Raw genomic sequence first — 72089 nt, 5'->3', positions numbered from 1 at the left:
CCCGGTGGAATCCTAGTAGCTACTTCAAACCATCGTCAGTTTCGAAGACCCGGTCAAAGGACCTGTATTCAGATCTGTGAACAAGTCACGAAAAATTCAAGATTCGGCGACACGCCACATCAGGCCTATTCTTCAGCGCCTATGATATGATATCATATCACTATGATATGATATTATAATATTAAAGATCAGAGTCACGAAAATACTTCAGCAGAATGTCAAGTTAGCGCCAGGGACCAGAGCTCTCCATCACTAATTAAGCGACGTTTCACATTGAAATAACAAAATTCAACGAGACACCAATTTTCATCAGCGATATTGCGTCTTCTGTGAAGCCAAACACTACTAATTTGAAAACGTTTGGCTGTGTTCCATTTTTAGAAAACATTTTTGTCAAAACTTAATAAAAGAGTATGGAATTAATTACATATGATCACATTTCGGTGGAGCAAGACGTGAAATCAGACGGAATGCTTTGTGCAAAATAATTTTAGAAAAGCTCACTACAGAAACGTCCTTGTTCAGTAACATGAAGGAAGCGATCAACAGATGGCACAGTGAGGTGCCAGCTGTTTGGGTTAAGAAGATAAAATTAGTTTAAATCTCCCGCGTTCAAGACCGCAAACCACACACATAAATATATAACAAAAAATGAGCACACCAAATCATAAAATTATGAAATGTCAGTTCTGAAGCAGCATTTCATGGGAGTGCAATGTCACATTGGATCGATCATGGCTACCAAGTGCGACGAGAAGCTGCGACATCGTTGTGAAATGCAAGACCCTGCGTGGAACTGTGAGGTGCCTTGTCGAATCGAGTACTTCCTTCCGGGCAGCCGTCTTCGAATGGCCTTGCACACCACTACCACCTGGGCCCTATTATCAAAACACGCTCAAGTACACTTAGCGGCCAATTTTCTCGTCTATGATTGGTGGGTTTATCTTGAAAAGGCGGATTGATTGGCCGACGGAGTTCTTTCCCTTATCAGTATATGAGCAAATTAACGTAATACATAAATGAATCGAACGCTTTTGTAATAAGTAGAATAAGAATAAGAGAAACCTAACCTAACCCTCGTAGAATAAGAGAAACCTAATAATAAAACATGCACTGCACGATTGATAATATCTTGTAGTTATATATCACTCTCATTGACGTATTAGGTAGGCGTTGTTTTGTACTGACATTTTCGAAGTATAAACATACATAAAAGTACCATATAAAATCATTGCTGCACAATGGCACAAGTCTACATTCTTGCTTGTATTCTATATAAGGACAACAAAGAGCCCATTTTTGTACGGGGTATGAGAGACATTATATATGTACGACAATCTTATAGGGTAGGAATGCTGACTGAGCCAATAAGTGGGCACATGCTAGCCATGAACTTTAAATCCCTAGTGACAATTCTAAACATATCATGAATAGCCGCTGAATCACATTATCACATAGCAATCTAAAGACACTTATTCGATTCAATATAATAAGCAATAAACCTTTAAAATGCCTGAAAAAAGGCACTCGTAACGTACCGCACGTATATTCTCCCATCATGAGGTATTGCATGCAGCCCAAACAGTTATCGTTTTCTCATTAGACCAATCAATGCCATACAGTTGAATTGCCTCTAAATTTGCTTATAACAAGATATCCGGCCCAATTTTGCGAAGAAAGAAGCATTAAGCTGCTGCAGAGTAAATACATTGAGCATATAAAAATGATACCCTCAGCCATCTGAACTAATAAGCAGTTGGGAATTTGATCAATGTCCATTAATTATAATTTAATTTCAAGTCCAATCGAGGAGAAGTTTAGAACGAAACTGTATTTGGATGGCTAGCTTCAGTCGAAGGTAGCAATAAAAAATGCTAGGGCGATAGAACAGATAGTTTATTAGTTTAGTTTAGTGGCCAAATGTTTACTAGCGCTTCAGCTATTTAGCTATCTCGCACCGAAAGTCAAGATGAACATCACCATAGAGGTGGAAGGTCTCAATTATTCATCACCCACAAGGGGCGGAAGGTCTCGTATGTCCAGCCCGCTGAAGCTGGCTCGAAGGAAGCAGCGTTAGCATCTCAAAAGAGACGAAGTGACAAGGAGGGACAGGTGAAAAGCAACAGAAACGAAGACACTCGAACAAGAGGTCGCTTACACGGGACGTCGGCCGCCCGCACGAGAGAGACAGAGAAGGGAAATACCCCACAACTGAGACCTGCAGTCAGACACCGCGAGCTCAGCGGTGGGGCGCTCAGGAACAATCCCCCTAGGAGCGCGAAATCCCATAGGACTTCTGACGGGTACAGACAGCCGTCAGAAGTCCCCCCTGAGGGGAGATAGTTTATAGACAAATGAGCAGTAATAAAATTCAAAGGCAAGTCATTAGTTAAAGAAATCTCAACAAGACAGAAATTTAGGTTCATGGCGAAAACATAGATAGCGGAGAGACACAGTGTGACACACAACGAAAATGTGGATGCTACGTAACGCAAAAACGCAGCTTAATAAATTGAAATGTTTATTCCAGTAGAAACGAGGGTATCAAAATACGGCGCAAAATAAGAATTTTTAATAATTTACCCTACTACATGCAAGTAATGAACAAACGAAATGACAGAGTCGATTTAGTGCACATGCAGCCGCAGAAGAAAAGATAACTTTCATAAGAAAGAAATGTCGCGGCATATACCAATTTAAGCTCCTCGGTTATAATTTGGCAGTTCAGCCATATCTCATGCTCATGACATGAATAATATTTTTAAAAACATATAGTAGATAATTTTTTATTGAGAGACATACAAAGTCCTATAATGATAACAAAAATGTTTCAAAACGTGCTGAAAACATGACATTCGCATCAATGAAACGTTCATTCAGTAATCGAACGATTAAATGAACGTTTAAGCCAACCACACCGACCACAACGGTGGTATCAAAGGGACACCATTCGCACCAATGATGTTGACAACAGCGGTGGTATTAAAGAGACACCATTCGCACCAATGATGTTGACAACAGCGGTGGTATTAAAGAGACACCATTCGCACCAATGAAGACGACAACAACGGCGGTATTAAAGAGACACCATTCGCACCAATGAAGACGACAACAACGGCGGTATTAAAGAGACACCATTCACACCAATGAAGCCGACAACAACGGTGGCATTGAAGGAACACCATTCACACCAATAAAGCCTCAACAGAATTACGGGTCACATTCACCCCCCGACATTCAGGCGAGAGAAAAATTTCTTTGAATGCAGAGCAAGAGAATTAAGCGGCCCCTGGCAATACTTGGGCTTAGTGCACACTGCACAATCAACCTTGAGGGCAGCTGCGCCAGCAAGGAAATTCTACATTCAAAGCATGCACTTTCACTGCCAGTTTATCTCAATCATCCAACACCTATTGCTCTTAATCAATGCAGATAATAAAATCGAATAATAGAGCGTGATGTAAATTCATTCTATATATTTTGTATCGCTGGAAATATTTAAGTTGACAACAGACAATGAGTCATGATGTGCCTCCTAAGATAATATTATTAGGGAAATGTTCAACATTAAATACGCTTTATGCGGGCATCAATTGACACCTAATTTTTTTATTAATGAAGCTGCTTAATCCATAAAAACACTATAAATACACGTGTGACGGGAGATATTGGTGCTTTAATAGATTTCTAAAGCGATGCAAGAGCAACCACGGATAAAAAAATGTAATTTAAACGCAGAAAAAGATGACGGGGTCATCACTGTCGGCGCATGCCATGATGATGATGGCGTGCGCCTTAATGCCATGATAATGACTGTGAATGCTTAATTTGACGCCTTGCGGTATTAAGTGTCATCGTATAATATCAGAGACTGCCAGCATCGTACACTAGAGCATCTTCTTGCTATTTATGCCCGTATTGTTAGTGACATGCAAACTGCGACGACCAGAAGCCTTATATGTGTTTGTTACATCATCGTTTAAAATTATTTACATGCTGCAGATGCAGGATTGGAAGCGTAATGACTGAGTCTTCATTCTTCCGAAAATGCATATATATGAGATGAAGTTAGATCTATGTGATAGTGTATCCACCAACGGAAGAATAAATAAAATTCTGAATGGGAAGCCAATAATGGCGAATTAATGAAGTTTCAAATTAATATCGAAATCAATCTAAATGAGATCAGTTAATTCATCAGTCAACTATGATATGAAATTTGAGGTGGATAAAATTCGATCCAAGTAGTCTCAGCAATAATTATACACGCAAGACTAACTAACACATCGCCATAATCCAGTGGACTATGCACATTTCCAAATTCAAGTAGACTATACACACCACCATATTTAAGTAGACTATACACATTTCCAAATGTAAGTAGACTATACAAACCACCATATTTACGTAGACGATACAGATTTCCAAATGTAAGTATACTATACACACCACCACATTTAAGTAGACTATATCCATTTCCTAATGTAAGTATACTATACACACCACCATATTTACGTAGACTATACACATCACAACATCTAAGTGTACTATACTATACTATATACTATAAGTGTACTATACTACAAGCAAAGTTCTCTCTCACGTGAGGTTTGTATGTGAGGTAGGAACCTGGGCCCATACTTTCAATAAAGTTAGGAGATCGTAAGTTCATCAGCCAATCATTGGCGGCATTTCAAGCAAAATCCACCAATCATAGACAAGAAAATAGAGCGTAAGTACTTACGTTCAGTTAGCGAGTTTGGAAAGTATGGCCCCTGAGGAGGAATGCATGGTTTGCAAGTGCTCTCAAGGCAGGATTTTAGCGATCGTTTGCCTCTTATTTTTTCCGAATTTAGTGATTAATGGCAGTATAATCATAATGCCACTAATGCCATGAAATAAAATTGTAAGATAATGTCATAATGTGAAATAGAGTCAGCTTTTAATTTTGCTTTCAATTGATTAATTATTGCCAAAGATGTGTTCTGTAATACTGTATTAGACTTTGAATACACGGATGAATCATGCAAGTTAATTTTATGCAATACGACGGGGGTTTATTTAAAAGCTGTTGCTGTTACCTGCAAACGCCCCAAATTAATTTCATCTTTCTTCATTTCATCTTCATTTCTTTTCAATTTCATTTATTGCTAAGTAATGGTTTCACTAGCAACACAAGCACAATTTTCTGAAACTGTGCATACCATAAGTCCTATCCTATTAATCCCTAAGCTTCCACAGGGGGAAATAATGTTGAATGTATGTTGTTTTAGTGTCATTTATTTGCACGAAAGAAGCTATCCAAAAGTTGGTCTTATTTCATAGCAAAGCTACACAAGAGACTGGTGTTAGAGAGTGCAATAAACCCTGTGGTGGTGGAGTAGCAGTGTAGCTGATCAGGCGGGGTCACGGACATACGGCATTTAAAAGTGATGCATCAGCGATAGATGCAGGCGCACGAGCATTCTACCAGGCCACATGTCGCTGGTATCAATGCATCATCAGCTACCATCGTCAATCATTCTGCATCATCCGCAACCATCGTCAATCATTACTTATGCATTTTAGTTGTACGTCGTTACCATCCATGCACCCATGTCGCTAGCATCAATGCATCATCAGCTACCATCGTCAATCATTCTGCATCATCCGCTACCATCGTCAATCATTGCTTATATATGAATTTCAGTTGTACGTAGTTGAGCGCGCATTAATCACTTAATTTTAATACGAAATTTTCTTAGTGCAATCGGAGGCCCGTATTGTGTGACCAAGAATAAATGATGCATACGATAATGAACGTATTATGACCACGAATAGTTTCGTCAAAATGTTCCATTTAATAGACTGTCAGTAGATACATGAGTGATGTGCATAAAGATTAATGACACTTCAACGATAGTTGATAAGGAATTAATTTAGATTTGATGAGCGGCCAATCGAGATTTGATGTAAGGCCAATCTAGATTTGAAATAGACCACCGAGCTCTAATTTGCGATCGATCGAAATTTAATGTTACAGAATCGGTAGCAGGCATACGGGCATAAACGGCTCTTTGAGAAAGTCAAGTACTTTTCTCGAGCAAGAGCATGAGGCGGCACCGCCGGCATCAAATGAGCGAGAAAGAAAGCTAATTATTAAAATTTCACATTTTTGCAGCAATAGAAATTACCTAAACGTTGTCAGTAACTCAAACATCAGATTTTGCCCTTCAAGGCCCAATCATGAGCCTTGCATCGAGAGATTGCAGGGCACCGATATGAAAAGTGCATGGTCATCTTTCGTGAGTAAACCGTTATTTTCAATACCCAGCACAGCTTAATGAATAAAATGTAATGAATAAATAAATAAATAAAATATGAAACAATTCTCATTGCCCAATATTCTACAATTTAATATTTCCAGTGCATTTCTCATACACTCTGATTTGTTTCACAGCACGACTAAGTAACGAAGATTGACAGTCGAATGATGACGTTCACTTTTAAATTTAATCTGGCTTGCCGCCAGATTAAATTTGTCGTTTTAATCGCATATTGATAAATTGTTTTGAACCTATATCTAAATAAATTCGTATTAGCGTGTAATAATTTACTCGTCGCTTGCATCGACACAATTTGTAAACATGCTGAATAGGGTGAAAGGTGCGATAGGCGCCTGTTGATCATCACGTACGACATGCATGCTACAGCAGGCAGCAAAAAGTTCTTAGCATCCGGATTCAATTTAAATTATTGTTGCCATTCGAAGATATTTACTTCATGTTGAATCAATCACAATTTAAGGCACTGAGAAATAGTTGAGGGTATGATTGGATTACATTAAAAATTACCAGCCAAAAATACAACATGTTAATTTATCCTAAAAGTGTCTATAGCTTATTTAGGCGCGGATCACCGCCGTGAAGGACCAACTTATAGTAACTAATAAGCGAATTGATTTATTGGGACCATGGTGTTAACTATCCAATAATTAAATTTCAGTGTACAATAAAAATCACTCACCTCGTTAGAAGAAAAAAATTCAGGCGGCGGAGACATGCTCTTACTGAAGCGTCTATAGAACAGGTTGTCCAGAGGACCAGGTGCCTCGCTGGAACTCTTCCGGGAGATGATCGAAGTAGAATTTCTTTTGGCTAAAGGCGGACGCTCCGAGCGCGGAGGAGAAGCGCGAGACACAGAAGAAAACTCACGAGATGGCGAGGTCCTTTTGTCGCGACCTGGCGCCAGGAAGGACGAAGTGAGTTGGTCATTGTACTTGACCACATTGAAGTTGGACGGGCATCCGCGGGATGGAGAAGGTCGAGGAGGGATTGTTCTGGGAGGCGTAGTGCGCGTAACATTCGAGCGAACTGGAGATTTGGAAGTACGAGGTAGAGTAGAACTGCCTTCCATTGAGCCTCTACGCACCGGGGACCTACGATCGTCTTGAGCAGAATCCCGTCGCACAGGAGACGAGCTTGCTGACTTTCCTGGAGAACTCGACAGCTCATCTTCTTCCAAGATGCTCGAGTCGTACAGCGAGAGGCGATTAACTCCTGGCAGACAGTCGACATCTAACGAGTCTCTCTGGAATCCTATAGAATTACGATTCCTTGGGGTATCAGAATCGGTCGAAGCCCTCCGAAGAACCACGCCATTGCTAGAATCCGCCGAAAGTTTAGGCGGTGACAAGAAATCCCGGCGAGGTGAAATACGAGAAGTTCCATTTTGTGTACGACTGGACCCAAGAGCGGATGATCCATTGGTGCTGTTCCTGCGGTCAAGAGACCCATACAATCCTGAAGTGCTTCCTTTTCGGTCGTTTACAGCGCTGTTGCGACGTGACGACGACGGTGATTGAGAAGGAGACTGGCTGAACCGTCGTTCTGAGTTCAAGATGTTGTTGAGGCTCGCGCGACGGAGATCAGCAGTAGCCGAGCTCGATTTTCGATTTCCTGTTACATCCGTGACACTGAACGGAACACCGGGAGTCGGTGAAACAGATGACCGTATTTTGGGGTTCAAATCTGAAAGCTGAGTGACAGACGTAGATCGTCGTTCAGAGGCCAGTCCTCCGTCGATGGAACTGCTATTTGAGAACTTGCGATCACTAAAGTAACTACCAGAACTCGCTCTTCGCTCATCGAAAGCTGCTCTCCCGTTATTGCTGAGCACGCTGCTTCGACGCCTTTCAACCCCACCTCCGTTGAGGATAAACCGTTTTTCCCCGACCAGGAACCTCTCACCCATGCTCCCCCGACGGTCACTGCTACCTCCATTGCTGGGCTTGCGCGAGGGGTAGCCAGGACTGCTACCTCGACGATCATCGAATAGGCTTCCCTTGCGTCGTGTATACCCGTGCTCCTTGCAGGTGGACGAATCGATGTACGAGTCTCGTCTTTCATTTTCAGAAGCTCCCTCTCGACACCTTCTGATGTCATCAAATAGTCGGTTTAGTTGCTCAGCAGCTGCAGGGCTCGACATGTTGGATTTGCCTAGTTCGACACTCGGAGATCGTCTTTTAATCTCAGAAGAATTTGCCTTTGTAATTAGCGTGCGATTTACGGTGTTATCACTAGTTGAGTCAGCACATGGTTTAAATCGAGTTTTATCACCTGTATTCAAAGAGTCGCTGGAGTTCAACTGATTCACGTCAAGGTCTACTGTTATTGTAGAAACTTCTGGGAGATTGCAAGTTGCAGTATCAGATATTTTGTAACGCAAATGACGGACAAGTTCAAACTTAGGTTCGGGATCTTTAGCAACAGAATGCATCAGACTGTAAAAACACTATTATTATTATCTGAAAATGTAAAACAATTAAAAAACAACATAAATAAGTTTTCTCATTAACAAGTACCGTATCCGATTTTTTAATGAAAAGACGTTAAATCGAATCAAGACATAGAGAATTAGACCTATTTAAGCCACATATGCAGAATAAATTCATCAGTCAGCCTTACTGCGGAGACGCGCGTTCTACCAGCAACGTATCCAAGCTAAAGACGACAAAAGATAGCATTTCTAGCTTATCTTTTGATGCTATCTTGGGAGCAATTTGACAGGACTATGAGCATGCAAAGGCCCCAAATAGAATGGAAGCCCTCAGCAGCAATCAGTAACTGCCTTGTCAACTTGAAGAAACACTGTGAAAATAAAAAAAATCTTGCGATAATTGCAAACAACACTTGAAAAAAAGCAGATTTCAGACGCCGGAACGCGATAGCCGTGATAAAAAAGCGGTTGTTACACTTATGTGGATGCCTCAAGTTGGAATCTTTGTTTGTCTATATAGGGTGAAGATCTGGAGAAAGTAACCCCGTTACCCGTAAGCAGAAGTTCAGAGGGCAGATTGAGTATAATTTGAGACCAGCGAATTCCAAGAAAAGTGAAAACTAGGCATAAAATTAATGTCAATCCTTCATTTGCAAACGGTAATTGATTAGATGATCTTCAAATACAAATAGCATGAAGACCAATCAGGTATAAGCAGACTTAAGGTCAATTCTTTCGCGGCGCAGTGTACGTCAAAAGCTTGTGTGGAATCTCGGCCGGATTATTTGCAGCAGCCACAATTAAGGCCAAATACCGAGCATCGATATAATCAAAAGATCTCTTATTGGGACGATACATAGAGAGCAGGCAGCCAAAAGCTCCAAACCAATCACCTATAATAAATTTAACGAGAAAGCGAACAAGTTTAGCGGCGATAGGGAGACAGTATTTACTTACAAACAATATCTCGTCGTAAAGTGATAAGAATACAGTCCACGATCAAAGAAAAAGTGCCCGACTAGAACAGGTTAAGATCATTCGAGCGAAAATAAAATGCTTTTCTAGTTGAACTAAGAGAGACCAGATTGTACAGGCAATCATCTTTAAAATCAAGCAAACAGATCTAGGCAGGATGGTAGTCATGACACACCTGTTGGAAAGATAAAAAAAACGCAGGCGCCTTATAGTGCGATTGCGTGTGCGGCTGAACCTGTCGGGCAGCGTTCCACGCGCTCACACGTTACCATTAGAGTGCTAATACATCCAAGCTCTCCTCAAGCCCGACTAAGATATGCGTTTCGAATTTCAAATTTGAACCTATAATAAATTCGCTTAAGGAGCATACTTTAAGTGAGTGGAGTTCACAACACAAGTGGATTCTGAATATAAAACGCCGATAATATTCTGACGATGAAACAATGTACCGCCTCAGTAACAGATCGAAAGAGAGTCAGTGCAGAGGAATTCAAAGCAGTAGAAACAGTGCAGTGAACTTCAGGAAAGAAGACAACGCAGCAAAAGTCAGTGCAGAACGAATAGTATTAGTAGAATTCAGCATCGCAGAAGTTAGTGCAGCAGAATTAGTGCAGCAGTCAGAGCAGCAGAAGTAGTGCAGCAGTCAGAGCAGCAGAAGTAGAGCAGCAGTCAGAGCAGCAGAAGTAGAGCAGCAGTCAGAGCAGCAGAAGTAGTGCAGCAGTCAAAACCTTGTTAAGCTTTAGCTACGACAAGAGTGGCGCCAGACTTGGTCTGAGCCCTGCACTCGAGTCCTGCCTTATTCGGTCTCGAGCGACACGGCACAAAACCTTTACACATACGCGACCGCGCCGTGTCCAGTAAACATACTCAACAATATGATAACCTTTGATAACCAAAACGACATCAATGTTATTTCGGTCGAGTTTAACCATCTATGGTGCAGCTAATTATTTACGAATTATATCAATAAGATGGCAGAGCTAAAAGTTGAGATATGAGAGAGAAGACAATGACAAACACATAATATAAGAGTAGATTGATTAATTATAATTATTTGTCGCACAAATGTCGTTTGATTCAATTACAAATGCAGATTCTTTCTATCCACATATGCATCATGAATAAACTTGAAACTGGAACATTATATTATATCCTAATAATTTAGGACTCCCAATAAGTATATTGTTCAATAGTCAATACCAAACACGCAATTGGCTCGTGCAAAGGCCGTACTCGAGGGCTCATTCAAGTCAGGTTAATAGGTTTAGTGAGGAGAAAACCGCTCACTCAATAATACCGAACATTAAATGATACCGAACAATATTACAAAGAAATTAGGCTCAAGCTACTAGAAATGTACGTGCAGTATTTTTTAAACCTAATAAAGCCTCGACCTGGGGAACATACGCGTTCACAATAATCATGCATTGAAGAAAGCTTTAGATAAGCTATTCCATACAAGGCATAACGCCAGACAATGAGGCTATTACTGTAACTAAATTAAATTGGCCAACCATATTAAATTATCAACAATTATCCATGTGTAAATTTTTGCTAACAAAGATGAATCAGAAAATCTAAAATCACCAACACCTTCGCGGAAATTGCAATGAAGATAAAAAATCTAAATTCCCCAGTCATAATGAACAAGTAGGCGACCTCATCAACAACTGTTTAAAAAAAGCATCTCAGCAAGGTTCAGATCAAAATTGTTCTATTAAATGTCAACAGTTCATCCAATCAGCCATATTTTACTCGTTTTTGTAATGCTCACATTCTTGCACTAATTTACTTGTGAAAACGCTCGAGTCAATTGCCAACGTTCAGGCCATCAGTCAATACAATAAAAAAAGAGGAATAAACAATGTTGCACAAAAAAGCCAGAAAATTCCAAACAAACAAAATCTATTTTCCGGCCACTTATAAGTGAAAACAATGAAGGCCCATGAGCGACACAACATTTATACTTCGAAGAACTTGTATGTCTACCTGTAAGATGTCATTTGTCTGATGTTATCACCTGATCAAAATAATATGTGCCTTTGCAAATACGATGCAAACTGACGACGTAGTATACTAATGAAACTAGTAACAGTTCTCAATGCTAGAAACGATCTCGCAGCACCAAGCTTAATGAAAGCCGATAAGTCTCGTAAGAAACCGAACAAGCTGACTATTTGCAAAGAGAAAGGTTAAATACAGGGAAATTTTTCAAACCGAATCAATTACTGCATATAAAGTGATAAAAACTTTCAAAGGAGATGAAATTTAAGACCAAGACGATCAGGCATCTCGTATTCGATTCTATAACTACCATGGAAAGGAAGAAGAATCTATACCCAAGACACACTTCAAGTGAAGTAAACATCCGTCGAGACATACCTTAGGACAAATTCTTATACATACTAATAACAGAATCAAGAAGAATGCACGGAATACCGAAATCAACTGAAAAGTATGAAACCAATAAGAAGGTACAGGTAACTACCAGCCATAAAAAAATTGTCAATACCTCATGACAGCAATGTAGTGTGATTGATGACAGCCATCATGTTAGAAAATAGTAAGGCAAAAAACCCTAGTGCGAATAATATTAAGAGAATGGTAATGCATTAGAGCTGGGCAGCGAATATCTAACCAAGAGTGCCACACAACACGAAATAGGACGCAGGCGCACACAACTCCCGCTCCTTCAAGCGCCAAGCGCAGACTGACTACGCAGGCGACGCGGCAGCAGGCAACACGCAACGCAACACGTGTGATGTGTTGCCTTGGTTACTAGAGACAAGAGTGCACCGTAGTCAAAAACTACCCTTCAATCGCATATGCGATGTAGATATCAACAAAATTCATATGAAAATTTATATTTTCTTAAATCAAATAAAACCTCACGGGCCTTGTAATAAGTTCAGCAGCTATCTCAAACAATTAATCGTCAGTTATGGAAAGATCTGGTTCCAAAGGCAAGATCCCTTGTGAATCAAGTCACGAAAAGTACAAGAATCGGCAATAGACTATGGGCCTATTTCTTCAGTGCCAACACTTTTATTCTATTCTAAAACAACTAGGACATTGCACGCACCTTTTATCAATTAGTAAAAAAATCAAAGCGATTAAGTGACTTAATTATTGCGTATAAATCACAATACAGGGACCGAAACTTGCAACCACGCACATGGTATCGGTAAGATAAGGACCGACACCGCAGCGCTTATGCAGGGCGTCGCCTCATAAGACGGCAAATTGGGCAGCTCGGAGCTCGATAGCTGAAGACAACAGCGTATCAACTTCACTTGCGTGACCATTAACTAAATAGAGTATCAATTATTTACACCATCTGGATTTAGTAATAAATCCTAAATGGTGTAATATGCATTATTTTGATGATTCGAAGACATCTTTCCAATATTGATGAAACTACGGGTAAAAAGTTGGTGCAGAAAATAGTTGGACATAAGAATACGTAGCAAAATTATGCAGTCGAATTATCGGTCAGCTTTCTTACAATTACTGTCAGCTTGCTTACAATTACTGTCAGCTTTCTTACAATCATAAATTCTAGTAGAGACTAGGCATCAATTAAAGCAAGCCTACACAGCGCTGGACTCCGTACGTCCGCAGCAGAGGTTCGGTGCAGCGCGCGCATGAGTCACAAGAGCTGCTGCGCATGCGCCGTGTGTGGGAGTTGCGTACCCACTGCCTCTGATGTCGCTACATAACACGAGTCAAAAACAATCGTAACAATCAAATAATGTATCCAAATAATAAGTTTACATGGAATACGTTGGTGCCAGAATAAATAATAATAAACGCTTGACAACCACGAGAGAGAGAGAGAGAAGAAAAACAATCGTAACAATCAAATACTGCTTTCAAATAATAAGTTCATATGTAATAGGTAGGTGCAAGAATAAATAATAATAAAAGCTTGACAACCACGAGAGAGAGAGAGAAGAAAAACAATGGAAACAATGTAATACGTTGGTGACGAATAAATAATAATAAAAGCTTATCAACCACGAGAGAGAGAGAGAGAGAGAGAGAAAAAACAATCGTAACAATCTAATACTGCATCCAAATAATAAGTTCACGTGGAATTGGTTGGTGCTAGAATAAATAATAATAAATGCTTGACATCACGAGTGCAAGAAAGAAATGCTGTAAACCATGTTCAAGATGAGGAAACTACAATCAAGTTTTAAGAGCAAAGCAGTAGTAAGTGGGGACCGATCATTATGCAAAATTCCCTAATTAAAAGTTAAATATTTAAATAAACATCGATAAATCCCAAGTAGATTCGTTTAGGCATGGAAAATCTCGATAAGAAACTATCAATGATCAAAATTTCTTGAAAATAAAAATAAATCAAAACTCCGAGAAAACATGCTACAAATCGGACACGCGGCAAGAAATAAATATTGACTACAAAATACTCTATGAGAAACTTTAAACTAAATATCGTTGATATTGTCCAATTTAACCTACCGTGCCATAAATAATTACCCTTAAATTGCATTATTTAGTTGATCAGTTCTCGTAAAGTGATCAAGATTTACGAGCGTCCATGAGAATAACGAACAAGATCCATGCAGTAAGTGCATCCTTAATAAGGATAGACACAGCCCGCCTGCGCTCAGCATGAGTCATGTTTAATGCTCCTTTTGGGGGAAACAACCGCGTGACGTTTCAGGAAGACTGCTACAAACTTATTAGCGCATTTGCTTATTTATGGAAAAAAATGCACTATTGTGCTCGCCATGTCCGTCTGTCCGTCCATCTGTCTGTCTCTATCCGACCGTGACTTCACGTTTTCGTCGACGAGAAAATGCGCTCTCTAGCTGTCACTCACTGCAGTGAGTACTGAGTTACATTTTTCTTTATTAATAATAGCAAGAACACACATGTGAACAAAACAATCTGCATTTGTAACGATCAGCCTTGTGGGACGGCATTGAGTCAGGTTTATTTGAAACCTTGAATAGATGACAAAAAGATAGCAATCTGGGATTAATTCTCGTTCGTTTGAGAAACTCGAACCCTTCAAGGAAAAATATAAACGTTTTCGAGACGTCGAAAGAAGCCAGAAATTTTGGGCACCATAAGCATTAGATTTAGCATTGTTTAACTGTACTCAGCCATACAATTAAAAAAATATTTCCCTCTAACAAGATTTACAGTTTTACAAGCTAAATATGAAATGCTGAACGGATAACGAAAAATATTAGATTGAGATATACGAGTCTATGAGCCACTCCTCGACTGTCCGCATCACGTGACACACCTTTGATTCAAGAGCGGCTCTCACAATGTGATGAGGCTGTGGAGCATCAATAGTGATCGCATGATGAACAGCTCTCACAATGTGATGAGGCTGTGGAGCATCAATAGTGAATGCATGATGAACGGCTCTCACAATGTGGTGAGGCTGTGGAGCATCAATAGTGAATGCATGATGAACGGCTCTCACAATGTGATGAGGCTGTGGAGCATCAATAGTTATCGCATGATGAACAATTTATTCCCATTCGATAAATGCATCATGGCGATAAACCGTGAGATGCAACCATCAGGGCGCAGAGAATGACCAACAGGTAAGGCTGTGTCACTAAAATTAACCTTAGCTTGATTTCATAGTTCAGTGAATTAAAATGAACTAAGAACACCAAATTCAATTTTACATTTAGAACAACTAGATGCAGAAGAAACTAAGACACAACATGATGAAAATTTCATCACAGGAATAATTCAGCAATTCCAGATGCATGCACAAGCAGCACACGTCAAGGCAACGAGAGTTTATTCAGAACCAGGTTAAGCTTTGATAGTATAAAATACTGAACGATGACTACAAACAACATAACCATTTAAAGCTAGCCACGCTTTTGCAAATATGTCCAGGAAGATGTTCACCGAACAGACTGAGCTGTCAATTAGCGAAATACAGAATAAATGGAAGTGACTCATGCCTACAGTGTAGACTGCGAGTGCGTGCATGCAGGGTGGATGCCTAATACATTTGACGTCCGAGATAAGAAATCCTGTTCAGTCGCGTTAAACAAGTTGAAGAAGGTGAGAGTTGCACCCATGCAGTGGAATTGCCTGCAAGAATTGTTATGGGGAAATCTTCAACTATCTTGCCTCGTAATTTACAGAATTATCGTGCGTTGAGTTTAGCTCGTATTCTATATAATGAAGCGAAAAGACTTGCTATTCATTATCCTACAATACTTTTTAAATGTTTTTAAGGTCGTTAAAATACCGCCTAGGCTGATTAGAATTAAATTATTGATATAAATATATTATTGGTGGTACATAATAATGACCCAACCAGCAATAATTTATTTATACTCTCAAGTCCAGGAGCGTCACCTCATCGGATTTTCCTAAACCTAAACAAGATAGATTTGCACAGACCAGATACAAGGTGTGAGCAGACAACGCTTGACCAATACTCCAATAGCCGACACAGACTTAGAGCTGAGCAAATATGTCCCTTGCTGGTCCAGCCATACACACTAACTGAATTCAATACGTAAATAACCGATATCCGGATGGTCAGAATATTGCGACAGCACAAACCTATGAACCAATCACAAATCAGGGTCCAAGGTAAAACTCCAAATCGTCAACGCAGAACATGGTTTCCGACCACATTATTACTTATTCTAGATCAAACAGTTGTCAGAGTCAACTCGGCTACAGTCACGTCAATGTTTATGTTAGCTAGCACGCCCTTGAAGCAAAAAGAATGCAAACACAAGCAGAACCCACGCCAAAAGAAGGCAGCCAAGTGAAAGAGTTACAGCACTCGAGCTATGCCGATGCACTAGTTGAGTGTGCCCTGATATGGACACGCGACTGAATACCTGCACTACGTCACCTCTCTATTAGAGCATAGGTTAGGTTAGCTGGAGACTTGGATCGCTTTGGTATACCATCAACAAGCACGGTTCTCAGAAACTTGAAGAAGCCTGAATTTCGATGATCATAAATAATTACGATATATTACGATATAGATAAAATTCTATATCGTATATAGATAAAATTCTATAGATAGCTTAGATAAAATTCATTTGGATCAGCCATTTTTCACATTGGAACTAGTGGAAGCGTGCATTTCGATGGTCATAAATAATAATGATATATTAGATAAGACTCGTTACATAATTCTGGATTGACATTTAGTGAGCACCATGTGTCACATTAGTTATGTTTGTGATGGTAAGTACGTCAATTTGTTATATTTTGTAACGTACAGCTTGAATGCTATCAAGAAAATATCATTGAAGACAATTGCTCTAGGCACCAAAAGACGCTTATCAGTTACAAATGAGAGTGCAGGCATTTGTATCAATTTTCTAGGAACTCTAGGAACAATTTTCAACAGCCCATGCATAATTTTATAACTAATCGCACCGAATTCGTGTCTGAACTTACCAACGCGTGAACAACAATCATTATTCAATGAATATATCGTTCAATTTCGTAAGAATTAGCCTCTTTCCAGCGAAACCCCGACACCTCGATCAGAGCCTACAACGATACGTCGTTATTATACAATTTACTTCAACAATACAATTCAATTAAGCACCAGTTGCATTTATTTAAGCACGCGAACCCATTAGGTCACTGCAGGAAACAAGCGCAGCAAGGGCGGCTGAAGATCCATGCAATGAATCCCCATGTGCGACCACACCCACGGGGACGGGGGCGAGGGGGATGATCACAATGGGGAGAGGAGGGGGAATCAGGGCCAGGGAAAAAACAATGGAAGCCTTTTACGGTCACAACATGGAATCCTGGATTGTAGCATTAAACGTAGATCACAAATTAGCACAATATTTTCTGGTCAGTGCCTTGATGATACCATTATAGTATACGAGTATGAATAAGCTGGAGTAATGCTATTTTACGTTCAAAGACAAAGCATTTCTGAAATATGAATTACACTGAAAAATCATTATCGCGACATAGAAACTAAGTTCAAAGCGAAAAGGGAAAAAGCAAAAAAAAAAAAAAAAAAAAATCGATAAGAAGGTGAACTCACAGTCGTAAATGCACTCCAAATTTGTTACGATTGTAGAGACGAATCGCACACTCAAATGGACCACTTCTCTTGTTCCAAATTACTAAAGTCACAAAAGAATATTTTCAACAATTACTGTCAATATTTCGCTTCGCGAGCTTCGGTTTCCTTTACCTTTATGTTTACTTAAACACGCGTCAACATCAGAGGCTTGACCACTATGCGCTCCAGCAACGGGCATATATTCCTGCAGCTGCACCAATTAACGACCATTCAAGTCCCGCAGTTCCATCACTCATCCTCGACAAAAACTATGATCACCGCGCTCTACAACTATCCTATCGTGGTATCGCTGTGGTACCCGATCCTCAGTAAATTACTCGCATCCAGGAACGATATTACAGAAAAACACTTAAAACATAAAAAAGTATCTGCAGTTTAAAAGCCATGAGCAAGACAAGCTACACATTGAATAGCAGTCGAGGGAGGGTTACCATATTAGGGTGAACAGCTGAGGGCGGTGCCGCTACATCGCCTACCACAATAAACACTGCAAATAAAACAACTGAATGTCATGCGCTGTGTTTCGATAGTAAACGTTCCGCCATGCCGATTTTGTAGCACTTTTAAAGTTGCCAGCAAGCACATTACAAATAAACACATTACAGCAATTAATTCATTATCAAGCCAAATACGAAATCTAATCCAAAACAATTTCCAGAAGAGTAAATTTCCACTGCAAAATCGCTCGAGATTTCCAGTTCCTAGGCTGCGATAATTCGGTGACCTAAATAAGGTATGAAAATACCAAATGAGTCGTAAATTTTAGGAAATTGGACGCATGGTCCGGTTATCTAGCAAGGCCCAGGTGCGTACGTAAGCCTGTACGAAACCCATGATGAGTAAGCGCTTGATTACACGTTGCGGCCTACACACATCGGTATCGTGCTCAACGTATATGAACAGGTACTGATATGCACGTTTCGAAGTCATTGTACATAATAAAAGAAACCTGTATACAATATATGAGTACAACACTCTTCAAGTCATTCGTAAACCCGCGAGATTTTTCCAACGTTATACGGATCAGTGCACGAGTTATTTTTCATATGCAATCTCCATCTGCATTTTGTGTTGTAGTGAATTATCGCGCACGTATTCACAATATGAATACGAAAAATATTCATATTGTGTCCTGTCATAAACATTCACATCGTGTCGGGATATTGACAAGATTATCGAGAGATCAGCAATATCTGCAAGTTTAGAATAAGAATTGGAACCTAATGGTACTGGAAATGGAGTGTTTAAAACTCGAATTTCAAAACGAGGGCTGATAAGGTTATTATTTCTGCCAGGGGTTTGAACGGGTCGTTCTTTATCGTCGACGACAGTTTGAAAATCATTGTCATATCAGGATAAACGGATTTTTCTTGCTATGCGAGATTACATCAGCCATTAAGCGATAAAGGAGCTAACTATCCCAAACAGCGCCATGCAGGTTATCACGCTAGTTATGTAGAACAAAAAATGAAACATATAGACTTTATATGTTACTGCGTTGCATGCAATTCAAGGCGCATAATATCCTATACCAGCAGCAAGTAAACATAACAAGGCAGTGAATATAAAAAGATTGAGATATGTAGCTTGGTAGTTCCATAAACCCAGCGGGGGCGGTGATTTACTGAGGTAGTGCGTCATAAGATAGATCACTTAGATTATAGCTGCGCAGAGACTGCATGTGCTTTGCTGCCGCCTCGACTGATGTTGGGCATACGGAATTTTGCGCGTCTGCCATTCAGAATCATTAGAGTTGTGCGTATTTAATTAAGCGAGTCACGCATACAGAATCATGCGTGTCGCACACATACAGAATCATGCGAGTCGTACATACAGAATCATGCGAGTCGCACATACAGAATCATGCGAGTCGCACATACAGAATCATGCGAATCGCACATACAGAATCATGCGAGTCACACATACAGAATCATGCGACTAGCGCATACAGAATCATGCGAGTCACACATACAGAATCATGCGACTAGCGCATACAGAATCATGCGAGTCACGCATACAGACCAGGCGATGAACCATCATGTGTTGTTAATTTCAACTCACGCAAGATTTTCAACTCTTCAAATTCCAACAGTTGGAACTGATGAAAAACATTAAGTAGTAAAAAAATAATCTTTTCTGCCCATTTCATGTCATAAAAAATACTTGCACACAATACAATTCACTGTATTGCGAATGGAAATATAGCCTAATATCCTCTCATAAACAACTAACGGAATATAGGAATACTCTAACACAAACTTGCATGTCGATAGAAGCAAACAAATATCACTGCAGAAGAATTTCACTCTATAGCATATAATTTCATGACAGTTGGCGAGAATTTAATCGTCAATAGCGAGAATTTAATCGTCAATAGCGAGAATTTAATCGTCAATAGCGAGAATTTAATCGTCAATAGCGAGAATTTGATAATTTAATCGTCAACAGCGAGAATTTAATCGTCAATAGCGAGAATTTAATGGTCAATGGCGAGAATTTAAGCGTCAATAGCGAGAATTTAATCGTCAAGAGCGAGAATTTAAGCGTCAATAGCGAGAATTTAATCGTCAAGAGCGAGAATTTAATCGTCAATAGCGAGAATTTCATGGTCTGAGGGAAGAGAATTGGTCGTGGTCTGAGGGAAGAGGGACTAAGACTGGTCAGGGCATGGTTATTGTGATGGTTGTCAAATACATGCATAATCTGCAGACTTCATTGATCGCAGAGATGGCATATGCCTAATACGTTTGGTCGATACAATAGAAAATTAGCAACGTACTCTGCATTCACAATCGTAACTCCCCATTCGAAAATGTACGGGGTAGCGGCTAACAAAAGTTTTTTATTAATTAGCTAATCTAATATGCGAAGCCAGCGTTTTTAGCCGTGGGTTTCGTCCAACAGAAAATCGCGAATTTCTCATGAAAACTACGACACTAAATTTCATATCCTGTGCATAAAAACGAAAACTTAACCCTTTACGGCCCAGGTGTACCGTACAGTCGCCTTTCAAACATGCTCTGCAGTATTAACGGATTGTCATCAGTTATAGAATAAGCTTTATTTCAAAAGTTAGTTGCTGGGCTGCTCGAAGTGTTGGTTTGAAGGTAATTAAATTATTGCTTAGTAAGTAGCAATAACTTTTAATGGCTTAACAGTTATTGCGACAAATTAGTGGCTATGGCAACTAGTTTGCTTGCGATGAAACTTAAAAGTTGTTAATATCCGTGAGTGAAAAAAAAAACGCGTAATATTTAGCACAAAGCATTTACTTACCGTCTTTCTAATCGCAATTCGCACGGCGCATAAACTGTTGTCTTAATAGATTTTCGCATATTTATACTAAATTTCGAATGAAGAATGAATATTTATTCTAATGCCAGCAGCGTAGGCTGCGCCAATAAAATTAAATGTAGGTGTATTCATAGTCTATTCTGATATTCATATTCTAATTCTATAGAATTAGAATTAGATGTAGTAGCATAAATACAAAATTCATATTCTATTCTTCGATGAATTGCTTATGCAGCTTCTCACCAAGAGGTGGTTAGTAGTTAGTACTATTTCAGATGCAGTGGGGTTATCAGCAAACATCAACCCATATAATAGTAATATTGAGAAACCATGTTTCTTAAAAGTTCCAACATCAGTTCGATCTCTCGAGCCAAAACTGATTTTATTTTATTTTAAGTATTTCAACAGGTATTGGGTTGACCTAGTCGTTACTGCTGTCATTGGCAGACATGTTCCGTAACCGTTTGAAAAACGTTTATGCTGAAAACGTTAAAATATTATTAAGTATTACTTCGTGTACGAAAGTTGCATTTTTTATACAAATTTTATTGATAATTGTAAGTTATACCCACATTTACAAATTTTATTCATAATTATACGTGATAATGAAAACGTATTTTCAGTAAAATTTATATGAATGAAATTCGTATTCAACAACAAACTTAACTCGATATATTGACATCTCATTTACGGAGCTAGCAACTCATTAGCACACGTGACTGCTACACGCCGCACCCCTAATGCGTTCAGCTCTGCTCAGCATTCAGCTCTGCTCAGCATTCATCCTCCGCCGCCACACTCAGCCCTCCACTCATCAGCGGTCTGTGGTGCAACAAATACAATACCGCTTAAAATTTACGTTCAACTTTATTATTACCTTTCAATCTGATTACAACTTTTAATTTTATTATTAGCGAATAATTTTATAATATTAACGCTTAACTCTATTATTAACGTTTACATTTGCGGATGAAATTACCAAAAGCCCAATTAATCATGAAACTTTCCCACTAGTCATCGTGACAAAAAATTACAGGTCTTCTCTGTTTAGGATCTTTAATAAATCGATTGGCTTGAGCTCACATTTGAAACAAAAGCGGTAAACGATTTTAAAAAATATTTTCAGAGCAGGGGATGTATTCATTTACATTAAAATATATTCATTCACATTGAAAGTGAGGTAAAGGCAGAGAGGTTAGAGTTAGACTAGACCGTTAGAGTTAGACTAGACCGTTAGAGTTAGACTAGACCTGTTAGCGTTGACAGGCGCGTTGTTAGCGTTGCCGTAGACCTCGGGTCTGTTCTGCAGCTGGCGACGCTGATAAATGCTGTATAATTCAGTCTTCTCTCGCGCCACGTCACTGTTTATATTGTTATTGTATTGTTGTGGTGAATTGTAACGCTGGAACTGTTGTGCTGGTGCGTGGTATGGTTGGTAAGATTGTTGTGGTTGATATGGTTGTGGTGAGTGTGGGATTTGTGCAGGTAGAGGTGGTAGAGGAACGTTTTGTTTAGGGTGCATCTGTTGCTGCACTGTAGATGGTGACAGATTTGTTTGACTAGCTGACACGTTGTGATGAAGTTGATGGTGAGCAAGAGAATGGTGATTAACACCACCACCTGTAGCACCACCTGCACCACTGTTGTGCATTGCAGGGGAATGTGCCCTGGGTGAAGTCCGATCTTCTTTTGTTGATTCAGAAAAATCTGAATTTTTTTCACTGACTGGAGGTTTATTAAGAGAATCAGTAGAGTGTCTTTTAGTTGTGTCTTTTAAGTTATTCATATCCTTTGACAGGTTGAGAGATGATAAATCTTTTTCAATTATAGTGGGGAGATCACCGTATGCGCTGCCGGTGAAGACATGGTCTGAGTCGAAGAGTCGGTCTACTGACGTGTTGATGGTCTTTTTACCTGTCAAGTGGAAGCTTGCGATGCTTTTAGACATAATGTTCATGTCGCCAGATGATGCGATCATAGACGACCTGAAGCCTGCCAAGCCTTCCATGCCGGGGTTCAGAGACCTGACACAAATGAAAATTTTTTATACATTACGTTTCAATCAATGAATGTAATAAATCACACGTTAAGCTTTACAATAATATCCTCTGAATTAACTGGATTATGAGGAACTACCTGAGGATTGAGGACATCTGAATTATTTAATATAATTATTATTATATTATTTATTATAATAATCTACTCAAATCACCCGAGGATTAAGGAAATTCGAATTTTTTACTATAATCACTATGATAATATTTTTACTATAATAATTTATTATAGTAAATATAGGTAGAATTATTATATAATTTATTATTGATAGAATTATTTCCTACCCAACCTAAGGACAACAATAATGTTGTTCTCACCGCGACATGAGGTCAGTGGCTTTAGGGCGACTATAAGGCATAGCAGAGTGCGGGAAGATCCTGGGTTTGATTGGCGTAACTAGAAGCTGTTCCGTCCAGCTGGCCTCAAGACTGGGTTTATCCAGTCTCTCCACGTCCACATTGAGACTGCGCTGCTCGAAGGGACAAGCAAAAGTCTCTGGTGGGATGGACTGCAGCCAGGACAGAAGACTGAGGTCAGAGTCGCTGAAAGTTGTGAGGGAAAGCAGAGGAGGGAACTCGAGGTGAGGAGAGGCTGAGGGACTAGCGGTGCCTGTAGCCTGGCCCTGCGGTGGTGAGAGGCGGATTATTAGATGGTTCATTAATTAATTAATTAACTTCATAATTCTGTTCTAAAATGCAGTCATAAGATTGTTCATTAATTAATTAATTAACTTCAAAATTGTGTCTGTAGCCTGGCCCTGCAGTGAATCATAAAATTGTTCATTAATTAATTAACTTCAAAATTCTGTCATAAGATTGTTCCTTGTAGTTTATGTTAAAATTTTGAAAATGCAGATGCAAAATAGCGATGTTACAAGCATGCAAAGTATATATTTTCCATATGTTTTGCTATTTATAGAAAAATATATTTTTGATGCCTTTTGCTAGCTATATATAGAAAAAACATTGAATAATTCTCTAATAATAAAGTGATCACTCGGAAATGGCGTTGAAAAGAAGTTAATCAATAATTCAGAAATTTGGGTTCAACTGCTTGTGGGAAACAAGCAAAGATTGTCAATCATGAAATAAGCTAAACATATGCCAATGCTTTGCAGGTGATACTCAACTATGGACAAAATCAAACCCTTTGTGTCCAGGAAATGCTCAGTTAATTAGTCATTACAACACAAAAAAATATAACTCAGTACTCACTGCTGTGAGTGACAGAGAGCGCATTTTCTCGTCGACGAAAACGTAACGTCACGGACAGACAGACGGACGGACATGACGAGCACAACAGTGCATTTATTCCATAAATGGAAAAATGGGCTAAAAACGTGAATATACCAAATTAATTACAGTACAATTTTTCTATCTCAAGTCAAGACAAATCAGACAAGAAAACTACTAACTAAGAACAATCACCTGCGCGAAAAACGCGAATACCTATACGCGAAAAACGCGAATATACCAAATTAATTACGGTACAATTTTTCTATCTCAAGTCAAGGCAAATCTGACAAGATAACTACTAACTATTTAAGAACAATCACCTGACAATACTCGACACAGCTCTCATAGAGCAGCCCTTTGATCATGAGCTGGACGAGCCTGTCGTTCTTGGCAGTAGTTTTGTTCTTGTCTCCAGCACTCGAGCCTGGCGTGCCTATGTTGTCACTACCACGCTCTCCTGACAGGTACTTCTCTACCAGCGGCAACACCTGCCATGGGGGAAAATATTGTTAATGATATTATTAATAACATTATTAGTACACAAACTTATTATTAAAAAGTTTGTGTACTAATAATTAGTGTACTTATAATTGTGTACATTATTAGTAGGTACATACGATAATTAGTATTAGTAATAATCACTTTATAATAATGATTATTATTAATTATGATTATTAATAATAATTATTATTATTACAGAAAAACAGAGCCCAATACATAATAGGAAGGCCGCATCTTCATAGCTTGTTTGTTATCTATAGCTATTTTTCAATTAGCAGTTTATACTTGGAGTACGTCATTCGTTTTCAAAGGAAACATGTTTTATCCATGGATTAAAATTACAGCATGTGAGGGTTTTAAACTCTTCATCAAGTCATACATCACGAATAGCACATTATACCTTATCAGTGTTGCTGAAATTATTTTCTGAACGCTTCAGGTTTAGAACTATTTCATACACTTGCTCAATTTTACACTACCGGAGTATATTGGAGACAGACAGTATTGTTAATTGTCATCTCAATGTACCAAGTTCTCCAACAAGGGCAATATCACAAGAGTGCTTTGGCTTCTTTGTAGCAAGCTTTACTTGTGTACCCACTTGTTCTATTATTTTACCATTTGATCAGATGTTCCTGAAATGCATAGTTTGCGGGTATATACATTTCAATTTCTATCTTCAATTTGATTCTTTAATGTAATTAATTTTGCTTAATTCATGTATACATGCACTGATACAGAAAAAAAACCTATGCTGTTAGAACAATAGTGCCATATAATCTAGTTTGTCTTTTTATCTTGGCAATCATTTTTTTTTTATTATAGTACCGTACTGTCACTCTTGCTTGCATTCTTCTAGGTGTACCATTTAGTTTGCATCTACACGACACTTTTGTACCCAAGTTCTATTTAGTGTGTTTTTTACTGATCAGTTTCTTGGAATTTATTATCAGCATTGCTTGAAAGGCTGTTTTCAGTCAATTCAGTCTCTCTTCCACGTTTAATGTAATTTTTATTCAGTTCGCTCTTTTTTATTAAACTCCCACCCGCCCCAACAGGGCAGGCAGATCCATGCTCTTATTTCTGTCAGTTCTGCTGGTGAGAAACATAAATGTTCATAGCATTCAACGTCTGCTGAGCTTTTATGGTAAACATGAGTCCATCCTGAGGACCACAATTTACAAATAATGCCTGGCTGGCTTAAGCGGGCCTTACAATGATTGCAAATAAATTTTAAGTCTAAAAAAAGAAAGAAAATTTTAATATATTTTATTTTTGTTTACATCATTGTAGTTAGTTGAGAATAGATTGCAAATTTCTCCAACCTGCACTGCTCAAAAGCAATAAACATAGAAACAAATATTCTAATTAATTTAGCTCAGAACCCTATAATTAACAGCTCATCTTGCCAAAAGTTTACCTGGTTCCAGCACTCGACTCTGGCACTAGAAGGGTTCCAGTCTTTGAAGAGCTTGTGCTGGTGCAGCTGCGTGGTGGTGAGCAGCAGGCACAGCTGTGAGTGCGCCTCCTTATTAGGAGCATAAAGTGCTACTTCCTCCAACACCTGAAATGATGAGTTATTATTATCATTTGATAGCTATGTTATAAATATGAAGTGCTACCTCCTCCAACACCTGAAATGATGAGTTATTATTATCATTTGATAGCTATGTTATAAATAAGAAGTGCTACCTCCTCCAACACCTGAAATGATGAGTTATTATTATCATATGATTATTTGGCATCTCAAAGTCCGGAGTTCTGCTTAAATAAATAAACCAACAACCCTTTAAGGCAGTATTCTAAATAAGAAGTGCTATTTTCTCCAACACCTGAAATGATGAGTTATTATTATATGATAGCTGTATACCAGGCTCAAGCACCTGGTAGCTCTAAATCCCAACAAGTCATGTGGACCAGACGGTTTCCATCCCAGATTGCTCAAAGAATTAGCAACCGTTCTGGCCGGCTTGGCGAAACAAAGTGCTATCCAGTGTGAAGTTGATGCTATGCCTGCTCCTGGTCGTAGTTCTGTCGCGTGTAGTTCTAGTAGTTCAACAGAGGGTGATGAGTCAGTGAGTGACGATCCAGTGGGTGATGAGTCTGTCAGCAATGAGTCGTTGAGTGATGAGTCTGTCAGCGGTGAGTCGTTAAGTGAAGTTCGTCATGAAGTCTCTATTGCAAGTCATGCCTCTCATTCTGGTAATTTTAGTATTTCGTCTGGTAGTAAGTCTGAGTCATTCCATGGGTTTCATGATGCACCTGCTGAGGGGGTGGTGGAGTTGCCATTGACGAGTACATCGTTGAGTGGTTCTAGACTGAGTTCGCCTAGTCGTTCAAGTTCGTCCAAACATTCCCTTGTTGGCTTATGCAAAGGTTGTCATTTCGAAACTCGTATTGACAGTGAATGTAGTAGCAGTACAAATTTTTATGTAACTAGCGAAATGGAGTCTGATGTACCTGTAATATGTGATGTTGCGACTCAATCAATACTAGATTCATTAATGGACAAAACATTGTCATCTCCAATTTCTGATGGTTTTCTCGAAGAATTTAATGTGCCTGCTGCTGATTTAGAGGAAGATTGGGAGTTGTCCTCATTAGATTCCCAGCTTATGATAGATGAATCGCAGGAAGAAACCGATGTTGAATGTTCTCTGTCACCTCGTACCTTAAGAGCAGTTTTGGAACCTGCTTCCCAGGAAGTCATTGCTGATCATGCGTCTTGCGCTAGTAGTAGTGAAGCTAGAAATTTTGATCATGTAACAGCTGTGGAGGGTGATGAGGAATTCCATGGGTTCCCGGCATTTGAGGAATCAGCGAAAAAGTTAGCACAGTTGAAGTCAGTAACTGAGAGTTGTGTTGACAGTAAGCCTGAGGGCAAGAATGATCAAAGAAAAAGAAAGCTGACAAATGCGCCCATTCACTCAATGCAAACTCGATCGAGAGGACCAGTATCTGATGATGATATATTCATGTAATCAATGTTGACGTCTTACTGTAATGCATATTTGTTATCTCTTAAATTTAATAATCAGTCTTATATCGTGAGTGTTGCGAGCTGTACATATTTTACCAATGATCTTGTAGTTTATTGCAAATTTTATTCCGTTATTCAAGTTTAACTGATATTTTACCATGTAAATATATTTTGTAATAAAGTTCGCCTTACACAGACCTTGGTCTGGTGGGGGGGTATGTTACCGGGGGTAATCTTAGGGCAGACCAAGCTCATGTGTTTCAGCTCACAAATGTCTATTATTGATTTCATTTATTTATTGTTTTCACTTATTGCAAACATGGTTATTATTTGTCATATTTCATGCATTTGTGTCTAATGTTGCCCTATGTTTTTATGTCTCGTTTCAGGTATTGAACGACCCCATAAACCTATATTAATGCATGCCAAATAAACTTGTCTCGAGTTAGCAGAATGTTCTGAAACTCGCACCGCCATCACCAGTTGGTGAGTTGGCTGTTTAGTCTGCATTTTAATTATCAATTATGTCTAATGTACATATTTTAGGCTGATTGTTTTATGCATTTTAGTTCTTATTCATTATATTGTCATTTATTGTTACAATGGTTCTTTTCATATCTGTCAGCTTGATTAATTTTTGGTGCGATGCTTGTGCTTGCAATAATTACTTAAATTGTTTTCTTAAATCATTTTTGCACTTAAAAGATCTGCACTTGCATTTGCTCTTGACTGTTTTAACTCTATAATATATTCCTTAATTCACTCCTATTTTGTTGTTCATGTTTAAAGTCAAATTAATTCACTAAATTCCCTCACATAGCAAATAAATTAGTATGTCTCTTATTGCATGTATATTTATGTTCATTTGTTTGTTTCAGTTGCTGTGTGTTTCACTCCACCCATTGTTTCATTCCATAGTTTCATGTTTACGGTCTTAAGTTTATTTGAATGGTTATCGATTCGGTTTTGATTATGAGTTTGGCAAATTGTTCTTATTGTATACAATTTTTAACATATTGGCTTTCTTTTAATAAATGAAAATAAATACTTAAATAAAAGCAAATCCCTAAGTAATTCATTAATTCCCGTTTTCTGTGACAAGCACTATACGAGTAATTTTCACTAAGTGAACAACGAGTTTGTTCCACCCGCTAGTGCGCCCGGTTACAATGTAGCCTCAGTATTAGGCCTTTAATGCCCAATGACAAAATTTTTCTATGTCAAATAGTTTTTGAGTTTTGGGGGTTTTTGTTAAAAAAACCAAAAGTGGTCTAAGTTACCCCGCCGGTCTAAGTTACCCCATTTTATGGTACTCTAAACTTTAAGTCTTGGTACTCTGAACTAATTAAACTTACTTATACTTACCAGTGACTAAATTTATGTAAAGAGGTAATTTGACTGGCTTTTTATAGCAATAACAAAAGTACAAATATAATGGTTAGTAGTAGTTAAAACAAGGGAGAAATCTACGAACAGATTCTTATATTATATTGGATAGGATGATTTGAATCAGGACATTATTCTAAATATCAGCTAGCATTTCTGAACTGGCTATGAAAAACTTTGATGAATTCTTGAAAATTCACAATTGTGGAAACTAAAAATATTTCCAGTGTTTCAAGTAAGCCCCATAATGTCTTTGAAAGCAAGGCATCTCTCACCTTGACAAGTTCAGCGACAGCAGCTTCATTGTTGGCAGAGTCGGGAGCTTCAGCTTTGATACAGAGCAGCTCAAAATATTTATACTTCAGAATAAGGAAGTGGAATTTCTTGCTGTTGAATGATTCCATAGCCTGGAATATAATATATAAATTTAATCATATACCCTACCTATGTTATAATTGTCTTAAAAAACTGAAAATGAATTTCAGCAATAAAACCCAGTAAAATTTTGAGCAATACTTGGCAAATTTGAAATTTGTGGAAAAACGGTTCATATCATACCTTGAATATAAAGAACAAAGACTAAAGAAAGACTAAAGAATGAAGAAAAATAAACAAAGACTAAAAACCAACCTGCAAAGGCTGAACAAATTCCAGGGCATCATCCCACTGGCCGTCCAGGATAAGCTGCCTGAGGAACAGAGCGTCATCTGAGTAGTTGCCGTTGATGATCCCACTTTCACGCTCCAAGCTCAGCTGGGTGATGTGGAGTGCCCGATTTTGCAGGAACTCCAGTGATAGCCGAATAATATCTTCCTCACGCAGAGTGAGGTGGGCACTTGGCATTGTTGATAGAATTGTTGATCTTGATAAAACAAATCTTATGAATTTTTAATATTCAGTCCATATTGACAACAATTTATTTGTGTTTACTAGGACATATAAACTTCTGGAAATTAGAAGCAAACAAGTCTGAATGTGTTGGCCAAAAAATATAATTAGCACCCTGACTTAGTGTGCACATGATACTCCTTTTTCATCTTAACTTCTTTTAGTTTCTTAACTAATGGAAACAAGAAGATTCATGGCAAACATGGCCAAATATTTAGGTAGAGAATAGGTGTAGCCTTATACTGTTATAGCTATAGAACTCAAAAATTAAATAGAGAAAGAGTCTAAAAAAGTCTCTGCTTTGACATTATGCTCAACAGTCAAGGCAAGATTCTACTCTGAACATGCAAACAAGAAAAAACTTTACAGTCTATCAGCGGGACTCTGAAGGAGAATAGGGATAGTCTGGTTACTGGTAAAACTAAAAGAGGAAGAAGTAGCACCCCTCACATAAGGCAGTCAGTGCCAGTCACTGCCTACTGCCTAGTAGCTGGTTCATAATGCTAGACTGTCTTAAATCTATTGAGATCACATGAACACTTAGTCTACACATTTGCTTTGACAATATGAAAACGAATTGAAATTTACAATCCTTGTGGATGGTTTCAATTAAAAATTTTAAAGTAGTCTTGAAAATTGGAATGCAAGGTTTAATTTTAAAGACGACGATATCTCAGTAATCAAAAGCACAGCACATCCTCTTCTTCCAAGATCTCTTCAATTTTTTTATTAGCATTTTGCTCCCTGCGTAACAGACAACCCTTTGAGGCATTTATTTATTTAATTCTTCTGATAGGAGCACTGGATACTGGTCCATGCAGCCCCTTGCCTAAATAGGGTCTAGTTTGTGTCTAATACTACCTAGTTATGTAACATCTGAAAATCTGCAATTCTGCAAAAGAAACACACACACAAAAAATTACAAGAAAAAATAACAGCAAAAATAACAACAACAACGAAAGAAAATAAATAAAGGTAAAAATTAAAGAGAGAAAATGAATAAAGTAAAAGAAACATGAGTTATGATAACATGGTCAAACATTTAGGTACAGAATAGGTATAGGAGATATTAAATTGAGCATCGACTTTAGAGATCACCACATTGTCAGTGTGTTCCCAGCCCAGTTAGTAGTAATAACCATGCCCTAATCAGCACCTCACATGAGGTTATATAAGTTACAGAAGGTCCAGCCCAGAGGGGGGGGGTGGAGCTTCTGTGGACTCAATAGCTAAGGCACAGTTCTACTAAGATAATGCAGAAACAGGAAAAAACATGACACCCTATGGGCGGGACTCTGAAGGAGAATAGGATTTATTTGCTGTAAGTGGAAAAAGTAGCAAACCTCACATGAGGCAGTCACTACTAACTAAATAGTACTAAACTGTAAATAACATTAAACTGCATGGAGTGCTCTCTTTTCCATTGCAAGCAACCCATTTGTGTTGGGGAAAGAGTTGGGTTGCATTGGGTTTTGCATTGCGCTTTGCATTGCATTTTGAATTGGGTTTGGCGTTTTGCACGTTGTGTGGGGTTTTGCGTTTTGCGCTGTTATCATGTGAGTCTCAGCGCACCGCGAGTTGCAATTTATCCCCTCTTATAACAGAAAGGGCCATGACAACAAGAAAGAATAAATATTTGTGGAAGTGCTAATTTTGTCTAAATTTTAGGTTTGAAAGCTTTAAGGTTTTAAATTTTATTAGGAACAATATCAAATTAACAAATTAAGATTTGCAGTAGGCAAAATAAAATTAAAAAAATCACTAATAAGGGAAGAGCACAGGCCGGGTTAATGTGAACTTAACATTCCCATGCCAGCTGTAAAAATAGATGAAATTAATAAAATAATAAAAGATGAATTACTTGAGAAGCTGTGATTGAAAAGATTAATTTGTAATCAAGCACTGCAGGGTAAAGTGAAGGCAAGGGACTTATCAGTTAACCTTAACAAAACAAGCAAGGGATATCATCATAATTAAATGGAATCAAAACAAGTTAAGTAGTATCCAAAGAACCAAAAGGGTTTGCAATGTGAACACGGTTGACAATGCAATGACAGACTATCAAGTATAGTTGACTATTTGTTTAAAATAGGAATCATGAGAAAATGCAGAAGTTAATGCAATGTAATCAAAGAATCATAATAAATCAAGAACCAATGCCTTATTTACAGAAAACACAAGTTAATTCACATTCACTAACCAGCATGGCTAAGCATGAGTGGTCAGGACTGTCAGACCGCTCTGTTATACAGCTGGGTATCATTCATTGGGCTCAGCTTATAGTTGATGAATATCTGTAACTGAGACTGAAACGGTAGAGAACAAGGACATTGAGGTGAGGTAAAGGCAAGGCTGGAGGCACATAACAAGGATAAATAAGCACAGATTGGCTGTGCTACACAAGCCACAAAAGCTTCCCGGCAACAGCGCGTTGTGTTGGGTTTTGCTTTGCATTTGTTTGTTATGTTTTGGAAACAATATCAGGAATTTGGAGGCCGTGAGCTGCAGCACACTGTTGGAGTCGTTCTCGGAAGTTTCCTACAGCACGTTCACACATATGGCGAGGTATGGCCGTAACCTCTGCTGCAATAATCCGTACCCTTAGCTGTGGTAGGCTGTGAGGGCGACTTCTGAACACCCTCTCTTTTAGCTGTCCCCAAAGTAAGAAATCACAAATGCTCAAATCAGGTGACCTTGCAGGCCACTGTAAATCACCCCTCAAGATCGAGACACCAGACGTCCAGGAAACATGCATTTCAAAACATTGAGTGACATTCGGGCTGTGTGAGCTGTAGCCCCATCCTGCTATAACCACATGTCTCCAAATGCTTCATTTTCAACAATGTTTTCCATCATGGGCTGCAAGAAATTTTGCAACATTGCAGCATAGCAATCAGAATTCACTGTTACGGTTACTCCCTCCTTTGCGAACGACTCAACAGTGTGTTGCAGCTAACGGCCACCATCTTCCAAATAAATATTGTTTTCAAAACATAAGTATTCTAAATGGTATGTTATGCTAACTTCTAGGAAAATAAACTTTTTTCTTTATGTACCTCCATTACTCTTTTATTTTACATCAAAACTGCTCAATCAGTTCTGGCCCACCTTGTATATTGAGAGTTTGAGATTGTATTGACCTTTTAGGCAATTAGAAAGATTTTCCACTCTAAAATGAGTATTCTAATTAAAATATTTAATTTCAATCTTTAAATATGTGAATTTAAAACTAGAAAAAAAAACAATTACAATTATAAGACTATATATAAAATAATTAAAAGCAGTGAATGGATATAAAATATTTAAATTGTGCACATGTTTATTTCAAACAGTGTTAGATTTTCTCATAACTTAAGTCTCATTTCAAGTTGTATGAGGTTTGTTTGGTTATCATTCAGTTTATGTTTAGTATTGGTTTATTGGTCTGAATTAAATGGGAACAGTGCAGTCAGTCACTCAGTCACTCCTAGTTGGTGTGTATAGAGGGCAGGATGGAATTCTAAAATTTACAGTTCATATATTATTTTCGCTACACCTAGACCAGTTTTTCGATACAACATTATTTGAGGCAAAAAATTATGTGGTGTAACGCGGTCAGCGGTGGTAGGGTTGGTATTTCGATACGTTTTCTTATATTGACATGAGAATATATTACCTATACAGAATTCCACACTGATATTTATTAGAGGGTAGAGTCTGGTAGATTTATAGGACATAAAACAAGTAGATCTATTGATAGTGCTGACTGCTGTTCACTGTGCTATCAGCTACCTATCCATTATGTGACTCTTCAATGTTTAGAAGATCTGCATTCCTGAAGTGTTTTTGTATATTGAAGCCAGTTAAATGGTCAATATTTAGCTCATTACCTTGCTCCATACAAACTTTACAAAGCTAATGATTATGAATAGACTTATCAATAATTGTTTACTCAAAAATCCCTAAGTGTAAGTGGTAAACACCACCTTGGCCTGTTGGCCATTATTGAAGGCAATAAATGCCCTTTTTAGCCATCCATTATGATTATGATCCATATACTGTTATTGGGCCCAGACCCCACTTACATGTCCCACTCGAGAACTGGGTCTGTGAGTCAGAATGGGTGTTCTGGTTCACTCACTTCACTGCATGTTTTTCCGCTAAGTCTGACGGGCGTCGGGCCGGACATGAGTATTGACTGAGAGTCAATACTCATGCTCGAGAGGCTGAGAGGCATGCCTGAGAGCCTGAGTCTGCATCGTCATCAGTCGATGACTGTCGATCCAGATGAATGGCTATTACTTTTTTTCTACGTTTCCCTTTCCCCATCTGATCTTCCTATTCCTAAGCTAAGTGAAAGTAACCTACAAACTATGGAATCAGATACAAAATTGATTAGTTTAAAGAGAGCAACTCACGCACATCCGTCTCCCAGACTCCCACGAAGTCTCCCGAGAACCCACATTATGGATATGGTTAAGGCGTTGACATAAGCTAGCACTCGAAATGCTGAGGTACGACATGACGGATAATTTTAACTTCAAATTTCCGTACTTTAGTGAATACTATTCATTTTGTATCTGATGTCATGAAAGGCTTGTAAATTGTATCATGCACTGACTAGTCCAGAAATGTATATTTTCCGAGCATGCATTCTTGCGAAGCTTATTAATCCTTCCGTAACTATTAATGAATGAACAAAGTGCTGCAAAGCTTCATCTAGTGATTAGATCATTCTTATCTCAAACCATGTGTTGTACTGATGTTGAACCACTTTTTCAACATTAATAATAATTGTTATGTCCTGTGGCTTAGTTTAAAAATATGTTGGTTTACTAGAATATAAAATTGAGTCACCTGCACCTGGTGCTACAATAACATGGCCCAGATGCAAACATTGGAAGTCAATTTACCGTTTTAACAGATCTTACTGGATAACCGCAAAAGCCGTCATAGATTTAGATTTTGACAATACACTGTGCGGTCTTACATTTATTTTTTCACGCTAAAAATTATTAACGTGGAAATGTTTGTATCAAATAACCGCATCATCAGACGCACGTAGCTGGTATTTAAACCATTGCCACTAAGAACCAAAGACATTCCATTTATTGATGCAACTACGATCTACGATTGTTTCATTTCCTATCATAAGATAGTGATGAACACCTGCAAGAAGGATTGCAGTGTTGTCAGCTGCAATGGTTGGAAAGTGAATTTACGCTTAAAAATAATGACGCTTCTCTTACTAAGTAGTGTCGGCGCTGAATGTTCAGCAAAGTTGCATGTTTATTGCCCGGCGTATGTTTTATTATAAATTTGTTGTTGTTCGTTGTTTTCCATGCGTCCCCTAAAGATCGAAATTAGTAAATTGGACGAAGTCAACATTTTTTCTTTCCAAAGGTTCTTTCTTTCGATTCCGCCACCGTAGCGTTTTATCAACTTCTTGGAGTTTGGATTCACAATAGTGCAGAAAAGTTGTGCATGTGCAAAAAAAAAACGATGTGTGCAAAATTTTAGACTCATAGGATAATTTCTTCATGATTCGAGGGTCAATTTAAATAAAAAAATAAGAAAGAATTATATATATTTAGAAACTTTTTCAAAAATCCAGCCAGCATTTTTAGAGGTCACAATGGACAAAAATCGCCAGAAAAAGTCTATGTTCAAAATTTCGAAGCTCCACCTTATTATCTTCAAATAATAGAGAATCATTCAAAAATTTCAAGAATTTGGGGAAAAAGCATATACTTTCCCCTATGTAATAATGTTAGTTACTCGAGGGTCGTGATGGGTTAAGACCATCACTATATCATCTCTTTTATACATTCTGCGATTACTAGAGCTCTAAAATCATCATATTCACGGCCACGGTCATCTTTTTGCCGTCGAGATGTAAACCATAGCTAAAATCGTGAAGAATCAAATCATCATGAGAAAAAAATTGCCTTCCTTCACTGGAAATAAAAAATTTAATCTAGTAATGAGCAAATGTAAAAATTATCTAAGTACAATTAAATATAAATTACATAAAGAAATAAGGGATTAAAAACGAAATGTTTAATCGCTGACGACACCTTCATTTGCTAAGACAAACCCGTGAACTAATCAGAAACATTGAACAGACATTATATAGCGTGGCCTAGCAGTAATTTTCTTATGGTGAGTTGATTCCCACAATTTTATCGATGGATGGCGACTAGAAGGTATCAACACATTGCCACATGTTAGTATAACGGTCAAGCAGTTGGTAATTCAACATATAGGTTGTAAATAGATAGGAAAGAGAGTTCTGATGCCTTAAGTCTAAAAAATTATTTAACTTGCAATTATTATTATTGTTATATTAGTCATTTTTTAAGTAACCGTCTAACCATGAAAACGATAGTATAGCAACATCTCTAAAAATCGTAACATGTAGTCTAGATATGATATAGTGATTTCTTCTACATATTGCGAACCTCAAGTTACTAGAATTGTTTGGACAAAATTTTCAAATAGATAAAAATATATACTGTACACAGTCTCACGTAGATGCTATTCACGCAAAGACTGCAATAACCTCGCCATGCTATGGCGACTTTAGTGTACCCTTCGTTGTTGTTGTTGCCCAACCGAGCGCGTCAGCCGGGCTGGTCCAGACGGGGCCGGAGCCAACCAGCCACTTGAACGGGCCTTCGCCATAGGTCTATGATGTTTGGGGTTGTAGGATTGCTGAAGCAGTTAAAAAAATGAGGCACGTTGTCCGGCAGAAGACGGCAATGTGGACAAATGTTGTTGTCAATGCGGTTTTTGTAGCTGCTTAGTATAATGGAGTGGCCGGACCGAAGTTGGGCTAGTATTCGCCTTGTTTTGCGTGGCAAAGTGGCTTCGGACGGGTCGATTTTAAATATATAAAAAAATGAACATTTTCTTAACTAAGCTGTTTTACCGGCTAGTCGCCAGCACAGGCTATCCGCAGGATAAGGAAAAATCAAAAGAAAATAAAAAATCCCTAACTTACGCTCGTTTGTATTTGCTGGAGAAGCTCCAGAGGAGGAGGGGGCGTCGCAGTCAAAAGCCAAGAAATTCTTACCGCTCTCAGATTAAAATTTTTTATCTTAAAATATTTTTATTGAAAAAAAAGTTAAAATCAAATTTTGAAATTTCATTATTTTTTTATCGTGTATCGTTATACGTTTATTATAATTTTGTAAGTGACTCCTACTGTAACCGCATAAGTCACAAACGTGTATTACTTACAATTTGCATTAGTCTCCGGGTGGTTATGGGGGGACTTCCGTTTACCACCCTCAATAACGGGTGGCAGAAGTAGCTGCGGCGCCCCCCCCCCCTCCTCCTCCTGCACCTCCTGCCCACGTTGATCGTCCATAACGTGGATCTCCTGCACTAAATTTAAATTTCCGGCGGATAATCACAACCGAGTTTACCATGCAGAATTGATGCAACCGAAATAAGTTCTATCTTACCGTTTCGTTGTTCGTGGCAGCAAAACGAGAGGCTCCTGCCTCGAGACGCGAAGGTACTAGCAACGTATTCTTTTCGGGTAGTAGGCTTGTGACAATATTGCTCCGGTTACTCGTGCCAGGCGGTATAGGGTTATTAACAATACGTTATTTGTCTTACAGATACTTATCTGTATGATAAATCATAACAAACAAATAAACTTAAAATACGAATACGAGTCAATAGACTTACTTTAGACAGTTCTAGCTCCAAGGCGGCCATACATTCTAGAAGATTGTTCTGATGTTCTAGAAGATTGTTCTGAAACAGAAATAAACAATTGTGATAAGTCTGATGTAGCGACAGTCAATACAAAAGCTATAAAAACTAAAACATTTTAATTGATTTTTAATAAAGAATTGAACTCACTAGAAGCTCTCTGGAGGCCGCGGACTCTAATGGTGGCAGCGGGTGCGGTCTGATGGCCAAGGATCTAGCTTGATATTTCAGCAACAAAATCTGAAATTCGTAGTCCTGAGTAAATGTACTATATAGTAATTGGTTCTATTTACTTACGCTACAATGCCGTCAAATGGGCTAATAAGGGACGTGCGGGCAGACATGAAGTGGGCAGAAAGAAGTTGGACATAAAACATGAGATTGGGTAAAAAGAAGTTGTGAAGGAAGACATGAAAACATGAAATTGGGCTGAAATAAAAGAGCCAACGACTCACCCACCTGGACTGTCCTGGAGGGGGCCCATCACCTGTCTACTCGGAGGGGGCGAGCGAGGGGCGCTGCTGACGGTACGGGCGAGAGAGGAGCTGACGCTGGCCGCGGCTGGCGCAGAGTTAGACGAGGACGATGCGATGGCCACAGCGCTGTCGTAGCTTGTGCGGTGACCTTCATAAAATAATATAATACTAGCATGCTGCGAGGGTCATCACCGGCAGCGTCGAGCAGCAGAGACTTCGGCCTCTCGCAGCTCTTCTTCTGCACACAGTGAACTACTGATTGGAAATTTAATGTTCACCATAAAAAAAGCAAAAACTACACTAACTCCTCCTGTCCCTCCTCCTCCGTTTTTCCGTAGCGTTTTTCTCTATCCAAAAGTTTCCTGCTACCATAGAATATTGGGTGAGGGACGTCATCGTGATATTAAAGTAGTACGCAACCCACAGAATTATTGGAAGCATCAGTATGTACAACGAAGGGCTGGGTCGGTATCGGTAATTTTAGTCCAGCTTCCGAATAAATTACACCTCGTTCAGGTCTTCGAAACAGGATATCGCTTCGCTTGGCCAGGGCAGAGGTTCCTTCACATCTTTTTTCAGCAAATCTGAAAGAGGTCTAGTGAAATTGGAGGCTTTGATAAACCGACGATAGAATGAAATCATTCCGAGAAAGGATTAGAGCAATTTCTTCGTTGTTGGGACAGCTATGCTCATTATGGATTCAATTTTTTGCTCCCTTGTGGTCAGAGCTGACCTTCACCTAGATTATAACCTAAATAATCAGTTTTATTTACCACAATACGACCTTTGGATGGTCTCGCTGTCAAATTATGAGCATTAGGTTCTAGAAAATACAGCTTTCAATGTTTCTACATGTTCAGGCCAGGTTTAGCTGTAGACATAAATAGTATCAAAATGGAATGACACATTAGGCAATGAATTCAAAACTATACGCACGAGTCTTGTGTATGGACGATACAACGGTAAAGTCAAAGTCAAAAGGGAGTCTTAAATTCCATAAGACCTCTGGACGTGTCAAAAGCAGTTAGAGGCCTAGAATTTTATAAAAGAGGAATCTGATGTAAGCTTTACAGAGAACAATTTCGGAGAAATACTTGGCACCATGGAATTAGTGCAGCTCCTCGTCCATGTTGCAAGGAGGTTCTGCATCGCACTGAGTGACAGAGTTCAGGGCTCGGTAGTCAATTGTTAATCTATAACTGTTATCTGGATTCTTATCTAATACACATGGAGAACTGTAAGGTGAAGAAGAAGGCTGAATTATATTCAGTTGCAATAATTTATGGACTTCGTCGTCAAATTGCTTTCGCAAATGCAGTGACACAGAATATACTTTAGATCGAGCAGGTTCTGACGTAGTCCACCTAATTTCATGCTTCAGAAAGCTAATACATCCAGAAACTAAAGATGGGACACTTTCAAACTCTTCAAGCATCTGGGTTACCTGAACAGTTTGGGTTTCGTCAAGCAAACTACATATTTCAGGCTTCTCGTTTCCTGTGTCTACAATTACAATCTCCTCAAATTCATTAGAAATACAGGTTTCACTACAGCCAAGTTCAAATTGATCGTCAAATTTATGAACACTATTTTTCCAGTTAAGAAAGAGATCGCTGTGAGTCAAAGGCTGGCCTGGCTCTCCGTCGCCGGCGTAAGCACAGGAAACAGTCGCTCTGCGCGAATATTGCTTAAGCAAATGGCTTGATAGAGCTTCGTGCGTCCTTCTTCATTATGACATAATTTACACGATTGACGTTCCACAAGTCGCGTAATGCCGAAATCTGTCCGCGAACTTGTCGTCCGTAGAGGAGCTCGAAGGCGGAATAGCCTAAAGTAAACGGTCGCCACTCGCTCGGCAGTTCCCTGAGCACGAACAATGTCGGTACCAAGTAGCTATGCAACTGAGTTGGCTTGTCAATACACAAGCTTTTTAAGACGAGATTTTAAGGTAGAATGGAGTCGTTCAATACGACCTGTACACATCGAATGATTTCCCCCATCAAGGCGGAGGTAAATTGTGGTCCACGGTGAGACAGTATTTCTGTAGGGATCCCTACGCGGGCAAATATTTGGAGCAGAGCTTCGGGCACAGAAATAGAATCGATATCCTTGCGGCGCAATGCTTCTGGGAATCCTGTTGCCACGTCAATAAGCGTTAGGATATAACGGAGCTTATCCTCACTTGCTGGCGATAAACCAAGACCAAGTCTATGGCAACTATAGATAAAGGTTCAGTAATTATAGGCATATTCATCAAAGGCACTTTGGACACGTTACCTTTTGCAGACATCCTTTGACATCTATCACAAGATCTGCAAACATTTCTAATATCCATGCTCATTACTGGCCAAAAAAATCAGATTTTAATTTAGTTTCAGTTTTCCTATGCGAAAAGTGACCTGCGAGAGGTGATTAGTGCTAGTGGGCCACTTGCAATACCGTCGACCGGCACTCGGCGGGTACAATTAACGCAGCTTTACCGAAATTTGAAGGTATAGAAGATTTCAAACATTTATGATACAAAATGTCATATTCATTAACGTTAGTTAGAATATTCAGAGCCGTCTCCGAAGGAGGCGATTTCATTTGCTTTAGCACGAACATCTGAGAGTTTGGCAGATTTGTTGATCTCGCTTGAACTCTTTATGTGACATTTTAATACAATATTGCTTGGGCCACACTAGCGGGTGAATTACTCTTTCCCAGGAAGCTCGTTACAGCATTGACATGGTCAAGTACTTCGGAGTTGACGGGATCACGCTCTGCATGATATTCTTTCTTGCGGACTTGGGGCTCTTAATTCTACGCCCTGTACATTCCCAGTCAAAACGGCACAGAATTTTATGGGGGCTCTTCTGGTATCAACCCAACCACGATAATACACATAATTTATATAACATCTAACCATGGAAAATGAGTTCTCCGTTCCCAAATAGTCGGATACAGTAACAAATTTACACTTTGAGAGGTCTACATTCAGGCAAGAGACAATTACGTTTGAACAGCCAGTGTCTCGCAACATAGTGAATACATTGGCACTCGTTTAACAGTACCACAAGTCATGAATTTAGAAAATATTTCATCGTTCAAACAAAAATCAATTTTGGCATTTCTTGCACTATCCTTCCTTTGTACGTGACTTCTAAATGAAGACGGGTTTCGAGGGCATTTGATTTTAGGGTGACCTAATTGGCCACACGCATGACACTTGACCTTTGACCAATTACGTGACTGGTGCGAGGACGGACTAGGAGGGCTTTGTTTCACTTGAACACTGGGTTCAGCATTGAAATTTTTGGTCCCTCTTGCTTTCGTATATGCATTATGGGCGCTTGCCCAGTTGTCTGCTAATTTTACCACTTTATTCAAGTCATTCAAATTATGTTCCTTCATGCAGGTACAATCTCAAATCATTGTGATAGAGGCAAGAAACTGATCTAGTAGAACAAACTGCGAAGAGCGTCACAAGCTATGGGCACTTCTTTAGAATGTCCAAAAATCAAAGCTGCGTCTTAACTGAATAAGAAATTGAGCGTAGGTTTCATCCGGCTTTATTTTCATTGACCTGAACTCTTGGCGGTAGTTCTCGGGTGTGCGGTTAAACCCAACTAGCAATGCGCGCTTCAATGAATAGTAATCACCTGTCACTTCTGCTGTTAATGCTGCATACATTTTAACGGCTCTGCTAGTTAATAAACTTCCTAAATGAATAGCAAAAGAGCTACGTGGTACGTTTAATAGCTCAGCAATTCTTTCAAATCTGAACGAATAGGATGAAATGTCTAAAACAGCTTTATGAACGGGAACTTAGGTCAAGCAACTGCATCAGACGCCGAGACGTTGGAAACTGGGGCAGATCTGAAGTCTAGCATCTCAAGCTCGTGTTCACGTTCTTTATCTTTCTGCTCGGTCTCTATCCTCAACTTCTCTAGTTCCCTCTCTTGTCCCTAATTAAAGCCTGCTGCTCGCGTACACATACAGAAACGTCGTCTCCGGTAATTCCTAAGGCAGAAGCCTCTTCGGTAAGTGCAACAATACAATTGATGACACCGTGGCCATAGTGATTCACCAATATAAAATTTGACAATTGCAATAGAGGTAACAACTGCAACGATAATTAGTTCACTGCAAGTAATAAAATTTCGGGATCACGGTCTTCCTACACAAATTTGCAAAGATCAAAATCATCCCTACGTTAAAATCCACGTACAAAATACTAACACCATAGCTGCAACGAAATTCACACACCTACATCAATAAATGCACACATGTATCAATAAATGCACACCTACATCAAATGCACACCTAAATCAATAAATGCACACCTACACTTGAATAAATCAATCAATAAATTCACGACCGATGAATTTACCATCAGTAAATTCACCATTAACAACTTTTTTTTTTCGACAAATTCAACTCTTGAGTAAGTTCACCAATATTAGCAAAATCACCTCGGTCACAATGTTTTCATCAAGGAATCTTCATGGAAGTCTTCAAATTCTTGACAGGACGTTAGATGGTATGTACTATGTACCATCTTCAAAGTCAACATCAAATGCTGGAACTCTTTCCTTTCAGTAGCGACAGGTTGAACAACCTTCGCCAGCTCCACCACGTGCAGATCCTGAACATCAGGCCCTCTGCGGCCTCGTCAATTGAACAATAATTGAAAGCAACTCACGCGTCTGAACAGTACACTGAGAATCCATTGAAGTTACAGGCGTGATGGAACCTCCAACACTCAGCCTCTTCTACTCACGAGTTTGTCACTTCACTCCGTAAGGACGGTGGAGTTATCCATTATCCATTCACAATAGATAGGTAACTTAGGTAAGCCACAAGCCATGAACGATTAACTGATGTGCCCCCTGGGAAGGTCGTCACCGTGTAGGGGTGACTTTCACAAACTATAGAAGTTTTTATCGGATGCAAAAAATTCGTAATGGTTTCAGAGAGAAGACGGCCCGAATAGGGCTTGTCAGCCCCTTTAATGTTTTGCGATTTCATCGAATTCTCCTCGTCCACCCTTTACTCATCCACATACATATTTTCATTCAGTTTTCTATACATGCCAATATTTCGTTTTGAATGAATTAACATTGGATACTCATACCTGAAGCGATAGCGTTCAAAGAAACTATGAAGTCACCGACCGAGGATGGAACCCGTGCCCAGGAGGTAGTCGGTTGCAAGAGTGCTGTCATCCTGTGCCTTGATCCATTACACCACCCGGGCATACGCAGCTTAGAGTCGCAGTGTTTCTCAAGTGTAATACGTAGTTATACCTGAATAAATTGGACTACTAATCTTGGTAATATCCAATTGGGCAATTGAATTACGTATGCGTCGCTCATATTCATTACTATCTTCAAAGGAACACGTGTGTAATGAAACAAAAAGCCACTAGTATTTCATTACATATATCGTCACATTGGCTGCTTTTACCATGTAACAAATTGAGTAGCAATAAGAACCTATCAGAACTGGAAAATATTATTAATTCATAAATAATCCCTCTTTAAGCCATCTTGACGGTTATTCGAAAATAGATATTTACGTAGTGCCGCAGTCTTAAGATTCTTAATCTGTAATAAAAATAGAAAGCTATTTAATCTCAAATAAAGTCGGTGCTAAGTTCTCCACGTTCGCAAATGCTTCGAAAAATTCACTACCACGTGTGTGGATTTTGAAAGAAGTTGTATAATTCAAGTGTGTGCTGGTGTGACAGTTTTCTGTAGTTATCTAAAAAAAAAATTTCCTCTATTGGTGATGCAGCGCTTTGGTAGCGAAAAACACAATCGAAAACACATAACCCTAAAGCGAACGTTCTGCGTTCCTATCTATCAATCAACGAGTCGCTAGTTTTTCAAGTGATAAAGACTGTAACAATTCATCTGCCGAGCCTTCGTTGTTGAAAATTATCAAGCTTACGGTCATCAGATCTTTTTGTCGGGCAGGTTTATCTCAAGTGAGAGGACAAACATCGGCATTCAAGTGACGTAGGGCGGGAGAATTTCAGGACTGCATTTAGTCATGAGCGATGGAGCTGCTTAACACTACCCTATGACTGCTTCTGGGAGACTAAGTATTGCATCTGGGAGCAGTGTTGCCAGGTTACTTCTCGGCGAAAATACCAGATTGCGTAGCTCAGAATACCAGAAATTCTATTGTTCAAAAACAGACTAATACCTACAAATTTAATGACACTATTCGTCAGAAAAGTTGGTTAGAAAAAGAAAAAAAATTATCGTACATACTGTGCAGTTATCTGGCTTGACGATAATTAGTCAATTTTAACACGTTATATTGTTTCCCTCTGTTTGGTACATTTTGACACTTTTCTTTTCCTGTGTTTGATTACATTGACACTTTTTCCTTTTTATCACTGTATGGCACTTCTTCCCCTTCGCTCAACATGAGCAAGCCACGGAAACAGGTCATCTACCTTATGCTTATTTTCGTTCATGCTTGCATATTGCATTAATCTAACATTTCGGGTGTGATCACTTGTTGCGGTTGAGCAGATAGCTTTTGGTCCGATTAAGAGACTCCAGTACCTTAGTTGAAATTTTATTTCGTTGCTTGTTTTTCACATAAGTGACTTGTGAAAACATTCGCTCCAAGAATGCATTGAGGACAGGTCAAAGTAGACAAGTGATGCAGTAGGCAGCCAGTTCCATGAATGGATGATGATTTTCAAGATCAGAGAAATATTGAATGACACCCCAGAATTCAAGTGGCACTCCAATAAGTGGCACACTAGAATTCAAAACCTCCAAATAAAAATGGTGGAGCTTGTGTCACAGCGATCGGTTCGACAATCTTATTCGTCTTAGGCCATATCATCACTGATCAGTAATCAATCAAGGAACAAGGATCACTCTCGTGCTTATATTGCACTAAGCACTTTTGTTAAATGTTAACAATTAGATTGAGGTTATTTCATCAAGCGGTAAACTTGCGGGTCCAAAAATGCCGGGAAGCCTCTATAGTCGCGCCGCTCTGAAGGTAATCTATATAATCCACGCCTATGCTGGAGGAAATTCAAACTTCAGAGGTGGAATTTGATACAGTAAATTTGCAGTAGTCAGAAAAATACCAGATTTAGGCAAATATACAAGATCTAAAATATTCATACCAGACACCTTCTGAAAATACCAGATTTGCGAAATCTGGTATCGAAATATACCATCTGGCAATGCTGCTGATCTGGCAAGTTGGCGACTACTGCAATGCTCCGTTCAGCTAGGGTGCCAACAATTGAATGTATTTTAAATATTGTCGAACTTGCGTTAGGCATTTTACTCTCCATGGCTTGTGAATATATGCAAAGCTGAACTAGAGGATACATGCTGTATGTTACTACTTTTTTCCAAACTGTGTAAATGTTAGAGACTGCATGAAAGCAATTATGTACTGAAATGCGTTCCTACACGAGCAAGATCGTTTATATAGCAAGCGAAATATGGTCGTGAGTGACAAGCGGCCTATCGTTCGTGTACAGCCTTTAAGTACCGTGCGAATTATCGCCGATGGCAGCGGTGTTGCCTGTCCATCTCGTCACGACTCACGACGGACGTGTCCTGTGCAACTGGATTAATTTTCTTTTCTTTAGTATTGAGTTCTATTTATGTGTATTTTTTTCTTCGTGCACCTAGTGGCAACACTCTAGGAACCGTTCATTAACCGCTACATCTCACACGTCAGTTCCTTATCTCGACTAACGCGACGACTGGTCATTTGCTGTCAGGCCTTTTCCTGTATTCCATATTTAGTAATTTGAAATATTACACGATCATTATTGGGACTGTTACATGTTTATTTATCTTCATTTATTTTGTCATTTTCTTTGCACGCAGATTCATTCAATGAGAGCTAGCTGGTGGATGAGAGCTGGCTGGTGGATGAGAGCTGGCTGGTGGATGAGAGCTGGCTGGTGGATGAGAGCTGGCTGGTGGATGAGAGCTGGCTGGTGGATGAGAGCTGGCGGGGAAGATGCGCTAGCCGCTAGGTTGACTTGCGCCGTTCGCTAAATTAAAGTAAATATTATCTGCGGCATGGCCCAGACTAATTAATATATGCGACATGGCCCAGACTAATATATGCGACATGGCCCAGACTAATATATGCGACATGCTCCAGAAATTTGTCGAGTATCCATGCAAGACCGAGGCTGCGCGACGTGAACAAATACGCGGGCCGCTCTCCCATACAGCCTTACTATGCCATACAGCATAGGAACGTTCAATATTATTTATTTCTTGCTTCCGAAACAAAAAAATCCTTGAGTAATATTTAGTTCCAGCCAACGTGGCCATTAATTGGAACCATTTTCCTGTGGTCAACCTCTTGATATATTATTTATTAATGCTGATGAAACAAACATGATTAGAAAGCTTAATGGTGTTATAATATACAGACATAAAGATATGATGATATATATCCTCAGTACCATGCTATAGCATTGCTTCACTTGACATTTCGTCAATGCAGCTCCAGACTTCAATAAAGGCAACAAATAATTTATTATAGTGGGACTAACTATAGTGCACGTAATTACTAATTGTCAAACTGATAGAAAATTAACTAGGATTAATTCATCAGTACTTATCAGTACCAGTGTTAATTAGGCTGTTACGTCTGTCGCTTATCCTGAACATCGTAGAATTTTTACAGCTTGACGTGGGTCTCGAACACGGAAACAACTGATACAATTTTGCTGTAACCGCCCGGCCTCATCGCCGATTTGACCAGAACTATTGCAGGTAGTTGGAATCGAACCCACAACTCGCTGTAACCACTGGGCTACCTTTAGATAATTACTCACACTAACTTTACTAATCTAAAATAAAACGAAAATTCATTTGAATTAAAGAAGGCCCAAACTCGAGAACGAAAACCCCGAGGTCGGCGCGGGTGCTGTTCACCATCCCCACCATGCCCGTCCACTCTGCCCCCTGCTGCCATCTCCAGAACTCTCCTAATTGGGGAAACAACAGCCAATTTGTTTAAAAACGCCGAGAAGGGGAACGCTTTAATTTGTTGAGGAACGCTAAGTAAAACCAAAAAGACGGTTGTGTTGCAAAATGCAAATGCTCACAAACTTCAGTACGTCTGTGAGGAAGAATTGGTACCATAAAATTCCCGGAGTACACTTGAGTAAAAGCTGAATGACTGAGTGGGTACACTCAATTAAGGGCACTAGAGTACATCTATGGAAGAAACCTCAAGGATACTTCAAGCATTCTAGGAAGATTATAGCGTGGCATGGAAGTGAGTGAATACAATGATATATGAGCGTTGCGTACGACAACACTAACGAATAGAAAATGTATGGCAATGCAGTGTATGAGAACACTGAAAAATTGATTGTGTACGACAGCGCTGTGAATGATAACACTGAAGAATGGATGTTATAAGTTATGCAGTAAAGTTTTTGTGGTGCCTAGCTACTTTGCAGTCCTAATGCTCACTCTACGCACCTGTAGAAGGCTCCAAGAACACGACCGAGCAGTTGAGGGCGGCAGCGAGGGCCTTCATCACCTGCACGTCCAAGCCATAACTCGGCACGCTCCGACCGTCACCGTCAGGGGCGTAGAAAACGCTGGGCTTAACCACTCGAACGTGGCCACCTGATCGCGAGTGTGCAGGTCTCAGCTGAAAATAATTTTGATAGAACGGCAGACCAAAGCTATGAATAAGGAATTTATCACCTGAGGATTATAGCATATAGCATACCTGAGGAGCTCCGAAGAAGAAAGCGTTAAGGTTCAAAGACAACAGTATTATATCTTGCATGGTATTATATCTTAATTGCATCCACGCTTGTTACCTAACGCCTGTGTATCCTCTATTTTACAAACTTTTTATTTAAATTCAGTTCGTGTGACTCCAGCAGTTTATTCTTCATACATCCTGAATAAATAAAAAGGTTCATTCAAATCCATTCAATGTTATCCAGACCGGCATATTCGAGGTATTTAAATGAATACAAGGCAATAATGGCGTAAGATTATAACTGACTATTTCTTGTAAGCTTTACGATTACCCAATATATTACAGCATCTCGAGCACAGAACAAATGTAAGACATTCATAGACGTAGGTTTTAATTCAGACTTCCTAGCATAATACTGAGTTCAAATAAATGATTCAAAGTAAACAGTAACAAATTAGAAACCATTGCTTCAATTAAATGTCTCGGCTGTAAGCGCTGTGGCCGTAAAATTGCCGCGCATGGCCGTACTGAACCATCGCGCCCGTCTCGGCTGTAGGCGCTGTGGCCTTAATATTGCAGCGCATGACCGTACTGAACTGTCGCACTCGTAGGCGCAGTAGCCGTAACATTGCAGCGTATGTTTACGAACTTGAGACTCGAGTGCTCGAGTGACTTGTCGTAAAGGAATTTAAATTATACAATAAAATGTTCAGTAAATTTGTATTAGATAGGAAAGATTAAAAATGCAAAACTAATTATAATGAGTCAGTCAGCATGAATCATAATATTATCGCGTCAATTGGATCTTGGCAGCATTTTTGCAGGACGATTCCTGCTACAATTTTAGCACACCAACCCTCGTTTACACGCTGTAATAATCCAGCACAAGCAGTGACAATGAAGGCTGACAATAGAAACACAGTTTTTGATGTTGCTGACGAACTGCATCCAAAATTTATCGTAGCAAAATGCTTGAAGCTAGGTATGTCGGCATAAATCTCAATCAAGTTATCTTTAAAATTTGGTCACCTTATCAGTTCCCCTGGACTGGTGTCATCACATATCTACATCGATGTATTGATTTTTCTTTGTTTCCAGTTCAACAAGTTATTGAGGCCGATAACCGTATAAATTTTGAGATTGTTCTTCATCTCGAGCACCGACTTCGCTGTAAAGCTAAGACTCGACGCGATGCTCTTCACAACAAAATGTGACATGATACTCTTTGGGGCGACGTTGTAACGTCCTGCGTGTACGGGCTGGGTTAAACTTTCTGTGGTTGCGTATTGATAGCAGTTAGGTGATTTGTTAGTGACGTTCGAGAAAAATTACGTTAGAGGTAACCAAGTGACGTTCGAGAAAAATTTGACTAGCAAAGTTACCTGACGCTGGCTTTGATCAGGATGTCGTCTGGTAGAAAATTTCAGTCAAAGCTGCCTTTCGGCTACCAAAATATAAAGCGAATGAGCGAGCCTAGCTTAGAATAGAATAGGAGTGTCGGCTTTGAAGAAAATAGGTCCATGGCCTGTTGCCGATTCTTGAATTTTTCGTGACTTGATTCTCAAGGGATCCGGCCTTTGGAACCCGATCTTTCCATAACTGACGATTGAGAAAGCTGCCGGACTTATTACCTAGTTCCGTAATTTGCTAGGCATTTTAAGACTGAACATAAGCTCCTGCATAGCTTCGTCAAGTCAGTTTTTGAAGGCGTCCATACTCGGAGCGTCAACGATGCTATCAGGGAGGCTGTTCCGCATGTCGGTGACTTGAAGCGAGAAGAAATTTTGTCGCATGGATGTGTTACAACGCAGTTTTTTTTAGTTTATAGCCGTGGCTCCTGGTGTTGGTTCTTGTTTCAAATTCTAGTAATCCTTCTGGGACCTTGCATAAGCCATGAGACAAAGTAGACCCTGCGAGTCAAGACGGACATCATGATAACGCGTGGCAAAAGGAAGACGAAACGTTGACAAATTTTGAACTGGGATAAAATATATCACATTTTTGGAATATGAAAAAACTTACGAACGAATCAATGAACGAATTAATTTCAAGTTTCAAAATAGTAATTTTGATGGCGAAAAACTAAAGATCTGTGATTTATTCAGTAAATAGAGAATAAAAATATTGAATAAATAATGCAGAAATATTAAAAAATATTGATACACTTTGAATCCTTCCAAATTGATCGCCTACTCAATTGTATGAACGACATTGTTTAATATCCCGAATATCTGAGAGACTTGATTTAAATGATTAACATGAAACTAATGATTAAAACAGTTATCCGTATGACTGAATTATCAAACAGTAATGATATGAACCAAATTGGTAAAATACCTTGGGTTAATTTAGCATCTGGAATTTGAGTGAGCTTCGGAGTTTAGAAATAACAATGTTCTGTGTTGAATCTCGGATGCCTTAATTATTAAGAGGATTACTATTATTAAGATTTATTAAGATGATTCCTGTGTTACATACTTGTCGATGCTTAAATAGGCCTTTGATTAATTTAGATATCTTTCTCATGTCTAACTCGGATTTCATACATGAAGAGAATTTACCTGACGTTGTTGACGAAGTTGCAAAGTGTGGCAGAATTTGAATAATAAACCAAATTTTTGAATTGCCGATTTTGGCAGAATTTTAATAATGATAAATAAATAAAATTCGAAACAAGAACCAACACCAGGGGCCACGGCTATAAGCTAGAAAATCTGCGCTGCAACTTCTCCACGCGACAAAATTTCTTCTCGCTTCGAATCACCGACATGTGTTCAAACTATCGTCAGTCATGAAAAGATCCGGTCAAATGACACGAGTTTAGATCTATGAACAAGGCACGAAAAGGAAAAGATGTGCCTGATGTGGCGACAGGCCACATCAGGCCTACACTTCAGCGTCGACATCACTATGTTATGTTATGTATGAAAAGATTCTCAGGTAGAAAGGAGACGAAGAAAATTGTTTAAAGTGAAGAGGGACTCAGTCCGTGACCGCCATGACTCGACAATCCGGTAGGTGGTCATCGTGGCCAACAGCTCCACCGTCAGCGCCGTGTCGGTTCATTCCCAGAGAATTTTGCCAGACGCTGGATTCTTTATGAAGCCCAACCCCGTCACCCATTAAAGTCACCTCAGCTCATGGAACCTTCTTTGATGTCAAAGAAACGTCTGAAACTTTGCTGGCGATGTCAAAAGCTATATTTCTATTTTACATTCGTAACAAAAAAGGTTAAAAGAGACGAAAAGTAACGGAAATGCGCTTTCAGGTCATATCCACGACCGAAATCAAATTAGGTACATTTGAACAATTTACCCGAATGGCTTTGTTAAACGTTGTAAATGCGATTACTTCGTCAAATCTGAACTTGCTAAACGACAGGATCACGCAAGCCCTTCGTTAATAGCAAAAGGATGAAAAACTATGAGTGGGCCATTATGAAACATTGAATAAAAAAATTAGTAACAAGATATATGGCAATGTTATACCACGATTCATCTTGTCCTTGCATAGAGCGTCGTAGCAAATAGTGCATGCCTTATTTCTTAAAAATTATAGATACTCTTACGGTATATAAGATTTTAAATGTTTTAATACTTTTTTTCGTTTCAGATTCTGTGGCCCATTATAGATGCTGAAACACACTAGCCCTAATGTCGGCTAGGGACAAAACGAGCTCCGATGTCCACTGCTGCGATTGGAGAATCTCTGCTCTACACATCGCCTTTATCGAACCACTACAAGCAGCTGCATCTTGCAGGAAGTATTCTCATCTTTTATTCGATTAAATTAAATTTATAAGAAATTATGTTAATATTTCCTCTTTCCTTCACGTAATTAGTGAGAGTCATATTTGTAGTTTATAAAAAATAATTAGATAATGCATTACGAAGTGCGCAAGCGGTAATGGATCAATCTATCAAATGCTTGTCTTGATCGAAAAATGGGCCAAATTGGCAAAGAGCTAAAAAAATATTTTGATAATAAAAATAGTTACGTTTGTCGAAAATTTGTAACACGTGAGAAGAAGTAGCTTCGAGAGGAAGGGCATCAATCAACTACGTAGAAAGACTGATCTGGTTACGGTCACTTGTTTAACGGTTAAATTTTTTTTTTTATCACCGTCCCCCCAGATTCCATTAGACAATCTTAAATTAAGAAAAACGACGTAGCGCGTATGAGCCACCACCTCTGAGTAGACCATGATTGCAAAGTGTAAATTGGGTGACAATTATCTGCACCAATAGGACGATTCTCCGGCCAGTCTTCAGATTCCTAGTAGGCTAGTAGGCCCAAAATTATTTTCCAGACCACGAAACAGATTCCGATTAAACCAATTGACTGTTGACATATATTTATAGGACTCTCAATGACAATTCCGTCGTAAAAATGTTTTTATTTAACTTCGACGATCCGGTCAACGCTTGAAAATGAGATAACTTAAAGCAAAGATCCTATAGCTGCAGGTAACTAACCACATATTTAATACCGTCTGGACCCTTTTGGGATTCAATTTGGGTACTGCTTTTCAAAGCAGATTTTTCACGCATGACTGTCAAATCGAAACCGATAATAAACAAATTAAAAAAAATAAACTAATTATTAATCATGAGCACCTGCGAGCACTGTCAGAATTTTTTACGGTCGGTTTAGTTTTCATTTGCCCCGCTAAGAACCAAGTGTACGCACTTTTTACGCGCATACCTAATGTAGCGATTACGCGTAGTAGTACGCGAAATGAAGCAGAGAGTGAATTCGGACAACGCTCGCAGGAGCGTATTGGTAATAAATAACTTTGTCATTAATTAGATCAAAATCGCTTTCGAATTAACAGACAGTCCCAAAAAATTATCCCAAAAGTGTACATGCGGTGATTAATTATCTCTTACCCGTTTGTAGTGTGCATGTCAGTAGGCTATTATTTTTAACGAAAACTTTTATTTTACAGCTCTGCACTCGCGAAGGAAGTCGAACTCAGAAAGATTTTTAGGACCTACACATCGTTGGAAGATGATGGGGAATGAATGTCCAAAGTTTTGTTAAAATCTGCAACGGAGTATATGAGAAACTCGTATTTTAGGCTTACTTCAAATTAAGGCCATTTTAGTCTATCAATTACCAGTGAAGTCAAAGTGCAAGAATTGCTTACGACCACATAATAATTGGGAGGCTTCTATAAATTCATGTGTGACGTTTCATTGTAATCAATTGAGTAGTTTACGATATATTTTATTTTTCTAAAATATCTCCAGAACCCGAAGTGAAACCCTTATGAGAAACGTCAGTGAGGCAATAAGGTACCATTATTAATATTTATATATTGAAAAATATGGTACGCGACCTAATCACTGGGTACTTCAGTAGTTAGTAATAGACTCCTGCGTCCCCAAATAATTTTCTCGAAATGAACTGGGACAGACGAAGCGAGACGAGAAAATTCCAGGAAAAAAATAACGGGACAGAGGGTTAAATTTGTCCCGGAATAAACGTATGAACCGAGACAAGACTTCTGTCCCGGACTTTAAAACTTGTGTCCCGGTTATTTATGAACCAGGACGAGACAGACAGATTTGAAACGAGACATAACGAGACGAGATTTATCTCAATTATTTAAGACAAAACAAGTTTTTCTATTACGATACGAATCATTTCAAAAAACATGGGTTGAAGAATGACAAGTTAGCCCTTTATTGCTAATAGGGCCAAAGACAGTTGTCAGTTAAATTGAGTTAATTGAAGATTTAGCAAAATTTGTTTGACCAACGTAAATGGCAGTTAATTAGTGGTCCAACAAACACCGTAAATCTGACGATGTATGGCTGAGTATTGAGTAAAAAAATGTTATCCTTAAGTCTTAACTAAGGCTTCGATGTCACTTTATGGGAACCACACGAGTACGAGTCGACGTTATTACCGGTTCGGAACGAGTCACGCGCCATGGGGGGCGCCATAGGGACGCCATTCAGTGTGCAGTTCAGTGGATGCAGTGTGCAGTGTCTAGAATAATCGCCAATTAGTAGAAAATGGAGTGGAGTCCTGGTAAGATATTCCTATTAAAACTGAAGCTAGTTTTACATTATATCTGCCTTTAGCAAAATTTTGTGCTATGCCTCCAGGAAATCTTCACAATTGCGTAGTTTCCTGAATTGTTATTAAACACTTGGTCTTGTTTAACGTTATTTAGAAAGGATACACATGGATATTTCGAGTTCTTTTTTGAAGATTAAACTATTATATTATTTCCAACTTAAATTTTGTTGTAATTGTAACCGAAGTCAATATTAAACTTCGTTCGTCTCACTCACAGTGGTTATTTCATTTGGTTGTGGTTTCAACAGAAGCGAGCTATTTTATGAGCCAGAACAAGTAAGATCTAGACTAGTGGTTCCCAAACTTTTTCAGGCTGGCGCCCCCTTTGGCTCCCTAGTGAATTTCCAGCGCCCCCCACAGACATACGCCTCTTTCTTGAAATTTAATACGCTGCAATTTTAAAACGAAAGGTTAAATACAAATGTGTATTTCACAAATAGAACCCCATTTAGCATTTTAGTGAACCAATATGTTTTTCAGCTGTTTAAACTGTTTCAGCACTAGAAACCTAGGACGTCTCGGGCGAATTTACTGCCGGACTCGTGGCCGGTCTCACGACCAATCTCCGAATTCAATTATCAAGTAATATCTCCCAAACTAATGAACACAGCTCTATGAAACTCGGAACATGTATTCATCAAAACCTAACGGTGATGCTTAGCTCGTATTTATTTTTTTAATCTCACCTTCATTCGCGAGTTACGCGTATATTGCGAAACAGGCCGAAATTCGCAGTGCTCAAGAATTTCTTCCAAACTATTGAACAGATATGAACGAAATTTTGAATATAGATTCCTAACTACCAAACGGTGATTGTTTAGCTAAGATTTTTTTTTAGACTGTACATTCGTTTGCGAGTTTTTTTTCATTTCACCGTCATTCTTGATTACACACTTCCATATATTCGGCCTGTATCGCCGGGTAATTTGTCACTTAAATTCGCGGCGATCAAGAAATTTCTTCTAATCAACAAAACAGATTTCAACGAATCGTTGTATATAATTACCTAACCTCTCAACGGTGATGTTTAGCTCCTGACAATTTTTTTATTTTGCTTTCGTTCGCGAGTTATACAGATATAGGAGGAACGACCGGCTTTTCTACCGGCCGGTTTACCCAAGAGCCGTATCCGTATAGCCGTATAATTCTCAAACGAAGGCAAAACGAAAAAATTGTAACGAGCAAAACATCACCGTTGCTGAGGTAAGCATTTAAATACTAAGTTTCGTTAAAATCTGTTCAGCAGTTTCGAAAAAATTTCTTGATTACTGCGAATTTAAACACGTATTGCTGTTTAAATCACGAATGAAGGTGAAATGAAAAAAAAATCGAAGAAAGGCACAATCGAAAAAATTTTCCCTTGCCAAACATTACCGTTCGGTGGTTAGGACTGCAAATTTAAAATTTCGTTCGAATCTGTTCAGTAGTTTGGAAGAAATTATTAGATCACTGTGAATTTCGGCCCGTATTGCCATATAACTACGGCAAAAACGAACGATGGCAAATTCAAACAATATTCACGAGCTAAACATTATCGTTAGGTCCTAATGAATACATGTACTAAGTTTCATCGAGCTAAGTTCATTAGTTTGAGAGATATTCCTTGATCATAGAATTTGGAAATTGGCCGTGAGACCGGCCTCGAGTCCGGCCGTTAATTTGTCCGAGACGTAAACCCAGGAGAGGTTAAAAAAAAACAGATCTGGGAGACAAAATCATCGCTGGGAGTCATGTGCTGCACGTGTTGTGTACAAATCGTCAAACAAACGTTCGAACTTCTGACATCGACTTCGGACTATCGCCCCCTATCGCCTCCCATACCGCCCTCTTCTTCCTTACCGCCCCCCAAAATCTTTTCATCGCCACTAGGGGGGCAATATCGCCCACTTTGGGAACCACTGATCTAGACAGCAGCTTTGCTATTTCTATGTGTCATGTGATAATGAGACTTTTAAATCGTATTTTGGCCAATATAATGAGGTTTTTTGTTTAAAATTGGCGAGTGCAGACCGCGCAGTATTCGGCGAGAGGGATGCTAGTCTCACTAACGTTCTTCAATCGGCTAATTCTCCCTTAAAGCTCTCGCTCTAGTCCGAGTTTCCTAACCTTTAATTTCAAATTTACTTTTAGCAACACGCGTCACGCTGTAGTAGGCCTAGGCGATTTGTCATCCTTAAAATAATTTTGGGTAATTGAGAATCTTAAATGGTTACGCATGATTTCGTGCTGTGCTGTGTCTGTGTAACCTGTGTTTTATCAAGATGCACGAGTTCACGACTAGCAATTAATAAATCCCTTCGAATCCCTTGACACGCAGCTGTGCAAGCCGTGACTGTTAATCATAATGCTATTTATATTGTCTGTGGATCATTGCATGTCATTCTATCGCCAAGGTGAATGAAAAATTTTTGTTCTCCAACTCCACAATTCATGTCCTATTGCAAAATTATCAAGTTAACCAGTTTACGAGTACAGTACTCATTGATTTGTATTACTATAATGCCAGACATTAATGTTTCAAAAATGTATGTAAAACAGATCTACCGTTAATAGTAACTTTTGTCTCATATCAATTTATCACAGCCAATTATTTTTACACTGTGACAGCTTGTTTCTTGTTTACCGTTTACAGGACAGATTTTAAAATTACTCATTTCTGAGCAGTTCCAAATACGAAACTGCATGAGCGACAATGAATCAAGTGCGACAGGCGCTGAAGGCCCCGATCTGGAGGACCTGGAAATGGAAGACGCCAAGCTGAGAGAGTCAGACGACACTGCAGCAAAAAAAAGGTGAGATTTAGAACGGCAACTGCATACATGATTGTATTAAGTTACAGTATTTAGAGTTCTAATTAAAGCTCTTTCTAGTTGCATACATGACTGACAATTATATGAATTCGGCAGCTCATTGAAGACCAAGAGGTGAACCGTGAATGACAACAATTGTGAAATGAATAATACGATAATTCTGGTATTTTGGCTAAATTAAAGAGCGAAGACGTTCGAGAATAACAGCTATAATCTGACCATGAGTTATCTGGAATGACTCAGATCAACCGTTCCCATTGGTTAAAGAACTATAGTCTTTTCTATTTTTAAATCGTTCATGAGACAGCACGCACTCAGGATAGCTAAGCTGATCCACGGTAAAATAGTAGCAATGTGCTTAATTTTTCATGACGATGAATGTGTGCTTGAGTACAGTATGATAAGAATAAACCTAAATCCCAAAATATATTTATCTTGGTGACCATCTGATGGCTTAAATTGTCAGACTGGAGAAAACTACATCATTGAACACATTCAAATTTAATATTAACTTACTAAAACAGCGGAAAAAATTCATTCATGCTTACAAAAAATTTTACGAAATGGTTGGGTTTTTCGGTCTAGTTAACATCCATTTCTGTCCTGTAAATGCTGTAATAACGGTGCTCAAGTTTTTATGCTAGCATGACTACAGCGTGAATATGACTATGTATTTTTCCCTCTCTGTAGCTTCAACTTGTGCGTCTACATGGGAATTCCTAATGAAGCCGAAGCAACCGCATGCCAAGAACAAGAAATTGTACGAGTCAGACGACCTAGTTGCCAAGAAGAAGCAACGTGTAACAGTTGACTACCATTACTGCCTGACTTGTTTAGCAAATGGAAGGCCAGACGTAAATTGTCAGCTTTACCGTGGAGACATTTCCCACCGAAATCGTCACAAAGATCGCTGGCACAAGCTTGAAAACCCATGCAAAGCGGTATTTGCACGAGGCGACACCTCTGAAGTCATAAGACTGCTAAAGGAGCGAGCTGCGAGTCAGGAAGAAAAAAGATTTACTGTAACTGCTTGTGGTGAGCTTGGTGCTGATCTCGCTAATGCTGATGCTACTGACGACCCTAGTAGTGAGCTTGGTGCTGATCTCGCTAATGCTGATGCTACTGACGACCCTAGTAGTGATCTTGGTGGCAGTCCTACTGTTATTCCAGATAATAGTCCGGTTGTAGAGAATCCAGGCACCAATCGTGTTACGGATGAACATCAGTCGTCATTGTCCGACAATCTATTGCAATCCACGGCGCTGTCGACAGGAGCGCAAATGGAAGAAACAGGGATAAAGGCCATTCAAGATCAGCTGTCGACCCGTTTTTTGTTGACGCTCGAGCTACTCTATACGACGTGAGCAAAGTCGTCGACCGTCGTAGGAATCTAACGTCACAGTGTCCATTTGTTGGCCGAGCTGAAACGCCCGGATCGCAAGTGGACGAGTGAGAGTTTTCTGTTTTCACTCTGTTTCTTTCCAGTGTTTTTTTTTTCCTACAAAAAGATACCTCTTTCATTTTGCTTTAACATTAGTCCATGAATGATCAGCTTGTTTGCAACAGCATCTTTCTTCTGTGTTCCATTCATTTCCTTCTTTTTATTTTTAGACTGATCTCAGTTGCTAATGAATCCCCCTCCTGCTACTGCTGTGCTGTGCCAATGCTTGAATCTGTAGTACAGAAAAATACGAAAATCCATACATACAATAATTTCATCGAGCAGCAAAGCCTTTACGCAATTCAAATAAAGCAATTTATAAAAAATGTTCATGAGCATTAGAAAAAGAAACAACGTAAATAAATAACAATCGGGAAATAATTAATATATATTTGTTAGAATCGTTCCACCGGACCACCGCACGCAAAGATTTGATAGACATTGCCCGTCATACTAAAATAGTATAATTTAGCGATTCCGGAGTTTCATAGCATATAATTCATCCTGGCGTACGCGTACATACTTACCTGGAATACATTGATTTTTTTTTTTTTTATTGGCGTACACTCATTGTTTTATTGGCGTACACTCAGCCACGCTGCGTTGAAGCCTCCGGCGTACGCGCTGCACCATCCTGGGTATACTAGGTGGTCATCGTGGCCAACAGCTCCACCGTCAGCGCCGTGTCGGTTCATTCCCAGAGAATTTTGCCAGACGCTGGGTTCTTTATGACGCCCAACCCCGTCACCCATTAAAGTCACCTCAGCTCATGGAACCTTCTTTGATGTCAAAGAAACGTCTACTAACTTTGCTGGCGATGTCAAAAGCTATATTTCTATTTTACATTCCTTCAAATGTTATTTCATTCGTAACAAAAAAGGTTAAAAGAGTCGAAAAAGTAACAGAAATGCGCTTTCAGGTCATATCCACGACCGAAATCAAATTAGGTACATTTGAACAATTTACCCGAATGGCTTTGTTAAACGTTGTAAATGCGATTACTTAGTCAAATCTGAACTTGTTAAACGACAGGATCACGCAAGCCCTTCGTTAAAAGCAAAAGGATGAAAAACTATGAGTGGGCCAAACATTGAATAGAAAAATTGGTAACAAGATATGGCAATGTTATACCACGATTTATCTTGTCCGAGCGTCGTAGCAAATAGTGCATGCCTGGTGTCGAATTATTTTTTTTTATGAAATAGCTCATAGACTCACGATAAAATCTTAGAATTTTTTGCACAAATAATCCAGTTTTCTTTGATCTTGAACCTGTAGGTTAAGTATAGGGTGACGGTAACGCACATGGTCCAGTCGTACACGCCCCATTCTGCAGTCATTCAGCCGTCAAGAAGCATTGCCAACTCTTCAGAACACCTAAATTTGCTGTGTAAAATAAAACATCGTAATTTCCTTAAACCGTCCTGTCATGGAGCCGCATTGAACTAGTCTTCAGAGGCTCCCATCAACTTTGATTTAAGAAGAACAGTCGTACACGTGCGCGTTCAAAGCGTCCTAAACCCACGTTTCTTCGAATGGCGTGAAGCTTACCCCTTCACTCCGTGAATATCTCCCAATTTGGGCACACTAATACACTATTGGCACCCTGCCTGTTCTCTCAATCTTGAAACTAAGGCTTTTTAATTGATATGTGGTTATTGCTGGAAGGAATTGAGTTTCGCCTTTCAGAGCATTGTAACATTGCGCCGGATACGGTGACTAACGGTATAGGCCACTTGCGGGCGAGGAGTAATATTGTGAGTAATAAGTATCTCGCCCACGGCTCTCTTTTTCTCGTTACATCACAGCAGCTTAAAGCGCTGGGTACAGGCAGAATTCAGGCCTCCATAGTTAACTTACAGTTGACGAGCTGTTACCTCGAGGAAGCTGCAACCTGACTGGGCAAAGCTACTTCGCGATCACCATGTACTGCTCTCCAGTTTCCAGAGCAGTCGCCCCACGCTGTCTTGTGCAGTTTTCTCTTTAGGATCAATTTTGTTCCCACGCCTAAGCATGTAGTGACTTCTCATTTTGGGTTGACATTGGAATGAGATTTGAATTGTGATTCCATTCTCATTCACAGACGTCGCGAGTATTATGACATATCGTTGAACTTCCGGTTACGAACGCTTCCGGCTTGGTTCAGAAAGATGAACCTGGCGACGGAATCATCTCTTAAGATCCGTCTAAATTCTGATTCGCGAGAGTACGCTTCTACAAATTTACTTTTGGAACTTCGAGGGCAGTCATTAAGAGTGTTTATACACGAGGCGACCAGTCGACTTGACTAATATTTGTGAAGATTAACGTCTTCGGAGGCGACTAGCTGTTGCATTGCACGCAAAACAGCTGAGCTGAGTGTGTCCAGTAGCGCCTCGGCTTTTGTAGTGGGCTCAAGTGCGTCGTTCTCTCTTGCTCGTCTCTTAGTCGCCGTAGAAAGCACAACTGTGGAGCTCTTGTTTGCTTGAACCATGTACACGCCTTATTTGACATCTCCCAACGTCGCAATGGCGCCGGTTCGTACCGAAAACCCTCTCCTCGTGTATAGCGTCTCAGCCGGCAAAACTGAAGTCGACTCGACTAATCGACGCGGTAGGACTAATTTCGGTCCCGCCTTAGTTCTACTAGGAACCACAATGTACCTTAACCAATGTTACAAATCTATCAGGTGATCACATGGTGTAGTTACTAGTTCAACCATTAGTAGCAGTAGATCGCGTCTCATGTTCGATGAACAGATGCAGTTAACCTTGTGGAGTAACTCACCAAATCTGTCTTTCGTTTGTTGACACTCAGCCGCTCAGAGTTCTTGGGAAGCGTGGGCCATCTCTTCAATATAATTGACTGTTCTTCAAAATGGTACAATAGGTACAAAATACGATCAGTTTCCTGCTTCGGTGGGGCTTCGTTACACTAGCGTGTCTATCAGCATGTTCCATGCTGCCTGGAGCCCCATTCTACTCGTTTACACCCTAACTTGGTCACTTTATATGGCCATGTACATTGTACAACGCCGAAATTTTAAAATTGCCCCTGAAATGACCAGGCGGCTAAAAACTAGATTTGCATATGAACGACAGGTTCATCCATGCGTTAACAACCGGAAATCGCGTTCTAAATCGCAGCTATTGACTGAACCGGTCACTCTTCCCATAAACTGCCGAAACTTGCCTTGCCAGTAAAAGTACAATGGGTTTTTGAGATTGAAACCCGTAGAATATTATATGTTCTATAATTTGGATGAATTTTACACTTCAGTTTATCTTGTCTGCGCTTCTACTAGAAGAAGTGACTCGTCCTGTAGTTACACAAGTCACATACATTTATTACTTACAATTTGCATTACTCTCTGGGTGGTTCGGGGGGACCTCCGTTTACCACCCTCAATAACGGGTGGCTGAAGTAGCTGCGGCGCCCCCTCCTCCTCCTGCCCACATTGATCGTCCATAACCTCCACGTCCATAACGTGGATCTCCTGCACTAAATTTAAACTTCCGGTGAATAATCACAACTGAGTTTACCATGCAAAATTGATGCAACCGAAATAAATCCTATCTTACCGTTTCGTTGTTCGTGGCAGCAAAACGAGAGGCTCCTGCCTCGTGACGCAGAGATCCTGCCTCGTAACAAGGCACCATAGTCGACTCGACTCGACTCGAGCTAGGATTCTCATCGTCTTGCCTAGGACTGTCGTTGTCAATGTCCTGCGCCGCGGAGCCATCCTTTAATACAATAATTCATATGATCAATATGATTATCAATCAAACATTATAAGATTGCAGAATTTTCTTGTTTATATGCGTACAATTAATGACCAGAGAATGCATCATAATTTCCAAGGAGTCATTTGGACTGCATTGGAATAACAACCACGACATTGATATCGTCTCGCCTACCATCTTCAGTCTGGAGGGCAGAATAAACCCCCTGAGACAAATTCACAAGACTGTCGTTCGCACCGTGCTGGTGAAACCCACCAGCATCATCAGGCAGAGGTGCACAATATTAACCGACCAACGCTTGCTGGAACCCTCTTAATTTTGAATTGGGCCCCAGCTATCTATTTCAAAACTACGGGATTAGTCTAAAAATTTGAAATTGTTTGTGGAGGGACTCTTTGACTTTAAATTGTGTTTTATCCTATTTACGTGCATTATGTACTTATGTCCAACAAAATTTCACTATTCACTGCTTCTCTTGACTTGAAAAATATATTATTATTTGCTAAATCTGCCTTTTCTACCAACGCCATCTAGAGAATTGTTAGACTCCTTTAAAATTATAATTATTTCTTTGGTCATTAACGGAACGCATATTATTAATATTATACATCCATTATCCAATGGACCGGTGTCAGGGCAGGCCCTCAAGACCGCTGCAGGAAGGATGGACAAGGCGAACAAGTTTTGATACTTTACTAAGTTAAGGAATAAATGCCTTTTAAGAACTGAAAGTTGCGGGTACAGAATGTCACTGTGTGTGCTTACTCATCACGTTATTTGAAACAAAATGCACACTTAACGGATACGGAAATAACAGAACAAGTCTAAGCTTCATGTCAGCTCCTCCTTAGTTCAACCACGGACAGATCGCACGCACGCATCGCCCAACTCAACTTGAGGTTTGCCATCTCAACAGAGCGGACGGACGCTGACGCGACGATGCTGGACCGCGTAGAACTAGCTGGCTCTTGGCTCTAGCAGCTTTAGAAGGGAAACAACAAGGGCTCCGAAGGTAACGTGGTCAGCGCCACCGAGCAGGCCCACCGGCGTACCGGTGCATACCGCAGTACAGCAAAGCAATGCTGACTGGTAACGAAGAGCGTACAAGATGCGCGCGTCTTCCTGGCTCGACAAGCAGTGAACTAAGCTACCAGCGCGCTTGACTTAACGTGACAATTTTAGCGTGAAATCTATTTTAGCGAGCTTTCCCTCACAACCGGGACAACTCCTATTTCTTTAGATGATATCTCAAATCACGTAGATGTTATGATAAAAGTTAAATATAAAAAAAATCAAAATTTGACAGGCAAACGAACATTATGACTGTTTCAATTAAGGGACGTACGGGGTATTAGACAGATTGACTGGATGTAGTTCTAGACAGTTTACCATGCATAATAGATGCAACCGAAATAATTCTTATCTTACCGTTTCGTTGTTCGTGGCAGCAAAACGAGAGGCTCCTGCCACGTGACGCGAAGGTCCTGCCTCGTGACGCGAAGGTACTAGCAACGTATTCTTTTCGGGAAGTTGGCTTGTGACAATATTGCTCCGGTTACTCGTGCCAGGCGGTATAGGGTTATTAACAATACGTTATTTGTCTTACAGATACTTATCTGTATGATAAATCGTAACAAACAAATAAACTTGAAATACGAATACGAGTCAATATACTTACTTTAGATAGTTCTAGCTCCAAGGCGGTCATACGTTCTAGAAGATTCTTCTGACCTTCTAGAAGATTGTTCTGAAACAGAAATAAACAATTGTAATAAGTCTGATGTATCGACAGTCGATACAAAAGCTATAAAAACTAAAACGTTTTAATTGAATTTTAATAAATAATTGAACTCACTAGAAGCCCTCTGGAGGCAGCGGAGACTAATGGTGGCAGCGGGTCTCTAGTGGCAGCGGAAGGTGTCTGGAATGGTGGCAGCGGATGCGGTCTGGAGACCAAGGATCTAGCTTGATATTTCAGCAACAAAATCTGAAATTCGTAGTCCTGAGTAAATGTACTATATAGTAATTGGTTCTATTTACTTACGCTACAATGCCGTTAAATGGGCTAATAAGAGACGTGCGGGGTAAAGCGGGACAAAGCGTAAAAATGTTTAGCAGCGAAACTAATTGAAATATTACAAAACTAAAAATAGTGGCGTAAATTTCAACATTTTCCCTATGTATTTAGCATAAAGGAAGTCGAGAAATCATACATTTATTAGCTCTAAAACTACCAGAAAAAATGTTGATGAGTGACATTTCAAAAAAGGTACTTCTGCTAAGGTCTGTAGTAAAAAAATAATTGCCGTATCACATTATTGCGCTTGAAAAAAAGTTTGCGTACTCCAATCCAAAATAAAATGACGGCCATTTCCGCAAGACGGGATAATAAGGAACACCACCCTCCGAGGTAATACGGGACATCCCCGGGGTAATACGGGACATCCCCGGAGTAAGGGACACCCCTAAAACGCATTTAGAGTAGAACCTAGGTTAGAAAAGGCTCCAGTTAACGAAAAAATTGAACAACAGCAACGAATTTTGATTACATTTACCTTGCTCAGCGAAAAATAATTTCACTATGAAAAATTAATGCATCATCGGTCATCACAAAATTTTGCATAGAATGACATTGATAGAATTGTGCACCAGGCAACATATATTGAGAAGTAATTAACCGAAACTATGATTTATTTTTCCAATAAATGTGATGGTTGTCAGTAAAATATTGGTTTCTGTTTCAGGTATGATTTTTATAATCTTTTTTCTTACAGTGAATTCACTTGACCCAATTAAAATGGTGTGAAATTATAAGCCATCCTGTAAGCTTACAGATACAGAATAAATGCTACATGGCTGCTGATGTGAAGCTTGCAGTGGACAAGGTCGTTGTCAATGCTCAATGGCATGTCCATGGATACAGTAATATCACATCAATAATACGGTAATGTATGGATTTGGTAATATATCAATAAAGTAAAATCAAGAACAAATCACAGAAAATGTCGTTTATTCTACATCTACATCATCTACAAAGGAAGAGGTGGACTTTTGGAATACTGTTAGTAATGGATGAGTACACTCAGCATGCATCAAACGTTTTTAAAATTAAGTTTTATTTCAAGTTAATTTCGTGAATTGTAGAATTCACAAAGACTTTACTCGTTTCTTTAGACGCTTGTTTTCGGCTTTGTGGTCATAGTTGACCATCCGGCACACAGCTGCGAACTCCAGGGTGCGCTTGGTCTCGTCCAGGGAGGACTGCTCTGGAGACACGCAGCAGATGAGAACTTGAGAAGGGTGTGTGACCACTCTCCTAGCGAATCTGCAGAAATAAAATGTGTAGTGAAGAACACTTGGCAGCATGCGCAACAATATATTTAATATGGAAGCTCCAGGAAATCTGCTTATAACTTAACAATGGGGAATAAGATATCAGAACAAATGATAATTAGCTACACTGCAACATGCATTCCATTATTCCGAAAATATAACTCGGTACTCACTGCAGTGAGTGACAGAGAGCGCATTTTTTCGTCGATGAAAACTTGGAGTCATGGACGGACAGACAGACAGACGGACATGGCGAGCACAATAGTGCAATTTTTCCATAAATGAGAAAATGCGCTAAAAAGACGAGTCTGACCTTGCAACAGCCTCGCCAGTTTCGATAGGGCACGTGTTGTTTGAGCGTGGCGCGTGCGTCGATGACGGTACGTAGAGTTGACCAAGTAGTCAACTCTACGTGCAAGATTCAACTCTACGTCAACATAGTTTCATTCAAGTCCTCATCTGTGAACACACTTCTAAAGAACTGATTAAGAACGTTAGCCTTGCCCTCATCAGAGAATATCTTTCGTTTGTCTACTTTCAAATCAGATATACCGTCGTTTGTCGTGCACTTCGAACTAGCGTACTAAAAGAAGGCTTTCGGATTATTTTTTGCATAATTAGCAATATTTTTTTCGAAGTTTTTCACTGAGTGCGACAGATTTTTTTAACTTGATTTCGAGCTCTTGTATACAGGTTATAGTCAGAATCAGTGCGAGTTCGTAAATAAAGCTTGTAGGCTTCCTTCTTGGTCTTTAGCTGAGCTTTAACTGTACTGTTCATCTACTGGAACTTTTCGACTCCTCCAAGCGTAATCTTAGGTACACAGGCATTAACCGCACACATAACCGTGTCTTTGAGAAATGACCATGATATTCGCCGCATTCACCGCTTCACGGAGTTTATCGTAGTCGCCTTTCGTAAAGTTCAAACATTCACGTTTCCGAAGAGTCTTTTCTGCACAGCACTTAATACTGAAAAACAATGATTGGTGGTGGCTTGTGCCCAACGGAGCCTCGTGGCGAAGCTCATCTATTATTGATTCTTCACTAGTAAACACTAGATCTAGAATATTTGGGGTCTGTTTACCCCTAAAATGGGTTGGCTTGGTGATGTTCTGGATTAACAATGAGTCTCGCACAGACTCCAAGAACAGGGATGCTGGGTGATTCCCATATCTTGGAGAAGATTTATCTGCTCAGTCTATTTCTGGATGGTTAAAGTCACCAACGATCAACGTATGCGACCTGCTGAGAGTCATGCTCGGTAAAATACTGTTTAATACTTTATTGTTATCAGAGGAGCTGTTAGGTGATCTATAAATGACCGCTATTAGGAGGCTATCCTTGCCTTTTAGAGTAAGTTCGCACCGCACTGATTCTCTAGCAGATTGATGCTCTGCAGATAACTTAACTTGCTGGGCCTCATAAGAGGTTCTAACCCACAGAGCTACACCTCTACTGCACTGCTCTTCATTTAAGTTATGAAAACAATCAAAACCTGGCAACTGAAATTCAACATGGAATTTTCCCCCGTGATTTTTAGGGAGTGTTTCTGTAATGCAAATAACGTCTATACACTCGTTTGCGATCACAGTTAACAGTTCACTTTTTTTGTTCAAAACGGAATCCGAGTTCGTGTAAAAACATTTTGAAACTTTTTGTGCGCTATTCATTTTGATGTATGCGGTTACTTCTTACATTATTTACAGGCCTTGATCAACGGACATCATTCCTACTAATTACTAGTCCTCCATCTCCCCTGACTGACCGTGAGCAGCCGGAGTTGTCTTGACAGCTTGGAAGTGATTGACCTGATTTTCCGTGCCTTTCCTCCTGATTCTCTCCTGCCACTTCTTGCGAAAAACCGCCGCCCTCTCTAAATGGTGGAATCTTTCTTAACAAAAACTGACTTGTTATCAGCGGATTCTCCAAGCTTTCTCGCTGTTTTCAGCACGCTCCAGACCTGAGCAGAATCCTTTACAGTCGCCAAAAGGTCTGCAGGTGTTGGCAGCAGCATCCATCGAGCGTATAGCCTCTTGCACGATGTAACATCAATCGATGTGTTGAGTACATTGCTGCAACATTCTACAACAAATGCCTTGTCATCCATCACTCGGTCCTTCGCATTAGATGCGAAACTTTCGGGAATCCCAAACCAAACCAGGTTGGCCTTCCTACGTTCTCTATCAAGTAATTCACATGAGCTTTTGCTAGCGACATCAGATAAATCAGCTCTCTTGTTCTTTACCTCCATTTCTTCAGCATTTTTTAGCTGAGCCTTCACTTCAGTCAGCTCATTGCATATCGAGCTCAATTTGTCACTCAGCGAGCGCACCATCACTCAAAGAGTTTACTACATAATTCAACAATTTCGACTCGTTACCGTGCTCTTCCACCGACTCATCGTTTTTTCGAGCAGCAGGAGTTGGTTTTTCGCAATCACGGCAAAACCAATGAAGTAATTTAGATTTCTGGAGAAATGAGTACTCCTTAGAGCTCACCTTCGAACAGTTGATACAAATGAGATCTTCGCACCGTTCACAGGTGACCGTCTAAACTTCGCTCAGAGAGATCACTTTGCAGTACTTGCAAACTTTCATCTCTACATAGTTGGGCTGATTTGGTCTCATTTTTTTTTAGAGGCCGTAGAAGGCTTTTCGACTATATTTTTTCTGACCAGCCATTAAAAAATGCACAAACTAGACCTCTTGAATGGAAAAGGACGGAGAAAAATACAAAAAAGAGTTGAGTATAGTATAGTTCTCTCGAAAATTTCGACTGGCTGAACAGCTGAGCTGTAGCTGGCGAGGGAAAAGACAGGCACAGGGGTGGGCTGGGGGAATCAAAGGATCGACGCGACAGGCTTTAGAGGGGGAGGGATAGCGGCCAAAGAGGGTGGGGGGGGTATATAGGAAGACGAGGCCTGAGCGTGCTGAAGACACCGTTGTTTTCCGCTTTCAGTTACGGTCCTCTTGTATTTGTAACTTTAACTCATCATATAAATTGGTAACCTTGTTTGATAAATTCTTAATATTGACGGTCACGTTAGCTAGATATTGTTTCTGATAAGTTTTTGAGTCCATTTGTCTGTATTAAATTAGGTCATATAATTCCGCCTCATAAATTCAGTCACCCGTTCGTTTTTAAAATATTATGAATTTTGTATGTGTTTTTTTGTACATTAAAATTGATATTTACTCACTCATAATATGTAATAAAAATTCTTAAACGCTGTATAAGCTTCATTTGGATCATTAACTTTTGTTCCGCGTTAATTTTGCCATTCACCTCAAGGTATTCCTCACACGTTAAGCTTCTTTTTATATGTACATTTTGCAGTAAAAACATAAAGAAATTTAATATGCAGAAGATGAACATGTTAAAACTCTGTCTGCCCTATTTACGAATTAGCTGGGAGAGCTGTCGTTAGGACTCGTACTGAAATCGAATTTATTCGCGCTTTCCGCAATATTGGACATAGAACTAGACAGAAGCAGACGCACATACATTACTACCGTTTTCTGGCTTTTGCACTTGCAAAAAAAAGTAATATTTAAAATTAAACTTTTATTTTGTCCATTTTAGCAACATTTTCAACAAGTGTATTATGCAAAGCTACTTTATTGCAAATGTGTCAGCCATTGAAAATAGGTTTTAAAATCAAGGCCGCGGCGCCTTACGCGGCTACGCCTGGTGCTGCCGTGCTGGTAATTCAAAAGCATCTCATCCAGAGAGTAAGCTGCGTTCATCGAGTGAACATCTCTAGTGTCTATCGCCCTTGATTGCGTAAAGTTAACCGGCAAATAATCATTGATAAATGACCAGGGTCTGGTCTCATCATTAAATAACTTGTGAATGTGATTTTGTTGTTTTTTCCCATTTGCATTTGTCTATACATATTCTGTGAAGTTTTCCAACACGGTGATAATAATTAAACAACTGTCTCCGGACACAAAAAAATCTCCTTGTCCCCATCTCAGTGGCAAGAGAACCACAATAGTAATCTATGATTCCTCAATCCATGATGTCCGCATTAACAAGAGGCGCAATATTATTGCAGTGGAATTCAAACCCTCTGAAAAACAGGAATAAGAAAAACTCCTTTCAACAACCAAGCTCGGGAACTGGGATTGGGAAATCAAATGCTACATACCAACATTGGATCTTATCAACTCGTGCTCAGGTGTCATTGGACTCGTGGGTCTGGATGTCAACCTACATAGAAGAGCTTTTAGATCTACAGAAACAACCCTGCAAAATAGTCAAGATAACAAGACTGCCAAAATTTTCTGGATCACTGAAAGAAGAGTCTGTAGTGATCTTGATAGTATTGTTAGAATAAGATAAGGCTTAGAAATCTTGCTGACTCAATCCTGTACATATTGTCAACCTTAACCCCTTTAATTGTCAGCGACAGGCTATGTGTGTAATAATAGGAACAATAGTCAATATCAGCAAAAAATTATAGTCAACTATAATAAAAAATAATTTTCGAGTGTTTTTATATAATACTTTTAAGCCCCGATAAGAACAATTATGAAATAGAACGCTAGAACAGCAACCATAGCACAATTTTGTATTAAATGATGGCAACATCTCGACAACCTCCCGATTTTCCGGAAGGCCTATTTTGAGCTCCATTCATTCTAGCCCAGACATATTTCAGTTAAAGTTCAGAGAGGCGCGGGTCAGAGAGGCGCTATCCCGGCTCTATGCGCCAGTTTCTGGTCAGAATCGGCAAGGAGGCCGGGCGGTTAAGCAAAAGCAGAATTGAAGCAGTGAGTTGCGAGTTCGAGACCGCAAAATGCTGTGAATGTTCTGCGATGTTAAGAATCGGCGACAGGCCTACGGCCTAATAAACGCTGAAACCGCGATTATTATTATTATATTATTATTATTAAGTGAAGGCCTCTGCCGTGCTTCCCCATAGTAGTACTCTATGTTGTGATCTTATAGGAACTGGGTCTCGCTCATATATCATTCATGAAAGAACTATAACCCTCACGCCTTTTAACTCCGTATTACATTGTCTGACTGGATCTGACCCCAATAAATGAGCCAAATTTGCCTCTTTTTTATATCCACCATACCACCTAAATTTCTCCGGATAAACCCAACCACCTCATTGGTGACCCCATAGTGACAAACACCCGACCTTAACTCCTACCCTGATACAACACCCAATTAAATATCTCCCACTCTCAGAAAAAGCCAAAACATAAATCGAACATCCTTCACCCTAATAAAACAACCATCCTTCATTTCACATACAGGGTGGAGCGCGGTAATTTGCTTATTTGCACTGCATGCTGTGACGGCACTGACGGTCGAAGACAGAGGAGAGTGGACGTGGCTGACTGTGGATGGCGGGAAATTTGTATTCGTCTGGCTCTCAGTTGCCATCATGCAGTGGACACGTGAGGAGAGGTCATTTTGTGTAGAAGCGTATTTTTCAAATGCACACTCGATCACTGCAGTGCAGCGTGCTTCTCGTTCACGATTCGCTGTTCCTTTACGCGGACGTGTTCCTGGACGGCAATCAATTGAAAATTGGGTGAATGCATTCAGAAGTCAGAACAGCAGGGAATGTGTCATGTCTACGAAGGGGACCTTAGAGAATATCTTGCCGAGAGACCTCTGCATTCGGACCGCGTCACTGTGTGGTGCGCCATATCGTGAGTAGGCATCATTGGGCCTTCCTTTTTTCAGGATAACGGTCGTGCCATAACTGTGAACTCCGAACGGTACTTGTCTATGATACAGGATTATTTTCAGCCAGCTCTTGAAGCAATGGAATTAGAGGATACATGGTTCCAACAGGATGGTGCCACTGCACACACAGCAAGGGTTACCATGAATTGTTCGAGGCAAATGTTTCCTGGACGGCTTATCTCTTTGAGGGGTGATGTGACCTGGCCAGCACGGTCACCAGATTTAGCCCCATGCGATTTTATTCTTTGGGGTTACCTGAAGTCTGAGGTGTATATCAAACGCTCCAACACCTTGGAAGACCTAAGGAAGAATATTGAAGCTGAAATTGGCAGAAGACCAGTAGACATGCTTGTCAGAGTTCATGAAAACTTCAGAAAACGTATGCAGCAGTGTGTGGAATGCGAAGGTCGACATTTGCCAGATACACTATTTAAAACCATGTAAGTTATAAATTCCATTACCGTGCAGTATAATTCAAATATAAAATAAATTTTTCTAGTGATCATAATTTTTTTATTTCATTCCCAAATCATCAAATTACCGCGCGCCACCCTGTACTTACTACAACAAACCCCGGACGCCTACCCACCGACACCTTGCAAAGAAGGACCCACTCGAGTGACTCGACGCCGCCGCCACCGCCGCCAACCCCGCCACTGAAAACGCGAACGCTACACATTAGATGCACAACTTAACGCCATGTGGGCAGCACATGTGGCAGTAAAAATCCCTAAGTTCAACGTATTTAATGTAAAGAGGTGGTTCACTCAAGCGGAACACCAGTTCCGGTTAGGACGCATAACGTCTCCTGCTGCAAAATTCTTCTATGTATACACTAATCTGCCAGAAGATGTTCTCAACGGTTTAAGCGAAGAAACAGCATCTGGAGACGATTACGAGAGGATAAAGACTGAATTAATCA

The 72089-nt window shown here is 39.6% G+C and overlaps 3 protein-coding genes and 1 long non-coding RNA gene across 4 annotated transcripts in view; 1 reads left to right on the top strand and 3 right to left on the bottom strand.

Annotated features, from left to right (window-relative positions):
• LOC108665417 (F-box-like/WD repeat-containing protein ebi) overlaps positions 1–8789 on the bottom strand; it is a 25487-nt gene extending 16698 nt beyond the window's left edge. The window contains exon 1 of the mRNA XM_047884545.1: positions 7006–8789. Coding sequence (XP_047740501.1) covers positions 7006–8757 — 1752 coding nt within the window. The 5' untranslated portion in view covers positions 8758–8789. The remainder of the gene's footprint in view (positions 1–7005) is intronic.
• A 13099-nt stretch (positions 8790–21888) lies between these two features.
• LOC108665404 (WD repeat-containing protein 47) lies at positions 21889–30219 on the bottom strand. The gene is made up of 7 exons (XM_018152153.1): positions 29903–30219; positions 29548–29679; positions 26327–26470; positions 24726–24893; positions 23488–23792; positions 22366–23139; positions 21889–21937 (listed from the first exon to the last, which is right to left on the bottom strand). Exons 1-7 carry the CDS (start codon positions 30113–30115, stop codon positions 21889–21891), a joined length of 1785 nt encoding a protein of 594 aa, XP_018007642.1. The 5' UTR covers positions 30116–30219.
• Positions 30220–37504: 7285 nt separating this feature from the next.
• Positions 37505–40164, bottom strand: LOC108665415. The gene is made up of 3 exons (XR_001930443.2): positions 38015–40164; positions 37838–37906; positions 37505–37528 (listed from the first exon to the last, which is right to left on the bottom strand). It is a non-coding gene; the product is annotated as an uncharacterized LOC108665415 (long non-coding RNA).
• Positions 40165–71866: 31702 nt separating this feature from the next.
• LOC108665403 overlaps positions 71867–72089 on the top strand; it is a 423-nt gene continuing 200 nt past the window's right edge. The window contains exon 1 of the mRNA XM_018152152.1: positions 71867–72089. This exon is cut by the window's right edge and continues 200 nt beyond it. Within this exon, the coding sequence (XP_018007641.1) occupies positions 71867–72089 (223 nt within the window).

This window comes from Hyalella azteca, unplaced genomic scaffold, assembly GCF_000764305.2.
Source record: "Hyalella azteca isolate HAZT.00-mixed unplaced genomic scaffold, Hazt_2.0.2 contig15535, whole genome shotgun sequence".
NCBI lineage: Eukaryota > Metazoa > Arthropoda > Malacostraca > Amphipoda > Hyalellidae > Hyalella > Hyalella azteca.
Note: the sequence above shows the minus strand (reverse complement) of the source record. Positions and strands in the feature narration are given on the sequence as shown.

What these genes read in the sequence shown, in the direction of transcription:
- LOC108665404 (XM_018152153.1), bottom strand. Translation starts at nt 30,115, where the DNA reads ATGCCAAGTGCCCACCTCACTCTGCGTGAGGAAGATATTATTCGGCTA. An exon ending in AATTTGTTCAGCCTTTGCAG is followed by an intron (nt 29,680 to 29,902) that starts GTTGGTTTTTAG and finishes ATTATATTCCAG; the next exon opens with GCTATGGAATCATTCAACAG. An exon ending in GCTGTGTCGAGTATTGTCAG is followed by an intron (nt 23,793 to 24,725) that starts GTGATTGTTCTT and finishes TCACCACCGCAG; the next exon opens with GGCCAGGCTACAGGCACCGC.